Source organism: Pholcus phalangioides, unplaced genomic scaffold (assembly GCF_987345545.1).
Source record: "Pholcus phalangioides strain wild (caught in Gottingen) unplaced genomic scaffold, Ppha-v1.0 ptg000003l_1, whole genome shotgun sequence".
NCBI classification, from domain to species: Eukaryota; Metazoa; Arthropoda; class Arachnida; order Araneae; family Pholcidae; genus Pholcus; species Pholcus phalangioides.
The window spans coordinates 617,852-689,940 of NW_028301596.1; the positions used below are offsets into that span (position 1 = coordinate 617,852).

At 37.4% G+C, this 72,089-nt stretch overlaps 1 protein-coding gene across 2 annotated transcripts; it reads right to left on the bottom strand.

The window, feature by feature from the left end:
- Positions 1 to 559: 559 nt before the first annotated feature.
- LOC149087865 (uncharacterized) lies at positions 560 to 49,410 on the bottom strand. Of its 2 annotated transcripts, none has more exons than XM_089242148.1 (18): positions 48,944 to 49,410; positions 33,541 to 33,947; positions 32,070 to 32,157; positions 30,203 to 30,303; positions 29,998 to 30,082; positions 29,637 to 29,787; positions 27,371 to 28,794; positions 25,703 to 25,806; positions 24,930 to 25,042; positions 21,038 to 21,110; positions 20,171 to 20,401; positions 18,621 to 18,714; positions 15,137 to 15,286; positions 14,008 to 14,095; positions 13,762 to 13,873; positions 9,996 to 10,449; positions 8,177 to 8,649; positions 560 to 3,824 (listed from the first exon to the last, which is right to left on the bottom strand). In XM_089242148.1, the coding sequence occupies exons 1-18, from the start codon at positions 48,963 to 48,965 to the stop codon at positions 1,119 to 1,121; spliced, it is 6,876 nt and encodes a 2,291-aa protein (XP_089098274.1). In that variant the 5' UTR covers positions 48,966 to 49,410; the 3' UTR covers positions 560 to 1,118. The 2 variants fall into 2 exon arrangements, with proteins under 2 accessions (XP_089098274.1, XP_089098278.1); XM_089242152.1 differs by lacking the exon at positions 48,944 to 49,410 and adding an exon at positions 39,426 to 39,506.
- Positions 49,411 to 72,089: the final 22,679 nt, after the last annotated feature.

Genomic DNA, 72,089 nt, shown 5'->3' on the forward strand with positions numbered 1-72,089 from the left:
TCAAGACGAGCACCCACAGGTTCGAAGCACTTCCACTGCCAATGAAGCAGCAGCACCACCACAACAACAATAATTTCTCCTTTCTTCAAAAAAATTTTTTTTTTCACAGACCTTATACCCATCCTTATACTTTAACATGCTAGGTCATGACAATAAGATTACTCATTCCTGCTATCGGCACTTAACGTGTCAATTCTATGGGAGGGAAAAATAAACGATAATGACAGTTTCCTACACAGGTTAACAGACTATTGAATCGAGCGGATAGTTAATACAATATTCTACTTTCTTCTTTTTTTTTAAACCTGAACCCAAAATACTAATTTACAATTGTTAGTAATCGGAGAGAATAAACTGACATAAATTCTTATACGTAAAAAATTCTAAACTTGTCGTCGTCGCCGTCCATGCAAATAAAAACACAGCAAATCTAATAAGATAAAACTACAACATGTAAAACAGTATGATCAACCTGTTCCGTTTTTTGTTTTTTTTATTTTAACAATAGTTTTTTTTTAATCTCATTTTGCATAAGATTTTTCTTTCTTTTTTTCCGCTATAAACATACAATAATATACTCGGATTACTGAATAATGATCAACAATGTTTTACACTGTATTTACAAAATGGATTACAGCGACTTTTTTTTCTCGTTAAAAGGCTGCCAAATATAGAATCTACAATTTATATACAATGTCTGTAAGGTACCAAGTGGGAGCGAAAACCCTTACGGCGAGAAGTAGTAATGTACAATAGAATATATATTTATATTTTATCTTATTTATCAATATTTACATACACACATGCTCCGTTTAAAAGCAACAAATAAAATACCATGAAAGGTGATTCCGAAACGAAAAAGAACGATCTTTGAACAATATATATATATATATATATGTATATGTGTGTGTTTGTGTATATATATATGTAAGAGCCCTAAATATTTTTTTTCCTATGAAATCTGACAAACACAAGTAATAGGCGTTCATATTGTAACTAAATTATCACATTTGACTCTAAACCACGTTTTTCTTCAATTTTTACAAGGACTTTCCCCCTTCCCCCCTGCAAGAAATCACAGACAATATCAAAGCGTAGAAATCGTAGATAAATAGACGTTACCGCCGCATTATAGGATTTAAAGGCTGTGGTTGCAAGCCACCACTTATGTGGTAACTATATGTGGTGTACATGGCATTTTGCGGTCTTGTAGATTGAAGGGATTCCTGATACGGCGTCTGGCCGTGCATGTTGACGTTCACCATCCCCATAGGAACGGCCGCTGCGGGCGGTAACTGCGCCTGGTTGATGAAACTGGCATTGGTGATGTAGCCTGTGTTAAGCATGGCGGCGGCCGCGGGTGCCTGCTGTATCCTGTACCCAACGCCGTTCAGAGTCTGGTAACTCGCGACCAGGTTCGGACTTATTGCCATGTTGGGATTCCGCTGCATCTGCCGGTGGTGAAAATGGTATTTCCCATAACCGTGGGAGTTTGGCGCCATCGGGATTTGGGGCTGGAGGTTTGACATGGCGGGAGTGAGGGTGCGTTGCATTTGGGGCGGCGGGGTCATGTTCACATGGGGGGAAGGCGGGGTCATATTCGGGGGCGGAGTCATGGTGTTACAGGCCGGGTTCGGAACGATGTCCATGATTCCGTTGGTCAGCTGCTGCAGTTTAGCGAGACTGCAACTGGTGCCGATCTGGGATGGAGTGTTTGGCGTAGGAGTAGGGGTGGGCGTCGGAGTGTAGGTGTAACTCGGCGACTGAATATGAAAGCCCGAAGGAACAGACGAAACAGAGCAAGAGCTTTGAGCTGCAGGAGCTGGCGCAACACCAACATGAGTCAACCGCTGCATGGCACCATTTATAGTCGCTGTCGGATGATTCGCAACAGTGAAATGCTGCTGGGTAGGCTGCAAGGTGTGATGATTCTGCATAGTTACCGCAGCGAATGCCGCAGCAGACTGCGGCTGTATGACAGTAGCTACGGGTACGCCGACCATATAGGAGCCAGCTATTGGGGTAGCTGATGCACTAGCATTGCTGCATGGCACAGTCATGTTGACGGCATTCATGTACGAATTGTTAGCGTTTGGCGCAGGACCCACAAAGAGAGCATTCACAGCAGTGGCGTTAACGCTGACCATACTGGACTGTATGATGCTTGCTCCAGCAGCTGCAGTCGCTTGAGATCTATTAGTCCTCTGCGACGTCGTAGCGTGACTATGTGACTTTCTCGATGAAACAGCATTAGCACAACTATTTCCAGAAGATATATGATGAGCTTGCGCCTGAGCTTGTGCAACAGCTGCCTGAGCTGCTGCCGCTGCTGCCACCATTGCGTTTCTGGCAGAATTCTGACAATTTTCAGACACTGGTGTGTTCTGGCAATAGGATGCCATGTTACTATTGTTACTAGGTAACTGAGCACAATCTGGATAGGGCTGAGGTGTCGGAGCCGACTGAGGTGGTTCAACTGAGTTTTGTGCCATTTCACTGCTGCATACAGACGTTGGTGATTCAAGACCTAACTGACATACATCAATTTCTACAGAATTATAACCACTATTTGTTGACGAGTCTGGTGTGTAGACACCCATGCTGGACATGTCCTGAGATGTTGGAGTATGTTTGGACATCATCGTACCATTAGGAGATGGTGGACTGGAAATAATTGGTTGAGACATCTGAGAAACATCAACCAAATTTTCGGAGTGTTGCATTTGGTCCATCTCATCCGCGTAGTGATCACTCGTCATTTGCGCAACAGAACCAGGTTCATTCTGCATATTATCGTCGTAAGTCTCTTCCGACTGGTACCTACAGTCAGAGACATCACCAACCTCATTCACTGTCACACCATCGACATCGGGTAAGTCCATATTACTGGAACTTTCGGACATGGTCCCAGTGGTGCTGTTCAGACTATAGTTGCTATGATATGGACTGACATGGTGCAGACCCCTAGACTGATTAGAACCCGGAGTTTGAGGTGTGATGGGTGTTAAGGGCATGTCTATACTTGAAGGACGTTCCATCTGATCGTTGATGGCTTCAACTGCCTCGCGAACTTCATTTTCTTCCTCCATTTTGAGTTCATCTGTAAGAGGAATGTCTTGCACAGCAACAAGATCTGATTCGGTCACATCAAAAGAACTTTCCATGGAGGGGATTTCAGCAACCGATTCATCCATCCTCTGGGCCGAATATTCCTCTGGAATTTGATCACTTGTAGGAGTTTCTTCTTCTATGCAACAAGTTTGAATTGTTTGGAATTCATTTGTTTGCACATCATCAGGATCTTCACATTCTTCATTGATGCCCACAATATCTTGAATTTCATGAGATGAATCCGATGCGTGCATTTCACCAGGAATCAAAGGTTCTTCGACAGGGATTTGGGTGTCATTTTTCTGTTCTTCCATAAGTAAAATATCTGTCTTTTCACAAAGTGCTGTGTTTTCAATTGATGGAACAACAGGTTCAACCTGTAGAACGGTCAAATTTTCGAAGAACTTCTCTTCGACATGTGCTTCTTCAACCCCGTTTTCTTCTTCCTCCTGAACTACAACCACATCCGTTTGAACCAATTCAGCATTTTCGATGGGAACTTCACACAAGGCTTCTTCTGCTATAGCAACAACCACTTCAACTTCCTCAGAGCAAGTCTCGTTTACCACAATACTTTGCTCTTCCTGAGTTACTACATCTTCTTCAACTGTCTGTAATAACTCTTCTACTTCCACGATACATGGTGTCTCCTCTTCAATTGTTTCAATGATTTCTGTTACATTTTTACTGCTCTCAGATGGACTTTGCTGATACTGAAAATGCAAAAGAAACAATAAGTTGAATCAAAGAAAAAATAAAAATTATTCACGTAAAAACAAATAATTTTGTTAATGCAGGTTAGCACTCATTATAACGACCCTCCCCCTCTGTGCATGGGAAAATAGTTGTTATATTAAAGGTTTGAAAATAAAATTAGCTTCTTAAGAGAATCCCCTCCATGGGCGGAGATGCCCCCCAGCATCAAGGTGGAGTAGACTGATCTGATGTATATATGAATTGACATCATCATCGTGCCCCCCCCCCCAGACTTCCAAGTCTATCTCCGCCTATGATCCCATCATTAGAATTATTGAACAGAACAGACCATTATTGAACAGAATAAAAAATGATATTATTCATTTTGTTAAAATATAAGCAGTTGCAATAAAAATGGAAAAAAAGTCAGTAAATACAGTAAAACTCCTCTTAACGATCACCCCTCAGATGAAGTCACCCCATTTTACAACCAAATAAAAAAAATGTCCCAATGAAAAAGCCTATTTAAATAATGCATTTCACATCCCTGCTTAATGGCTACCCTCATACACGGTCATGGACACCATTTTCAACATTCGTTCCACTGGACTAAACCCCTGTATAGACACCAATAGTTGTGTGTGATTTTGGTTCAAATTATATTTACTAGATGGCAGCACAAGTTCTAACATTTGATGATTTGGCTACTTTTCTATGAAACTTTGGCTTGGAGTTTGTCAATGTTTCGCAACTCTAATATCAGTATTCTAGTAGTGCTCATATATTTTATACAATTTGAAAATGTTTAAAATGATCAGCTCCAGAGTAATCATCTCTCATTTTCACTTGGAGAGAAGAGATTAGGAAGAGAAAAAAATTGATGCCATCAAATACAGTGAAAAACGTAAAATACTCTTGCAAATGAATTTGATGTTGGAAGGGGGAGGTGCACACAGATATGTTCCATTTTGAAGCAAAAGGAACATTGGCAAGAAGAATGGCTGAAAAAAATAGAAATCAAGTTAAGCGAAATACATTTCGGAAAGAAAATAGATTGACTTGACATAGACACAATTGACTTGTGTACACCTGGTTTCAACAAAGATAGAAACTCGTTTTTGACCCAATTCTTCAATAGAAAGCTCAAGCTCAGAAGAAGTCTGACTCATCAACTGCAAAGTTTCAAATGGTTGGATGGATTGTTTTTATGTACGTCACAAAATCGTATGTAAGAAATTGAGCCTGACTCTGCTGATATCAATGATGAAGTGTATGAAGTGAAATAAAAAATTGCCAAAAATTACCAAGGGATATTCAGTCAATGATAGGCTAGCCAACAGCTGGCCCACATGCAGCCAATGTTGGAAGAAGTTGGAATACCCAGCAAAACCCCACGAAACATTAATTGGTCAGTTTTTCCAAAAGATATAAACTTTGTATAATATTTCTTTTGTAACTTTAATTGTGCATCTGTGCAATAATTTTGTACTTTTACAACTTTAAACGCATCTTATGTTGTCAAAATTTTGTTTATTTGCAAACAAAGAACCATTTCAATTATTGTTAATACAATATTTTATAGTTTAAAAAGGAACCCCCCAATGCAGTCACCCGTCTTTTAAGGCGATTTCTTTTGTTTCATGAGTGACAGCACAAGAGGGAGGGGTTTACTGTAATAATAAAATTTTAATAATTGCATGAATGCACTTATATGTGCGTAGTTATAGGTCCGAGGATAAAGAGGTAATGTTTAATTAAAAGTTATGTTACACTTATTTAAGGCAGCCATGCTGAATAAATGTGAACAAGAAAGTGTTGGTTTTCAGCATTAAAACATAAATCCGCTTTGTATATACAGTAAAACCTCGTTAAGTCGTCACCCTAATAAGTCGTCATTTTTCTTCAGGCCTTTTCACCTCTCATAGACAACAATGTTATTAAACCCTCGTTTACTCGTCGCTAATTTCGGTTAACTCGTCACTATGAAAAAGTTTGAGATAGTTGTACAGACTATTTTTATGGCTCCCATTAAAAAGACCTTGTTAACAGCATTGCCATATGCTTAAAAGTCACCATAAAATTCTATATACCCAAACGGAACAGTTTAAGTAACGAAAGTTACGCTGGGGAAGTTCATTTGCCGACTAAGGTTTTTGGAACGTTGAGGACAGTTCAAGCTAGATCTCATTTCTGCATGGGCTCCACTGGAGAAACTGGAGAAACCACGAGACATCCAGGCTCTGTCGCAAAAATCAACGTCAGCACTTCGGCCCCCCAGGGCATCTCCAGCAAACCAAAATTTATTGATACGTCAAATATATTACACATAGTGCAAGGAAATCAAAAATTATGTAAATTGAAGAATCAAATTAATCAAGTCAAAGTGCAACGGGCACGGATAATAAATAATAATAGAAAGCATGGGCTCTACTAATGTAGGACTTGAAATTTAAACAAAATATCTTTGTTGAAAAAAATTAGACATTCTTTCCTAAGTTGAGGTCTTCTGTTTACTTTTCCCTGCCCAGGGCCCCTCCACCAAGTCAAAAGTGTTCGAGATTACTTTGTAGTTGCATCATGAACTACTGATGACGAATTAAAATACTAAAATTAAATTTGATGTATATGAAAAATTAATGTGCACACAATAGAGAGTTCTGTTATGAAGATAAGCTACCTATTCTAACAGTTGTTCTGTTAGCATAGGTAGTCTTAATTGAAAATTACTAGTATATAAATCAAAGTGTACAGTACATTTTACCACAATAATTCAAGTAATAAGAGAAAAAAAAGATTAAAAAATTGCTATTATTTATTCTTTCACGATCTATAAATTTGATTAATATTGTTATTTTGATTCATACTTTAATAAATTTCATATTACTTTAAATTTATATAATTTTCACAACATTGCACATTGGAACTAACGGCACTCCGCTTAAGCCTGTTAATTTTTCAATAACTTGAGGTGACGACCTATCGAGGTTTTACTGTATTTTCTCTGCTTAATCTGAGGAAAATTGATTTATTATGAGTGCCAGTTGGACGACATGTCTTTATGACTCTTCTTTTCAGAACCTTTCTCTTCAACTCAGATTCCAAGAAACCCAGACCTAAAGAAATGGAGGGGTACAAGTCATGCAACGCATTGCTCAGGACTGGTCTACCACAGTGAAGGCTACTGTCATGTTTGAAGGTTCAATCCCAGGGAAGAACATGATATCTTTCCCTATTGGATCTGAGGAGACCAGAGATAGATGGTAACTCAACATGATCATGCCTAAAGTCCCCTCTGTCCTTCTCCTAACCAGTTCATGGCCCGCTGCTCCGTCTCAATGAAGAGATATAAGCAGGTGGTCAAAGAAGACCTGTGACATGCTGGAAGCTGTGCATGTATGTGTTGTGAACCTAACATGCCATTTGCTTCTGTGTAATATTTGTTATAGTGCTGCCATCTATATTTCAAACTATGAGTGAAGTGTAATCACTGAATATTTGAACTGTTGTAAACCTGTTGCTCTCTGTGATAAGACGAGTCCCCTCTGTAGGACAGAGGTGTAACATGACTTTCTCCAGAGGAAAAAGATTTCTGACCCACCTTGATTGGTAATAAATTGCTGTATGGCAATATGACTAGAGTTGGTGTGTCGTAAAGTAGTAGTCAAGCAACAATCATGCTGGGATATCAAATTGTCTCTCTCGCCATTACCAATAGATTATATTTGTTCTATATGAAAAATCACCCACACTCAAGGACACAAACACATTTCTCATTCATTTCTTTATAAACAAAACGGCAGAACAGAGCTGAAGCTTTATTTGATTAAATTATCTTTGTAAGTTGTTATACTAGATGTAAAATAACATGGGATGAATAGGAAAATGTTAGGGACATATTGTATCGGTCATTGTAAAGGAAAGGTTGTAATAACAAGAGTAGACATACTTTGATTTATTTTCCCTGAACTAACTTTTACATGTCATTCTGGTCTGACAGGAGTGAAAATCAGTTATGCAATTCCTAAATTTGGTTTGGTAGCATTATTGATTTCAGTGGGAAAAAGTATCAAAGGCAAGTTAACATACAAACAAACCTAACAAAAGTGTTCAAATCATGGACCACTCTCTCGACTACATAAGTTTTTACCATATGCACATTTAGTTTAGTTTTAATGCTTTTGTTTTCTTTACAACACAAAAATATCCTCCATATTAAACCATAAAAATTCAAAAAATAAATGCACAATGTTTATAACATCCTTCACTGAATCATAAACAGTGACACTTGCACTATTTCCAAGTTCCAACATAAAATTACATTAGAAAAAGTCTTCCTTAAATAAAATTGAGGGGGGGGGGGGAAATTTACCTTTTTCTTTTCATATTTTTGTACCTTTCCACCAAACTTCTTCACCGTTTTCTTTTTCTTGACTGCAGTAACAACTTCATTTCTAGCAATGCAAGTTTCCGTAACCAATGCCTGTAGGCGAGGTGGCGACTTCTCACACTCAGGTGAAGAAACTTCAACATCTATGGAATCGTCATCAGCGCTAACAGCAGGAAGTAATGGAGGAGGAGACACTGATTCTTTCTCTGAGAGGGAGGAATTCTTCGAATTCTTTTTCCCCCTCATTTTATGTTTTTTCTTTTCTTTGTTTTCTGCGATATTGTTTGTTCTACTTTTGACTTTTTTCTTTAACTTTTTCACTTTCTCCTTTTTGAGATGCTTGTGTTTCAATAACTTCTTTTGGCACTCGGTATCCAAACGACCTGATTTTTTGAGGAACTCATGCACTTTAACAAGTGCCTTGTTATCTCCCTGAGCAATATTTCGTGCCAAATCTAGAATGAAGGAAATATAGCAATAATTTGTGTCCATTTGAAATAAGCAATTGATATGCACATTTTAATGAAGTAACCCTTTTTATACTGCATAAGTTTAAAAAAAAAAACTCGTAAATGGGAGCTAAAAAAACCTATAAAACACTCTACTTTAACTAGGTTCTAACGGTGAATTTTTAAATGGAATCAGAAATGGCCGTTATATCAAGGTGTGATGTAATGAAAACTTACTGCATAATTAGTCTTTGAATAATTTTTTCATAGCTCATTATTACAGAATGCAAAAAAAACCCGTCTGAAAATATATAATTAAAAATAAGAAAAATCTGTGTATAGTGGTTGCTGCTTATTTGAATCGAAGATAATGTTACCATTCGGGTACAGTGATATCTCAACTTACATCAGTAATTTGTTCCAAGATTGAAAACCTAACTCGAAAAGACGAAAGTCGAGATAAACTATTCCAATGGCAATGCCCTACCTTCATTGGGAAGAAAAGGGAGGTAAATTTGCAGATTAACTTCATTCTTTCCTATCTATTTGTCTTTTTTTATGTGACTCTCTTGGGGAAACAAATGCTCCAAGGTGACATAAAAAGCCTTCAAGATTTGTTCAAAATGTGTCTATAATTGAGAAAATTCACACTTTTAGGACAAGGCGACAAAAAGCGGATGACACAAGTGAAAGTATTGCTGTATACTCGTCATTTCAAAAGTTCAAACCAGACCTACATCATAACATGGCAAAGACTTCACTTGTAACTATTAGAATTTTGGTTTATGTGATTTTTTTAAATGCATTCTGAAGCTAAGGTTGAATAAGAGATGTTTTTTTTGATAAATTATCATTACCAACCTGCAAAATTACATAGGAGGTCAGAAGTTAATCTCTTCCCCCCCTCCCCACAAAAATTACCTTACTCAACGTCCTAATTAAACATTATTTAAAACTGCTATTATCTGCTTTTGTGACTACATGATGCTGCTTTTGTGAAGTCCATTGCATACCCAAACATTGTAGTGTGCATCATGGGCACCAGGTTATCATGGCGACTAAAAAAAACGAAATTGCCACCTAAAATTTTTTATGTGCAATTAAATTGGAACTCGAAGGCCACACAAAACGTTCTGTGTCTACTATCAGCAAAAAAGTTCAAAGTCTTGAAAAGTTGGGCAGAAAAATTGAATTTCAGACGTTTTATTACTTGTATGAAAATGCTTGGCTCCTAAAAGATTAGAAATTTTTTTTATTTATCAAGTCCTGGAGATGTATTTTTATAAATTCTTAATGCCTTCTATTTACTTTTTAATTTGGATTGTATGTGGAACATGTTAGAATTAACTTGCCTTTTTTGAGTTTTAACGCCTTGTTCTTCTTGTGCTTCTTCAATTTATGCTTCTTCAAGAGTTTTTTGGTAAGGCTTTTGATTCTTGCACTAGTGAAACGTATGTAGTCTTCAGAATCGTCACTTGAATCAACAGATGAGCTGTGGAGCTTAGAAAATTTAATTTTCTTCTGCTTCGGTTCACTCAAACTATCATCAAGTTCGATCCTGTCGGATGCATCCAAAGATTTTTCTAGATGCTTGCGTTTATGTTTTCTTTTTAATAACTTCTTTTTTTCTCTCTCCCGAGACAGCAAACACGTCACACACTTGCTCTTTTCTTTGGAGTACCACATTCTGTTATACACTTTATCCAATCTGTTTTCTTTGAATTTCTCATTCAGCAACTGCTTTTTACGATCTTTGAACCTGGATGCTTCTTTCCTGCATTTCTTACAGCTCTCTGTTCTTGCATACTGAAATTAAATCATAAATTATATCAAAAAATTTATATGAAAACAAATGAGAAAACACATGCACCCAATAATACAGTGGTTCTTTTATCACTCGCAGCTTCCTTGCCTATTCATGGTTCATTTCCGACTCCCCATATTAGTTTAGTAGCTATTGTGCATTCAAGAAAGAACCACTTCAAAGCACAAATAGGTACATACACAATATTTTCAGTTGGTCATGACGCCCCCGACTAAGGTTGGCGATCCTCCTAGGAGCTGCCATAATATATATATATACACTGCTGGCCACCCAAATTGCAACACCAAGAAAGACAAGAGATATCGCAACAATATTTATTTTGTAGATAACATGTTGACCAAGCATCAAATGATTAAATTTATAGACTTCTGTGAAGTGTGGTTCCTGCCAAAATCAGTAGCCAGAGTAGGCGCCATTGTTGGAGATCACCGCTGCCACACGCCTCGGCATTGATTCAAAGAGACTTTGGATGTGTTCTTGGGGTACAGCAGACCAAGCTGCATCCACGCGTTGCCAAAGTTGATCTGGTGTGGCAGCTGGGGATGTAATCTGGGTCAATCGTTGAGCATCCATGGCCCACATGTTTTCTATCGGCGAAAGATCCGGAGAGCGAGCTGGCCAGGGAAGCAATTCAATCTGGCGATTGACGAAGAACCTTTGGACAATGCGTGCCACGTGTGGTCGCGCATTATCCTGTTGAAATATGGCTGTGGGCAAGCCCTGAAGGTAAGGAAGGACAACTGGCTCCAACACCTCGGAGATGTAGCGCTGGCTTTTTAAAGTACCGGCAATGCGTACTAGAGGAGTGCGCGAGTGATATCCAATACCGCCCCTACCATAATACCCGGTGCAGGACCAGTGTGGCGGTGCATAACGCAGCTGTTCAGCATCCTCTCTCCACGGTGTCTCCAGACTCGAATCCGACCATCGTGGTTTTGCAGACAGAAGCGTGACTCGTCAGTAAAGACAATTTCATTCCATTGTGCCGTCCACATCCTTCTTTCATCGCACCATTGGCGGCGGAGACGTCTGTGGTTCTCCGTCAAGGGTAGACGAAGCAATGGACGTCTTGCGGACAGACCACTCTGCTGTAAACGGCGTCGAATGGTACGCGCAGACACTGGATGATGCGGTACAGACTGAATGTGCTGTGCTATGGTTCGTGATGTGGCTGAGCGATCCGTCACTGCCATACGCACAATACGCCTGTCATCACGTGAAGTGGTGCACTGAGGTGGATGCGATCGAACACGTCGGTCCGTCGTACCCTCCTGCATCCAACGATTACATATCCGCATTACAGTTGTTTGGTTTCGTCCAACACGACTACCGATTTCCCTGAAAGATAATCCACAATCTCGGTAGGCCACTATCCTTCCTCTGCCGAACTCGGATACTTGATCAAAAGATTTTTCTACGAGGCATAATTGATCGTTTTTTTGAAAAAACCACAAGAAAAACACAATTGCCGTACTTCAAATCGTCGAAATCTCCAAGCCTTAAATAGCGCTTTGAAGTGGCGCCACAGGCGCGCGTGATGTGCGCCTGCGCTGAAATTCTAATCATTTGCATATCTCACCTCCGCTAATGCATGTTGTAAATTTCATATTATTTGCATGCTTCCTTCAGGGTGTTGCATTTACGGTGGCCAGCAGTGTATATATATAAAATTTTCATAATGTACATTTTTCTATATATATATATATATATATATATTATATAAATAAAGTACCTTGAATTGTGAGTTTGACTCATTCCATGTTAGCACAATACTATTATTGAAGTATGATAATCACAAGCAATAGGTATTTTGAGAATGAGAATAAAAAGACTAAAAATAAATTAGCAAAGGATAAAAACACTTTTGCTTACAAAACAAATATAGTTTAATTGGACGATCACTATCCGCTTTGAATAGTTCTAAGCATCTGAGTTTGATTGCAAAGAATGAGCTGTTTTTGCTATGCATTTCAAGCTTGTAAGTTGAATACTTGCTGATTGTGTGTGCTGATGGAAGAATTGAATTGAAAAAGCTTGTAACTTAGATTAATCTTAAGTCGAGACACTTGCTAGAAATATAATCACCCCTTAATGTTCTTTCTGAATTATAACTATGATGCATAGGTCACTCTTCATCACCTTGAACCAGTCACTTCTAGTTATCTGTGTGTATTTTTATATTCTCTCTCTCTTAGTAAACAGTCTTTTTCTGGTCCTTGACTCGCACACATATCTCTCAATATTGCTTTTATCTGAATACAGCCAACCTCCCTTAAAGCTAATATTTAAACAAACTGAAATAGAATCAAACCCTGGAAAACTAGTATACAACCAAGGTTCATAACATTTATTAACCTTCTAACAGCAATTATCTGGAATGAACTGGCTCTGTGCACACCTATTCTGATACAGTAGCTTTCAATCAACTGTGAATATGATTGCACAGATACCCATATGGAATTGGTTTGAAAGTTATTTGATTTGTACCATATTTCATGGCCTATCCACTGGCACCATTTACGTTTAAAAAACAAAGACTTACACTGATACTTTTTAAATTTTTGTTCAACCCTGAAACTGCACCTATCATCTATGTGATTAATGCAATATTGTGAGTCTTGGTAAAAATGAAATTTTCCCAAAAACAAATAATATGATGAAAAATTATGTAATAAATCTTGCCTCGAGATGATGATTCCGAAATAAATAGGTTTTATACTATTTTTCCCTCAGTCTATTCATAATTGGTTCTGAGCATTTAGCAAGAATTTTCTAATAAATTTTTGTAGAATGCAAGAAAACAGTAATAATATTGTACACCAGGGTACAAATTTGTTTTACTTTTGAAAGATGCTGCAGATACACTAATGTGGAGCAAAAAAATCCAGTAATAATGATATTTCTTTTGAATTAACCAATCGACACAGTTTAGGGTTATGTGTATTGTTTGCATAAATATCTATTAGACGCCAGCACTGTTTCTTTTAAATTGAATAATGATGGGCAGCACTATAAAAAAAAGATGCAAAAGTTTGGACACAAAACAAGTCATTATATTTTTCACATTCTCTTGTCTGTCATTTTGATGGAGTTATTGATTAGAATTTTTTTTTTCTCTCTCCTTGCCTTAAGCTTAAGCTATTATAGTTTGCCCAAACCTAAGCAATCTGGCGAGAACCAATTCTGACAGTTGAAGTTATTAACCACTTCTCCAGCACCAAAATAATAATAAATCAGGTGATGTGGTGGTACTTTTCTCTGTAATATTGGTGTAACACGCCTGCAGAACTCACCTTGGGTGTCCACTGAAGAAGTTCAGGATCTAAAACTATTCTCTTACAATTTCCAGCTTCAGTTTTGGCCAAATAATCATTGATGACTTGTTTGTTCATGATTATAGTGAGCCTATATAGAGAATGAATTAAATATCTTTAAGGCAATTCCAACAAAAACAGGAAGCTCACAAGATTTCAATTATAAAATCAGTGAATTTTCAAACTGCAAAGAGTTTTCTTCCATAAATATAGTAACATAGTTACCTTCCAGATTCATTTCGACACAGCATATTAAGAGAGTTTAAAGTTGAAACAATGTCAAATGAGCTTATTCCAGTCATTTTTGAAATACCTGGGAACACAACAGAGATAAAAACTGAAATTAACAAACATGATTCTGTATACCACCATCTCTTAAACATAATATCTCAATGACAAAAAACTTAAAGCCCAAAATCAATGAGAATAAATTTTTATACACATAGGTAGACTACTGTAAGAGACAAAAATAGGAATTTTGCTGCCCCCCCCCCCCAATTTAAAATTTGATAATTTTACACAATGGTGTTCTTTGTTTCTCCCAAAAAACTTTCTGCCTCCTAAATCTTTCCACCTGGGGCAATCCCTCTCTCAGCCCCGCCCCCCTCTTCTAGTTCCAGCCCCGAGTACATGTACTATTTACAATTAGAAAAGTATTGCACTGCATTCGATAATTTTTGTTCATCAAATTATTTTTCACATTATCTGTACATCTATGCGATACAAAAATAATAATGCTCTATCAAAAAATGCAACATGAACACAAATAATTTGTGCAATGGGCCTTATCAATATATTAACATCAAAGTTGGAAATCATTATTTAGGTCCAGCAGTTGCCATCGGCAATGGGTTTTTACAAATTGCAAAAATTCATACTCTTACTATTTAAAACATAGCTGATAGATGGCAGTATCAACATCCGGGGCGCCTTTTTTTTGTATGGCCAAAACTAGCATAATAACTTGTGTTAACTATCCCCTTTCTCCCTCCTCGCATGTTCCTCAGTAATAAGGGTGTCTCGTTTGGCCACACGACGGAAAGCGCCTAAAGAGGAAAGAAGAATATGTATCTTTCCATGGAAAGCTCTGCCGAACCTTAACCATATGACATACTTTACGGGACACTTTTTTTTAATCAGTGCCTTTCGAAAATATTTCTTTTCTAATTTAACAAATTAATTTTTAAAAAAAGGAATTAAATGGTATTAAGTTGGTAACAAATCCATTTGAATTATTAAATTAATGACTTGAAATTTTCAGAGGTGCCCCTCCCCCTGATGTTAACCTATAAAGATAATTTCTACACTTTACTGAAACTGAATGTATAAAACACAAACATTATCATATACTTACTTTTAATTGACAATCGCTTTTTAGTATTGTGCTTGCGAAGATGTTCTAATATCACAGTTTTCCAGTAAGAAGTGTAACTGATGAGTCCGAGCTCAGACAATGGTTTTTCTGGTGTACCATATCGACCTTCTTTCCTTGACAGCAAATAGCCTAACACAAATACAGTATAAGCTTAGGTCAATACAATAAAAAAAGCAATAAATTTACAATTAGAAATGTGTCAATGAATTTCAATTCAATGTATGAATCAATTTCAGCCACCAATATTATTACGAACTTTATTTCATAATTCTTAATTATGATTAGCAGGTATGTATTAGAGCACAGATATACACAGTGTTCCGTTAATGGACCAACAAACTCAAAGAGGTGTTAGTAGGCGTAAAGAGGAACAAAAATTGCAATGGAACATGGTGTTGCATACCACGTTGAGAGGGTGCACGTGAAAAAAACATGCTGCAAGCAATGTCATAAAACGCATGCACTGGGGTAGGATCACGTGCAATGGACGAAGTAAATTAGCGCTATTGCAGTAGTAAGTATGTGTAGCAGTTGGTTGTCTGTTTCAATGAGTATTGTGATGGCTGACTCCACAAACCTCTTGTCCAGATGGCTGACTACACGAACACATATTCCTGAAATTACTACTACTAAACCAGGAAGTACTCCCTGAATTACTGAAAGTGTGCTGGCTGCAGTACAGTGAGGCATGTGGTTCATGCATGATGGTGCCCCTGCAGGTTTTTCCCACCAGGTGCGTAATCACCTTGATGTTACATACCCAAGGAGGTGGATTGGAAGCATAAGACCCGTTGCTTGGCCCCCACATCTGCCAGATCTCAATCCATGTGACTTTTTCCTATGGGGTCACCTTAAATCACTCATTTATGCGACGCCTATGTACACACCAAAGAATCTCATAGCACGGATTGTCTTCACTGGGGCAGACATCAAAAGCACACCTGGTATCTTTGAGCGTGTCTAGGAATCATTTTTACATTGTTACAGACTGCACAATGACATCAGCGGCCACCACTTCCAACAACTCTCTTGTAATAATTAATCAAATAAATCTTTTTGTAGTTATTATTGTACTTTTTGTCATTCCAGCCTGACATCGAAAACTACATGTGTTTTTTGTGATTTTCACCCTTTCCTGGTTTGCAACAATATTTTCCATTGCAATTTTTATTCCTCTTGATGTCTACTAACAACCCTCTGAGTTTGTCGGTCCATTAACAGAACACCCAGAACAGCACAGTCCTACAATAATACAATTGTTTAATCATTACACTTCACTCATAGTTAGAAAATTTTATGGCAAATGGCAGCACTACACATAACAAGCATTACACAGAAACAAACTTCATGATAGGAGGATCGAAACAAACTTCATGATAGGAGGATCGAAACAAACTACATGTACATGCACATTCCAACATGTAGCAATTCGTTAGTTCTGCAGAGGTATATGAAAATGAGAGGTGCATGTGTGGTTTAGTAGTAGCAGGCATGCTTATTTGTGTGATTTGCTAAATAGGAAGGCATATTAAAAATATTGCTGCTCAAGAAAAGAAAAACATAAAACAATTGAAAGATCAGTTTCTGTGTGCAAATATTATTTATTCCAGACATCCATTACTTACATCTAGTAAGCCCATACTATGATTGAAACTAAAATTCCTCATTCAATAAATACAATCCACTGCGCTTAATGTGATAGCATCAGAACTCTGGGTTTTTGATAGCAATAACTATATGAAACTATATCCAAAAAAGTCCCATTTGCAAGTGCAGTGACCATACATCCCATCTGGCGGAACAGGACACGTGATAAACAGGTATTGGTGAAACAGCACAACTCTTGTTTTTCTCTCCCACATAATTGGTTGCAAAATGTTTAAAATTGTTTTTTTTTAATTATATTCTAAAACAGGACTTTCACTTTTCTTTTTGAGATAAAATCCTGCATTTTTGTTATTCAGCCATTGTGAGGCATTAGAATGGAACTGTCTAATGTATATTACAAATTACAATTTTTCTTTTCTTAATGCACAATATGTTTCACATATCTCTTGGGAAAAAACTTGAATCTGGTCAACTGGAGTAAACTGATCAAGAACTGAAAGAAGGGTTTTTTTTTGTCATAAATTTGCCTTCACTATAGGAAGGCCATTACAAATGCAGCTCCACATGTATGTGTGTGTGTATATATATATATGGATCACAGAGAATCTACGGACTGATTTACAACACTGAGTACAGATATGTTTGTCAACAAGGGGAGGGGGGCGGCACCTTCTAATTCCCCCACAGTCTTGCAGCCTGATAACAATAGCTTAGAAGGAAAAAATAAGTTTGGCTAAACATTAGCTGCAGAACGCGCAAAAAAAAATAAATAAATAAAAAAAAACCTTCAGCGGAAAAAAATACAACACTATCTGAATTCCCAATATATATATATATAAACCATATGTTAGGATATACGTCCATTCCATTCTTTGCAAAAGTCCTTCCAGAGAATATACTCCTTGTGATAACGTTATCCGTGAAGCTAATAAGCAGCGTCGACTATAGTTATAGAATTAAATTATCAAATACAGTCCCCCCCCCCTCATATTTTCAGGGGTTACATTCCGGGGATGACCATGAAGACAGGAAATCCATGAATAACCAAAACCAGAGGTATAAGGGGATGTTAAAGAGGGTGCAGCGATTGTTGACAATGTTTTCTGAAAGAATATTGTGATCTCTGTTTGTCATTTCTTCACATCATCAAGTATGTTGGAATATGATGACAAGGCTTCCTCTACCAATTTTTCTACATGTGAAGAGCGTATCATAGAGGAACCTATGTCATGAAAACAATCTTGCTGATTTGAATGTGCGAAGCACTTCCGCTATGTTACTTATGGTGAACTTGTCTTCTACTTTATCTTGATCTTCTTCATCTGGTACCGCTTCAGTTTCAGGAGCAATCAACTGCATTAGTTCTTACTCGGTCAATATCTCTGAATTGCTATTAATTAGCTGTCCGACTTCTATATTCCATATCATTGAAGTCTTCTCTACCCACCTGTTTCACTAACATGACAATGTCTTTTATAGTCTCTTCAGTTGGCTCTGTAAAAATGGTTGTGTCCTTTAGTGCACATTGTGGCCAAAAGTTATTTCAACCCGAGGTGACTGTTTCTCTCTTGGGAGCCGCCGCGGCTCTAGTGACGACAGTAATGTCATTAGTAAGCCATCCTAAACATACACAACTCAAATTTTGTAAACAAAACACATGAATGACGATTTCTGAGTGTTGCAAAAAAAAAATCCAAGAAAGGGGGAAAAACCGTGAATATGGAAACTGCAAATACGGGGGGACTGTAGTTTATTTCCTCTTTAGTACTCATGAAATTAATGCAACATATTTACAGAATGTAAATAAGTTTCATCAAATTCACTTGAATTCCTCATAAAACAAAATGCTACTCACTGAAGTCAATTAAAAATGTTCCATAACCTTGACGTTGATACTGCGGCAAAACCATTATACAAGAAAGGTTGTATCTTTGTTGACATTGTTTTTCCTGTTAACAAAAGAAAAAAGGGAAAAGACAAATACAACACAAATTTCTTTATACTACTTTGAGACATAAAATTCTCGAGAATAATCTTTAGGGAAATATTCTTATTATTCTCAATTAGAATATATTTTCCAGAAGGACTACAATTATAAATTACTTTGGAGAATATTCTTTATCAAAAATAATAATTACTCTGAAGTTATTTTATAATAGTCCTTACACAGAGAATATTATCAAGAATAGTTGTAACATATATTATAATAAATAATCTTTATACATAACTTGAGAATATTCCCATCAAGGCTAGAAGGACTATTATATAAATAACTTGATAATAATTATTACTACTTTCAATAAGAATATTCTCCAGTAATTTATAATAGTACTCCTTCCAGGAATTCTTAACAAATATATATTCTGTCCCTGTCTCCCTCCCCATCAAGAAGACAGGGAATATTGGAGTTTGTAGCCCACAATATTAAACTTTAAAAAACAAGAAAATGAGACTACTATGACTGAATTGCACAACTTGCAAAGAAATATCAGTGATACAAAATTTAAGTGGATGTGCTTTGAAGAAAATAACAATTCTGTATCTTCTTAGAATGAAGGTGATTATAAAAGAATCCTTTTATCAATCAACTTTGGTTTTACTCTTTGCTCTGAACTAATTTCTGGAAATTTACAAGACTGTATGTAATTTTAAAATAATTTTCAAAGGTTTTAATCTTAAGGTTTCTAAAGTCTTCTTCACAACCATACTTTCAAAACCTCTCATCATGACTAAAAGAATATTCTGAGAATACACTCGAATTAAAAGTATGAGGTGATTATGCCAAAAATGATTTTGTTTTAAATGTTTCAGGCAATGAAAACTGAATTATGTTTTAAATATAAATAAAATTAATATTTTTATTTTCCATTACTCAAAATAAAAATGAATATTCTTAATTATTCTTCTATTTTTATATCCAAGAGAATATTCTCGTTCTAGGAAAAACAGCTCTAATACTACTGTGACATACAGGTTTTATGTTTACCCATCTGATGAAGTACGTAATTATAATTTTCAATGCTTTACTATACACGGGGGGAGGGGGGGGGGGTCTTTTTATTATTATTGTTCACTATAAAGATTTTTCTTGGCATTCAATTTATATTTCAGAAAAATAAAACACCTTTCTTGATCACAGAAAGTAGTTATTCTCATCATTGCCGATAACTGAATTGTACATGAATGTATATCCCATGAGAAAAATGTAATATGATAGCATACCTAGTCACTTTCAAAGCAGTAGTTTAAATAGAATGAATTTTATAACTGAAAATTTAATTTATTTTAATTACAAATTGCAAAAAAAAGAGTAGATATTTCAGGGAAAGAGTAACACATTAGTGTGGCAATAAATTTTGTATGTAACAGATCCACTTTGCTCACAGAAAGAAAAATTAAGCTTACCTTTGAAAAATAACCGACTAAATGACATCCTTTAGCATCATTTTTAGTCAAGACGTAAAAAATGAAGGGCTCCACATCATGGTGAAGAGTTTTGTGATTTAAAAAGAACTTTGAAAGTAGGCATAAGTTCTGGCAAAATGTTTTGTTTGTTATTCCATCCACTTCAAACACACTGAGGTCACCACAGCGATAAATTTCAGTAGCAAGTGGATGTGTTACAGGACACTTGGTCTGTAAAAAAATATAAGAAAAACACTGTAACCAAATGATATACATAACCACTGAAAATTATATTATTTTCCAAATAAATTGTTTTCCCATCATAAGACACCTCAACATTTTCAAAATATATATGTGAAATTAAATTATTCTTTCTTGTTTTGGCACACGTGTGGTATATTTTAAGATATATTCAGTGTGAGAATATCTATGATGATCTGCCCCTGTTTTTCATAACACCAGAAAATACAATGAAATTTTGTAAATGAAATGCATCTGTCATTCAGATTGACAAAAGTGCTACTCTGATGGATTTTCAATCAAATTCAATTTAACGCTACCATTTATTTCGTATATTTTGTGGAATTCTGGCACTATTACAAGTTAGTCCTTGTATTGAACCAAAGTTAAACCTGTGTAACTCCTATATTGTTGGATGAGCAGATTTTTTTGCCACTAAGCAAGGTTAGCACAACATCGGGATGCTATAATGGAATTTGACTGTGTAATAGAAATCATTTATATACAAAAATATGAAATTACATTAGAAGTAAATGTATATATATGCACTGTAAAATTGTTTAAATCATAATTTATTGTATGTAAACAGCCACCAAAAATTAAATGTACAAAATTTATGTAGGTTACCATGTGCCTTTGAAGCATCTTTTTGCTCTTCATGTATTTCAGGCAAAATTCACATAAAAACAACTTTGGGAGCCTATGATAGAAAATAGAACAAAATTAAACATTATTTATGTAGGTTATTTGTTTTAGATATTTAGTATTATGGTGAGTCGAAGAAATGAAGAGAGTTAGAGTTATGTTATGTGCTGTCTGCAGCGGCCATGTGATTGCATCAGGCCACATTTGTTTCTTGTTGTCGTATGTGGTGAATGTATCTTTACGTCTCACATTTTTATATTTTACCTACAGTGAAACCTGTCCAAGGCAGACACTGTATGAGACAAAAATCTGTCTTGAATGGAACAGAAAAATAGTCTAGTAGTGGCAACTCAGTATCACACATATGCAGGTTTTTCAATTCACTCGATGTACAACCAAAGGGCCATTAAGCATCAACTAAATAAAAAACAGATTCTATTGACAAGATTGTTTCTTGAGAAATTGGTGAACGTGTTTCCAACTTGCATGATGTTGCTTAATAGTTTACACATTTTTAATCTTTAACACATTTAATGAGTTTAGGCAAAAAGAAGCAAGCGAACTTGAAATTTCAATACGAAAAGTCAAGTCGAAAGCCCAATGATATTTATGTTTTTAATCAGGGGAACCCTAGTACCACATTGTAATGCATTGAAAATACTTAGTATGGTTTAGCTAAGTGCTACTCCCTATATTTTCCTGCAATTTTTTCCAAGCACAAAATCTAGAAATAGAATAGCTTTCTTTCTGCACTCTATCTAGGGATTAACTACAAGTCTATATTTCTCCAAAGATCTTCTATACCTCTTTTAATCACCAACTTTACCACATATCAATAGCATGCATACCAGGTTACTTTTAATTCAATATCATTGAACTTATGTAAAGGAAAAACAAAATTCAAATTTTGTGATTTAAATCGCCATACCCTCAGGAAAATAGTAATTTTTCTCTCTCAAAAACATGATCAACAACTTCTATCTTTCAAATTTTACAATTGGTGAATTAAATTAACAAAAATAGGAATAAGGATTATATGCTGCGGCAAATTATATGATGTTATTTCCCCTCTAATATGTAGAAAATTCACATCTGCAGATTATACCCTACCACAGATTTATAGGCAAGAAATTATGGTAGCTAATGCTAGTGTATAACAATGCAGTCAACAACTTTGAAATTTTCACAACTGGTTATTGGTTTGGTTGAAAATCATCCCTAGATATCAACATATAAAAAACTAACTACAATTTTTATGCTTATAATGTACAGTCGGACCCACGTCTAATGAACTTGGGAAAAAACCGCAAAACTATTCGTTATACGTGAACTTCGATATATCCGTACAGGTTTCGAAAATGATGTGTTCAAGCGAAATGAAGCATGATTTACATACAAACACGATAAGAATTTTTCAATATTGTAAGCATTTTTTAAATAAAGATTAAACTAATATATTTAAAAAAATAGATTAAAATTTAATATACACCTCACGCAATTCAACAAAAATATTTGTCAATCTATTTTTATCATTTTTTTTCAATTGATATGATTGTGTAAGGTAAATGTTTTGTGCTAAAATAATGTTTGCCTAATAATTATGCAAAATTTAATATCTTTTAGTTTAACAAGGATGGGTCACTGTAGTACATTTTCGCCTGCTTTTTTTTTCGAACCAACCATTCAGAAAGCAGTGCTTCTACAAAAATATGAGCTCTTTTTTCTGAATCTTCTTGAACCAACCCAGAACGTTCTTTTCAATTCCTCTGTTACAAACCGAAGAAGAATTCAGTTCAAATTCTTTTTGATACATCACTTTTTTTCAATTTTTTGCTATCAACCAGCTATATAGCTTTGATTTCAGAATCAATAGCGTTTTAGTTAGTGAAACAATAGTGGTTAGTGTTTTGAACTCACACATACAAATACAACGCCACAACAGGCAAATTGCCCAACGAGGTGGCTGACTTAAGAACATCATGGATCCCCGAGCCATTTTTTTGAGGCCCTACCTACTACTGCTACACCACACATGCACCCCCCGCGGAACCCCCAACGAATCGGTACATGCGGGAATGTGCGTGTACATGTAGTGAAACCTGACGTGAAGTTTTTTTTTGTTTCTCTGTAATGCTTGTTATGTGTAGTGCTGCCATCTGCCACCAGTTTTTCTAACTATGAGTGAAGTGTTATGATTGAATGATTTATCGTTGTAGGACTGTTGCTCTCTGTGGCGAGACTTTTTAACGGGGAGATCGGCTCGCATTTGCGCTTTGAAGTTGGGAACCACAGAAAACCAACTTCAGCCGACCACCACTGGAACCCGGATCCTCGCATCGCGAGTCCATCACTATAAAAATTAACTCTTACACAATCACTTTACCACAACCCACATTCGAATCTATTCAAAGATGGGCAAATGTGCATAAAAGGTGTTTTGAAGGTTGGATTCTTGGGAGCAAATAGCTTCAATCTTTCCTTCCTAAAAGTTTTTCTGCAAGCAAAATAGGATTTAACGTTAGAGGAAGTATAGGAGGCTCTATACCTTCTCTAAGAATTCAACAGAAGAAAGTTTAAAAAAGTGAAGTGAAGAGAATTTTACCATTTCTACAATACTCAAACGGAAATAGATTTTCTTCCAAAGAAAGTTGAAATTGTGAAAGTTAAATTTACAGATAGCATGATTTAGATAATATAACAAAGAAATTCATGACAATTAGTATTTCCGAACCAGCTGAAAATTGATTATAAGAGTACTTTGCTGAAATTGGTGTTCGTAATAAGCAAACAAAATGGCATAGAGATGCAATATGAAATTCCCGGGATAAGGAAAAACTTTGTTATATATGAAAATTCATAATATTCGTGTTCGTTATAAGCAGGTCCAAAGGTATTAATTAAAAATTGCTGGAGATTTATTTGAACTGTTTTAAAAAAATCATGTGATTTAAATCATGATTTAAAATTATGTATCCTGTTCATAATTTAGCTATATCGTGTTTTAACATTTCATTCAGTGTAGAGATGGCGACCAGCTGCAAAAAACATATAAGTACTGAATTTAAACAAAAAAATGGAGGTCGTAGTGGCAAGAGAAAAGCAAAATTTGTGTTAGACATGTAGAATCTTTCTTTCAAAAATGTATTGGTTGTTTATTTCATTGTCAAAATTTTCAAAAAGGTATGCGATTTCTCATTTTTTTTTATTTTGAATATTGAACATCTTTCATTTTTGTCAATAGTAAGTGTTCATTCTATTGCTATTCAAGAGAATGTTTTATATTGAAGTTTAACTATTAGTGCATTAATATGAAATTTCAAATGTGTAGTAATTCAAAACAGCAAACATGAAAGAATTCAAAATAATAAATATGCATGTATCTGTTTAATACTTGTTGGTTTATAGTAGTTAGGGTGATATTCTCAAAATTTAAGTTTTGCAGAAAAAACAATAAATAAATCACTGCATATATTTTTGTGTGCATCTTTATAATACGGGCACCTGTCTGGTACGGGAAAATAATTTGCTTCTTGACATTTCATTTTATACAGGTTTTACAATAAATGTTTAGAAAACTGACATAGTGTCCTCTGCGAAGATTTCACATTTATATGAATTCATAAATAAATTGATCATTAATAAACTTATTATTTATTTATAAATTCCTATTATTTTTTAATCAGATTGCTATGATAAATCTACCATGTATACATGGGATCAAATCTCAAAAATTTCATTTATGAAAAACTTATGTTTATTCATAATAATAAATATATCCCTAAAGTATATGCATTAGCAGTCAACATAAAAGAAATATTTAGACCATTCCCCCCCCCCCCCCCCCCAAAGAACAGAACTTTTCAAAATAAGGTACCTTAAAAATTCCTGAGGATATGGTGAGGGATACCATGTTTTAATTTCATACTGGCCCAATTCTATAAGCATAGGCTTCTGGAAGGCTGTTTCAGTCTCATTCACACCAAGAACCTTGGGGGGAAAAATACATATATTATGCACATTTATGTCTGAAATCTGGACTAACACCACAGTTTAAAAAATAATTGAAAATACAGTAGAGTCTCTGTGTAAGGAGATTTTTACTAGAGTTTTTGATATTTTACTCTATACTGAAGATTAGATCTCATATACAGTATACAGTCAACATTCATTATAACGAAAGTCATTATATATCGAACATTTGAAAAAAATCAGCTCCTCAAGATTTTTCCATATATGGAAGGAATAAAAAATTATATATCATTCATTTTGTTAAAATTTAAGCAGTTGCAATGAAATTCAGTGTGTGTGCGTGTTTGTGCATCAAATACTCCTGCATTAAGGGTCAAACACAATTTTTGTAAAGTGGGGCAGAGCCGAATTTGGTCGTTATATTGGATTGAATGGTCTTTGTAGGTCGTTATACTGGATGAAAATGTGGGATTAATCAAAAAAGAGGGGATCTATCCTACAGGTTGTTATATTGATATATGGTCATTATATTTTTTAATATAACAAAGCAACTCATTAGATAAAAACTCAACTTATTCTAAAAAAATTACATGAATAGCTTAGAAAACCAAACAAGGTTTGTTTTAGACACATGAATTAAACTATTCAATTAAAAATATGAAGCGAATATTTATGCACCTGTGATGCCATTTCACGAGCCTTGTTGTACATTTCGACATCTTCATCTGTGACTGAAACTTGAGGGAAAGCTTTTGTATCTTCAGCTGCTCCAACTTCTGTTTCTAAGAATGAAGGAGCATAAAAAATGATAAAATAAGCAAAAATCACATCAAATGAGTACAGGAGGTACAGAACAGCAGATCTATCCATTACTTATTATCATTTTAGCATTTTCAGAGTTGCCAACTGCTACGGATTGTCCGTAGTTTCTATGGATGGCTGCAATAAATTATGAAGCTAAGGAAGACACTCTCAATACTATGAAAATTGATTTTTAAAAAAATTGGGTCTGAGTTTCTTGCAGTGTTTCACTCATTTCTATTATTATTTTTCAAAAATAGCATTGATCTTTACCATAAGAATGAATTCCTATACGCAAGTGAGAGAGCTTGAGAAAGGACAAACATGGAGCCGATCTGTTTTGTCTGTGTGCGGAAGGCAATCTATAAAGCTGCATCTAAACCCATCCCTCTACTCTATGTACAAACGTACAAAAACCTGTTTTCCATCAAAACCGCCCCCCCGCCCCAGCTGTGGGCTAAAAACAGGTTTTTTTTTGAGTGGTTCAAAGTGGTGGGGTGGACAGGTTTCTTGCGGCAGGTACAGACCCGGCTTCATTAGCATAGTGCATTGTCAAGCTCACAAAACTTGCGTCAAAAAGAATGTTTCATCGTAGGTGCCGTAGAAGCTCTGATATGAAGAAACCGGGGATGGGGAGGATGGTTTAGGGTAGCAAGCCATCCGTATGTATGTTCCACAGGGGTGTATGCAGGTTGGGGTTGAATATCCATGAATTATAAGGAACCTGGCAACCTCGAAAAGTTGCTTCGGGAGGTGGGGGGTCATGTGGCCTGAGCGTTCCAGTGCCAATGAGGTGCTGTATTTAATGAACTTTCAATTAAAATTTAAAAAAAATTAAATTTTTGAGTGTTTATTTTTTATTGCACTATGATTATGTTGTCCTAGAGGAGTAACCCCTTCCTCCCCATGGCAAGCTGAACATTCATCACTACTGACAAGCTTTAAGCCAATGTTTGGCTTATCCTCTTGGTGGAAAAAGCCACAGCTTAAGTACATCATCTGATTTTACGAATGAGTTTTTAACAGAATCAGTACTTTGAATGACTGGGGAATGGTCTTTATTACAACTACCAGCATCTGATGAGGTTGACAATCCCACCGCATGCACATTATCTTGTACATCCGCAGTACTTTCAGAACATTTAGTATTTTTGTTCAGTTTTTTTTCTTTTGAAAAAAAGTTCACCTTTTCGCTTTTTTTCTAAAGAAATTTTTTATCTAGTTTAAACCCCGCAAGTGAGTGGGTGAGTTACTGAGTGAATAATTCACTTAACTCACTCACTCAATAACTACCAGGCTCACTTGATCAAACACTCACTTTCTCATTCACTATGTCGATGAAATTTCCCCAGCAGTGAATTGCATAGTGGTAAATTTTTCTTTTGGCAAATTTCATGACAGTGAATTGTTAGCGATGAACTTTCCACACAGGATTCAATTCTTTTTTACATAAGTAATTTTTTTGTTTCTACCATTTTGAACATATCTTAATTTTATTATTTGAACACAGGAAATAACACGTGATTGGGAAAAAAATTAACTTACTGTCTTCACTTCCAGCAACTTTCGATCCTGCATTTGAATTTCTATTGCAAAATAGTTCCTCATGCACACTTTTCTCAGAGGACACTGATAGATCATCATCGCTGCTACTGCTGCTATCATTATCAGCATCTTCATCTGATTTTACGAATGAGTTTTTAACAGAATCAGTACTTTGAATGACTAGGGAATGGTCTTTATTACAACTACTACTGCAACTACCAGCATCTGATGAGGATGACAATCCCACCTCATGCACATTATCTTGTACATCCGCAGTACTTTCAGAACATTTAGTATTTTTGTTCAGTTTTTTCTTAATAGGTTCAGATTTGAGTTCTCTGGTAGCAACAGCATCACTGGAGTTTTCTGAAGAAAGACCAGTACTAAAATTTATCACCGGCTGAGATGTAGCTGAAACTGCACTAGCAGAAGCTGTTGTTGAGGATGCAGATGTTGTGACACTGCTAACTGTAGTACCTGATCGAGCCTTCTTAGAAGGCAAAGAATTTGGCGAATTGCCTCTATTATTCCTTTTACGAGATTCTGAATTTGTGGTGAAAAGGTGAGACAAACCGTCAGATAGGTTTTTCAGTTTTGTAGAAGCAGCACCCTTGGATAATCCAGACACTTCTGACAAAGTGGCGGTGGGACTTGATGCAGAGGCAACTGATGATGGCGAGGACAATGACTGAAAACTAGATGATGATATTGTGAGGTATGGGATTTGGTTATTTTTCAGCTGCTGGTTGAACTTGGTGGTCTGGTTCGATGCACCTCGTGATCTACTTTCTTGTGATGGAGCAGCATGTTTTTCAGTGTTTTGTGTTCTTTCTTCAAGACTCAGAGGAATCTTATTCATGTTTTTTGATCCACGCTTCTCTTCACAAAATGTCAATCTTTTTTCAGTACTTTTTGAACTAGTCTGAGGTACCAAAGTTTTTTCTTGTTTTCTCACCGCACTTTCCTGGTTTTCCATGCAAGAGCTCAAAGTTTGATCACAGGTTTGTTTTTTCCGAGATGATGGAGGGCTTTTGATGACAGGTTCCACGGTAGAAGTTAATTCAGACATGGTCAAGGTATTACCTAAAGATGATATGGCAACACGGGATTTCCTCTTGTTGGTAGGTGTGAAGAATTTGGAGAGCCCGTCAATGAGACCTTTTGGTTTTGCAACCAAAGGTTTGACTATATCCAAGCCAGTGGAACCTATGGCATCTTCGGGTGAACCCTCCTCACCAGAGGGTGGTACTTTTTCAGCTTTTGGACATGACTGTGACGACACAGTATCATCATCCTTTGCAGATTTCACAGCATCAGACAATGATGGAGTAGAATGTTCACTTAACGAAGTCTCAGAATGGCCAAGTGAAAAAGCATGCCGCCTATACAGCTGCTTCTTTAGAGGGATCTGTATGGGTGGTTTCCTATTGAAACAAGTTTGGAATGTCATTAATAAACTGCCATATTAATCAGATTTCACAATATAGTAATCAATCAAGTTTCAACTTCAATATTTAACACGAATAAAGAATTTGATAAAGTTTTCATGGCCATTGTTGGAATGAGTTCATTTCATTCAACTCTTCCCCAACACTAGCAGTTGGTATCATCTATTGTTGTAACCTGATACTAAATTTGAACTTTTTTTATTTGGATTCCCAGCTAAAAAACAAATATTCGAATTTAGTATTAAGTTACGACACATCCTGATGATGCCACTACAGCTGGTGTTGGGGAAACGCTAATTAAAATGAACTCACACTGATGACGGTACCAAGAGCTTCTTTTCCAACAAATAAAGATAACTAAGAAACTACAAATTATGTGTGTGAAAAGCAAATACTTTCTTTCCAATTTTTTTTTCTTTCTGATGAATTTTATGTTTTGGACATATGCACACATAAATTACTAAGAAAAGATTTACAGCCACTCCCTAACATAGGATCAGTCAAGTTGCAGTTTTCTTGAATCACAAACTGAAATATTTTATACTTTCAGTGAATCCTAGATTGACCATGGTGGTATTGAACAAGTATTTCAACTAGTCACCTGCTTTTCGTTGCATATTTTCAGTTGCCGTAGGGAATGAAATATCTAATCTTGTGAGGGAAGCTGTTAATTAATTTCAAGTAGTGAAAATTGAAGCACAAAAAAAAATTATGTATATACACATATAGTATTTTTTTCCAATTTTTAAAGCTATGTTAAATTTAAAACATCATGAAATTTTTTTGACTGAAAAGAAATGAAGAAAACATTAAATTACATGTTGACTTCTTTAAATCCAGTTAAAACCTTTGGACTGCACAGATTCTGCATAGGTGAAGGTAGACTTGATGTAAGAATGCCAGCTGTCGAAACCCTATCCTTGTGCTGCATGTCAGTTCTGTCCAAGCATGCGCAGCAGCACCAGTGCTCTAAAACAAAGAAAGTTCACCAATAACATCAAAGTAAAATCTAATAAATATGGAGAATCAATAAAAAATAAAAGATCATGAATACATTTTTCTTTGCGCAATTAATTTATGTTCTTATGATTTGATTTTTACATTTATTATATTTGTTATTTATATTATATTAATTTGGTTTTATAACATAACAATACAACAAGAGGAAGAAGAAAATACCTTTTCCTTGAGATGTAGTAACAGGAGGGCATAAACATCCCATGTGAACGACAAAGCTACAATATTTGCAAACCAAAAGTTCTTCCTACAAAGAAGAATTAAAAAGTGTAATTTTTATGAAGTTCAAAGAATGAAAATTACAAAAACAGAACAAAACGTATGACAATGTTTTTTCTCCAAATTAATGAAAATGTTATGTGCTCACCGGTTTATTTCTGCCTCCACAGCGAAAACATATCTTACAATCTATGCATAGTTTATTTGAAAGACTTGAACTTGCTTGGTTATGTTGGTCTAACAACCCATCTAGAAAATTGAAAAATACTTTTTTATCAATAGAAAACTTTTTGTATGAAAATTTCTGCATAATGAGTTTATTTTTTATGTTATGCATAATATAAATCTTTACTCTAAATGGAAGAGCATCCAAGTTTTGGATGCTTTTCAATGGCGCAAAAAAAAAATGGCTCATTGAAAATTAATTTAAAAAACTAAAGTTTAAATTGAATAAACAATTTTGATTTGATTGAGGGAATAATCAAAAATGTGAGTCACACTTCGCATTATTTGGTAACATATTACAGTAATACTTTTTTCATGGATGTATAAAAATCTATAAAATTTGCCTAAATGCTAAAGACCAATGAAAAGACAAATACACAAAAAAAAAAAATTCCCTAATGCATTTCAACACACTATGGGTGTCCTCTTCAGAGGATAAATATAATAATTACTATCATGCTGACTTTATTTCTTTCAAACGAAGCACAACTCAAGTCTATCACCATCTATGGGCGATTTACTGCCTAGTGAGTTGTGGCGGAAGTGTAAATGTGTGTGTGTATACCTAACAGTCTGAGTGCGTATGTAATATTGTGTTTGATTTTTTTAGTGCTGCCAACTATATTTCAGAAGTGAAGTGAGTGATGAGTTACGATTGAATTACATTTGTACTGCTTGTAGGTCTGTTGCTCTCTGTGGCGAGACTTTTTAAAGGGGAGATAGGCTCACATTTGCACCATGAAGTTGGGCTATTATGCTGACTGGGGATCCCACTTGGATTAGATATCAAATCTTGACTCCCAGTTGCTCAGTGGAAAAATATATGTCCATATAAGTTAAACGCCATGGTGAGTTCAGACCATCCATAGTGCGTTGAAATCCATTAGGTAATTTCAATTTTTTTTTTCATTGGTCTTCTTTTGTAATCATATCAAGCAAAGGATTATTTACTGTTCCAAAAAATTTGTCCAGTTTCTTCACATGTGTTTGCTAGGTGCAAACTAAGGCAAATTAAATTAATAACTAAGTGCATTTACTAGAGGCAAACTAAGAAGTCCTGGATTTTATTTGAAATTAGAAGTTTGAAGAACCATCAGATGTCTGCGCGCTAAATAAATTCTCAAAATTGTACCAATATTCATAGTGAAATCTGAACTATCTATGGCCAAGCTGTCATAAATTGGCATCTTGCTAGGCACATCACCGAAATTACCAGCCTACCAGAAACTATATGGAAGTGTAAGCTCTGCTAAATTAAGGGAATTATACACTTCTACTCTATGATTAAGCACAAATTAAGGATGCACAAAATATGGGATCATTTTGTTGCATGATAACCCCACATCTTGGGAGACAAAAGGCTAATAAGAAAAGTTGGAATGAGTGATGCATAGCCAGATATGCTTTAATTTCATCCCTGAATAACTACTTTGATTTATACCCATGTGATTTTCACTTTTTTCGTAAAATGAAACATGATCTTGGAGAGCAATGATTTCGAAACAATGACAGTGAAAACAAGTTTTTTCCTCCATAGGTATAGAAAAGATAATCATGTGTTGTGATGAATGATTAAATTTCCTAAGTGATTATGAGGAAAAATGAGAGCAGGTTATGTTTTTTTAATAAATATGCATAATTGTGATGTTTTATTTTAAATATTTGCTCTTAAATATAATTTGCCATTTGATTGACTGATTAAAAATATATTTGTCTATTATGAATGTTTTTTGTCCCCATGGCCCCAAACCACAGCAAATGTTTTAATAGAAATAAAACTTATACTCAACCTATTCTATTGCATTTGATGCATGTGTGAGCTTGATCATTTTCTGCTATGTCCACAGGCTTCAACCACGAGTTATGCAAGAGACTCTCCTACAATAATCAAACACAACTTATGATTAGAAAGGTAGTTTTCTTTTCAATTTTCAAAACATCAAGCACCAAAAAATGTATATTGCTTATATATCAATAGCTATTATAACTTATGCATACTATAGTGGGAAGGAAAATAAAAAAATAATTCTGCAGATAAATAATAAACAATAATTTTGAAGAGTTGCACTCATCTAAACTTCTTTATATATGTTACTGCCAAAGCCTGAAGTTAGCCAGCCCAGTTGACCTGGCCAATGTCTGAAATTCAGGCATTCACCGGCACCTATATGTAGATCCTTATGCATTCTTATATATGTAACATTAAGATATAGATATTCAGATGCCTTTGATCATTAGGGTTGCAATAGCTAACCATAATAATTATGGTTAGCCATGGCTAATTATAAATGGCCATAATTATAAAAAAAAATGAGCCAACATGACGATGACCGTGAATCATAGGGATCTATATATAGGAACCAGGAAAAGGTCAAATTTCGGATACAAGCAACTGCCAATTTCGGCCAAATATATATCAACTTCAGGCTTTGGCAGTAACACACATATCAAAGCTTTATTGAATATAACCAATCATATTATTAAACCAGTCTTCCAAACTTGTCTCTCACAGCTTCCCCCCTCGGAATTTTTTTTTTTACATGGCCAATTTTGCAAGCACATTTGGAAAAAAAGCCCAAATTGTACTGGTAGATGCATTTGGTCATTTCTGTTCTACCATTGTCATTTCCTCCAAGACTATTTGACTAAAACCTACAGTTTATTACCGGATCCGAGAATGGCAGCATTCAACATTATTTTTCTGTATTTCTCACCAAGGGATTAGTGCACCAACCCCTTGGTGGGGTACTTCCTATGGTACAAATGCATTGTGTGTTCATTGTTGTTACCACCATTTCTGTTATACTTCCCATCAGAAAAGACTCGGACAAGAACAAACTGGGTACACAGTTCGCATCACCCCTGAATATCCTTTGGTACAATATGTGAGTATATTATCAACACTGGTAAATGGAAGAAAAAATATAGTTGAACCATATGTTACAATTTTTTTAAATCTGTGCAGATTGACTGAAAACGTATGCATGTTCATCTTCATCTTAAACATGATTTAACGATTTTCCTCAATTTAGTGCATAAAAATGTTAGTCCGCCTGATTCGACCATATGTCATAGGCAGGGACCAATACAAAAAGCAATACGATCCACAACACATATGAAATCGATACAGATTGGTTAAAAACATGAAACCAGTGTTGCTTTCATGTTTCTTATCAATTGCTGTCGATTTTGTTACACATTGTGGTTGCATTGGTCCAGTGTGCACCATACCGTACATTAAGCAAAGACTGAGATATTTACCTTGCTCTGCAAAAAGTAGTTCTCTTGTACACGAGCCGGCTTTACACTCTCAATCTCTTCCTTTTCCGAGCTCTCTTTCTTATCATTTTCACCGGCTCCGCTGAATGTCACTTTCTTCGGCTTGTATAGAGAGCCATCTTTTGTGAGTTTCCCACTGACGACTGCTTTCTTCAATGCTATCTCAAGCTGCTGCTTGAAGTTGGTTGTTGTCACCACATCACTACTGCAATTATCCTGTACAAACTGTTCCAAGAAGGTTAAGCTTGCACCTTCACAGTTATTGGATTCCTTGACAGCTTTCACAACCAGACTTATCAGTTCAGTTTCTCTTGTTATCCTTCTTATCCGAGTTCTTAACTGGGACATTCGTGCTGGGTCTCGATGCAAGCACGCTTCTCTGCTTTGGTCTGAATAAAAAAAGTTTTGTATTAATGGCAACTTGGATATCAAAGAAACAATTAAATATTTTTAATATAGGTTTTAATAATATACATTCAAGTGTAGAAATAGAATAATTTGTCCATTGTTTAAAATACAGCTGATCCTACTCAGGATGCTGTCATCGAGGGAGAGTCTCCATACAATTCTCCAGATTTCAGTATAGGCTTACTCGCTTTGATTACTACTAAACCACACGTCACATGCACCTCGTCCATATTCCCCTACGTAGTAGGTCGTAATAAGTCTTTTGTTCTCAGTGGTGAGATACTCGTTTTGACTTCTGACTTCTGATTTTATTTTGCATGAAACTCACTGTGCTTTTCTTCTTTTCTTTGTTTCTCCCCCCCCCCCCCGCACAGCCGGTTCCTGTTGGAATATCATTATTCCCCACTACTGTGTGTATTAATGTTTTTCCTTAATATGCAATCTGTCCTTTTATATGCAACTTTTCTCCCATTTTGAGAACTTTTTTTCCCTTCAAATTGACCACTGCTGTATGATCGTCTTTTCTCTTGCTTGTATTAAATGTTGTTCCTCAGACTAGAAGTGTGTTTCATTTCTCCCCCCCCCCCCATCATCATCTCTTTCCCTTCCACATTGTGCCCGCCAACAGGTTATGGGCCAAGAGATGTATCTTTTGAGACAGTCGTGTTTCTACATGTTTTGTCTTTCGCTGAGATGGCAGTAGTGGTATCGCATTAGAAGTCTTATTACTTTTCTTTTTTATCGTGTGCATCAGGAATCTTCACTATGATAATGCCCACCATCAGGGACAGTATAGTCTAGCTGAATAATCAGAACTATACCAACTGAAAATATAAAGTGAAACTTCTACTAATAAAAGAGAAACTTTTCAAGAAAGCCATCGAGAATGTAGGCCAGATCCAGGTGAGGGGAATCAAAGGGCCCTCGATCTATGGGATGAAGCCAACTCCCAAAGCAGAATGTTTAGTACTGTTCTGCGACGAGCCCTCGGCTGACTGGAAATGTTCTGCGGTAAAAATCCCCATACATGTAATAGTGTTTTTTGCACTTTTTCTTAAAATTCTTCCAAATTTTTCTGCGACATACATCGCAGATTTCGGCACATTCTGCTTTGGGGAAGCTAACAACCAAGCATAAGCATATATCGGACTAACTGTTGAAGATTATCAGCTAATCCACATCCACGACAGAAACAAGGACATGTGGATCATGCTGAAGGACTATCACAAGAAGAGCACCTTCACCAACAAGGTTCACCTGATGAGGACAATCTGTTCCTTGAAGCTAGAAGACGGTGGAAATGTTCCCGAACACGTCGTCTGCATGCAAGAACTTTTTCTTAAGCTGAGGGACCTCGGCGAGGAATCCTTATTGGATAACTGGAGCACTGCCATGATACTCAGCAGCCTGCCAAGAAGCTTCGACCTGATGACCACCGCATTGGAAACGAGCGCAGATACCGAGTTGACGTTCACTGTTGTCCAGCGAAAGGTCATCGCCGAATACAAAAGAAAGCAGCAACACACTAATACAGGCAATATCCTCACCGAAATAATGATGAAACTCAAACCAAAGCCACGTCAAGAAGAAAACTCCATAAAGTGGTATTTTTGCAAGAAGACCGGCCATGTCAAGGGCAGATGCAGAAAATACATAGAGGGGAAAAGGAATCATCAAAGAAAAATATCCAGGAGCTCAAGTGAAAATAAAGTGAGCGCCGTTCAGAAAACTGAATTGTGGATTCTGGTGCTAATATAAAGATAATATTGAAGTCGCAAACAGTGAAACTATTCATGAGCTAGGCACAGGTTCCAGGAATATGAAAAATTTAGGTCAGTTATCTGATATCCATTCGTCAGCTAACTTTTCATGATGCTTTTGTGAATTTTCATGGCAACTATTGTGAAATTCATAAAGATAAAAAGCAGATTGGTATCGCTAACTGTTGAAATATGTATAGATTACGGCATACAGATATAGAAACCATCAAGAAGATGCATACTGAAGGACTCATTCATGATTTGAAACTCGTTAACTGTGGTATCAACATGTCTTGCGATACACGCTTTGGGGCCGTTCAAGTATTTTTAATAATAATAATAACCAATTTTTTTCCCATTTTTGACCCCCCCCCCCCCGTCAGCAAATGTCAGCAAATCAAAACCCCTCCCCCCATCGATGATGACGTAGTACTTGAATGGCCCCTTTCGAGACTTTCACGTTTTACAGATATCAACTAAAGGCATCCCACCCAAGAGACTCAAAGTGATGAGAGCAAGTTGCGACCCTCACAGGAATAATTTCCCTGAGAAGTCAAGGGGTCACTCATAACTCAGCTCATCTTCCAAAAATACAGATGAGAGTTGGTTGGCTACATGACTCCTACTAGACTGGAGAAAAAGATGGCAGGAAATTGATTATACAGGCTATGTCTTCTGCAATGCCGCCAGATTTTGAAGAAATAGCAAACAGGCGTTCTTTCCTCATCAAAAGCAGAGTTCATGTTAAGAAGCTCAACCGCTCAAGAACTTCTTTGGTTACAGAAAATCGAGAATGAATTGCAAGGCTGTGTCTCTGTACTGTGACAGATCAAGTGCTATATCACTCACCAGCAATCGTGTGAAACACATCGATATATTTTATTCATGAGAAAATCAATATGAAGGTTTACCGGACATTCAGTATATTGACTCTAAAGTTATCGGTCCGAAGTATATTCACGAAAGCACTTAATGTTGTAAAATTAAGAAATGTTATGTTTATAATACAGGGTCAAATGAAGTCAGGGTGTTGGAATAATATCATTCCCCCCCCCCCTATGTATTCATGTTCTTTCCCCATATACGCAACTTTTCCCTCTTTTGAGGACTTTCTTCTTTTCCTCAAATTGACAGCTGCTGTATGAGTTTTTCTCTTGCTTGTATTAAATGTTGTTTCTCAGACTAGACACGTGTTTTGTTTCTCTCCTTATGGTCTCTTTCCCTTCCACAATCTGCCCGCTTACAGTTCCAACTACAGCCCTGGCTAACAAAATCAGAGACACAGTACAGGCTCTTTTAATGAATCCCTCATTGGTGGGTTCTTCCAAGCTGCCGTTCGCCTGGTGCAGGGCTTCACAAATCCTAGGGGGCCGGTCACTATGATGACTAAAAAATTGATAATGTCATGTATTTTTTTAAATTTATGATAACTAAATTGAAAACTGCAGACAGCACAAAATTATCGGAAATTATGCCAGCTTGTATCTGCTAGCATGAGAAAGAGTCTGTAAGTCCCGGACAAGTCAAAGAATACACTATTTTGAACTGATTTCGTCGAGGAATAGATACTTGGTGGATATGAAATTTTTTCTAGCGCCTGAACTTTTTCAGATTTGTCAAGCCCTGGTCTAGTGCATGCTGCTTGGCCCACAACAAAATATTTTGTGACAGATGTACACATGCTTGGGGAATCCCAACATACCACTCAAGAAAAATACATTGCCATCGCATGTAAGAGGGTTTTGTCAAATATCAAGTTTTGCAAAATACAGTGAAACTCATATATAGCAATGGTCTCGAGCAGTATAAGGAACTCAAGGGATGGGAGAAATATATCATTATAGGGAATATATTGATATAGATCAGCAGGCAGATTTGACAATTCAAGTCTAACTAAATGAAAAATTATTCCATCATAATTTATATTAATAATATCCATACGGGTTCAAATCCATATCTTGAAGTTGCAGCCATTTTTGAAAACGAAGCAGAATTTTCTGCAATATGGTGTGGTCACAAGGGATTCCAGCTTTTAAATCCCTCTCAAAAATGCATGGTGGTCTATAAAATAACTTCGCTGATATTTAAGACCCCAGTAACCTTAAAAATTAACTAATAATAATGAAATTCGAGATAGATCTATAGGTGTTTCAGAGTATGATGCTCCCAGGGCCAGATCTTGAATCTTGTGAACTACATGGTCACAGAAGGTGACAATTGAAGGGGGGAAATTTTTTAGGGTGCCAATTGAAGGGAAAAGGGTGATTTTTTTATCAACGAAATACCATTTGCTTGCACTGGTAAAAAATGTCCAGAACCGGCTTTAGACACTCCAGAATGAGATGAGAAACAAAAATCCCTCACTCACAGTTACAGGAACAAAATTTCTAAAAATTAAAATGGCAACACCCATTTTTATGCATAACGAAATGATCAGTGCAGTAAAAAAAAATATGAATGATGTTGAATGTTGAAACGGTACCCCCCCCCCCAAAGCAGATTATACTGAAAACTGTCATGAATGTCGCAGAACAATTTGGAAGAATTTTAAGAGAAGTGTAGAAAGAATTATTATTGGGAACTTTCACTACAAAACATTTCCAGTCAGTTGAGGGCCTCCTTGCAAAACAAAGCAAAATATTCTGCTTTGGGGATGGTCCCCTTGAAGCATAAATGCTGGTGCAGGAAGCAGACTGAGAAAGAAGATCTCGGGGGGGGGGGGTCATGTGCTAATTGCCCAGTCAGGCATTTAGGTCAGATTTATACAAATACAAAAACAATGCCACAACAGGCAAAATGCCCAACGAGGTGGCTGAGAAAAAGGTGCCCACAACAAATATGGATGTCATACACTTCAAAAACACAGCAACCCAATTAGCAGGAAGTCCCTGACAGAGCGGTTAATGCACCAACCCCTTGGTTAGATCTTTCTTAGTCTGTGTCCTGCCCTGGCGTTTATGGTGCTACAATTACCATTTCAACAATATTCATGATTTCTTTTATTGCCCCGATTATTTTGAAATGCCTAAAAATGAGTTTTGTCATTTGAATTTTTCAAAGTTTTGTTTCTGTAGCCATAACTGAGAGCGATAGGGTTTTGTTTTTCATCTCTGGTGCACCATACTTTGGAACATCTTTTAACCTATCACACTTTCATTAGAATTAGTGGATTTTTGCAGCCACTGGGAACTTGTATTCAGTGAAGTTATTTTATGACCACCCTGTACTTCACAAAATGCCTCACCATGTTATAATTTTCTAAGCAAGAGATTTATTTTTCTCTTTGCTGATTCAAAACAAAAGTCAGGTTCCTTTCTAGTTTTTGCATATCACTGAAACCAAATTGCACAGAAGCTGTTTATATGAACCTATTAGGGCCTGATGCATTAAGCGGCATTCCCTCATAGAGCTAGATCAACCGATCTAATATTTTCACATTATCTTTTGAAATCAAATGCAATTTATCATCAATACAAGAAGAGGGGGAAAAACATAGGAAAAACCACTAAAACCAAGGAACAGAAAAAAATCCCCCTTTCTCTTTGCTAATAATAGATACCTTGGTGAGAAAAAAAATGAGTCTAGGGTGAAGCTAAATGAGGGAAGGAAAAAAAATTGGCGAAGAAAAGACGATAAAAAAAAAATTATTAATCAGCAGAAAAACTGTAGCACCAACAAAAGAGAAAAAAAAATACATACATATTTTCATCTTTTGGAAATACAGTAATATCTTCCACCACCAACTGAAGTAACTCTAATTAGACAGGTACCAGAAACAAACAGCGTCTTTGCTTTCTTTTCGTGAAAAAAAAATTGATTTTTTTTTTCCACAGTGAACAGGTAAAGAGCTTAAAGACACTAAGAGTCAACGGGGAAAAAAATACTGCAACAGAGACATAAGCATTCCCTTGCGTTTCTTGCTCTTGCGAGAGAGGAAAAAAAAAGTCCCAAAACGGTTTTTTTTCTAACCGCAGCGATTATTTACGGACTGTTGCTCCTTGTACTTGTCTGCAGCGTCCTTAGCACAACAGAGACCTATGAAAAATCCTCTGGTGATGGAATCCTGCCAATGATCTTGATGATGCTGTTCATGACTCGAGTCCGACTACAGCGACAAAACCTTATGTGGCAACTTAGGACGTGCCCTGGCTCAACCGAAATGTTTCAGTTGCGGTGTTGTGCCAGGAATTATCCTTCCATAAATAAATTAGCATAATGCCCAGCAGCGGAGAACCTCGGCTGTATTTGGCTGCGTAGTTAGGAACGGTTTATAAAAATAGCATTTGCAAAGTAAGACAATAGGAAAGAAAGCATCATGTAGATGAAGGGAACGCTCATTGGATGGATTTGAATATTTGGCAGAAATAAAAAAAGCCATATAACACAGAATCAATATCTTCTAGAAGTTTCATCTAATTGATATGCTGAGAAATCAACACAACTTTATAACATCATTATAACTATCATTGGCCCACAACTATATAGCATCCAATAATATTTACCTCTGTGTGTATGCGGCTAAATCAATTTATGAACAATTAAATTTATGCCAAAATTTTTTTTCAGCAAGAAAAATAGCACATCTAATAGTAGTAAGATTCACTATCGTTTTTATAAAATTTTTGAAGTTTCAAAATGGTGAATATTTAGTTCTAAGACAAGAATAAAAGTCGACACTGGGAGGTAAAAACCGTCAAAATATGTTCTAGTTTAAAAAAACTTGGAACGAGACCCAAAAAAGCAAAAAATTTGTTTTCTCCCCTTCCTTTTCATGTTTTGAAGAAATCAGCACTTTGAACCCGCCAGGATTTTTTTCTTTATCAAAAGAAAGAAAAGTTTAAAACATCAAGAAATAAAAGAGACGACAGGGATGTTACCACTTACTGGAAAGTTGAACCCTGTTATAGAACCCTCCAATGTCGCATCAACCCTACTTATTGGCAAAATATTTTCAGTGAACAAATCTTTCATTTCTAGAGATTACTTATGTTAAACCCGGATTCAATATAGCGTCAAACTTGTGATAGCATCAAAATTCTCCAATTAAATAAATACTGACATTAAATCGGGGTTTCACTGTACTTGTTTAGGCCTATAAGCCAAATATCTCTTCTAGAAAGCACGTTATTCACCTCACAGGAATGAAGAGAATTTATTTTTATTTTTATAATATAAATACAAAAACAACGCCACAACAGGCAAAATGCCCAATGAGGTGGTTGATAATACCTAGCAGTGTATTTTTTGGTGGTCACACCATCTATTGGCGATACTTGTAATTTTTTTTGTCAAAAAAATTAGCTTTGCTGAAAAGCTAATTTTAAGGTGAATGCACCTTGCAAGCATTCCTCTCGGAATTTCTATGGAAAATTGTTTGATTCATTCCAACTTCTACCAAAAATTTTAAGATAAGTTTTTCAAAACACCAAGGGATGGTATAAAAACAACTACAAAAACTGACTGAAGGCTAAAATGAATAGCTTCAAAATTTTATAAATGAGAATATACAGGAAAAGATAAGAGATGCTGATCTTTTTATTTTCCAGCATGTAACACAACCAACACCAGCTTTAGTCTACTAAAGCTCATGTTGACACAACCCAATCAAGTTCGTAAGTGTCCCCATCTATTTGTGATTTGGTCAGCTCATTGAGTTGGGGGCAACGAGAGAGAAAATTATTTGAAGAAGAGGGCGATGAAACAAAGTTTAGGAAACTATACAATACATTAAGAAAATATGTGTGTTGTTTATCAATCTTTTAATGGCCAATGTTCCCAACTGGAAATATCGGTTTTATTAATAAAAAAAAAAAAAATTCTTATGAAAGTTCACTTATTTGTGAAGAACAGTAAAATTTAATTTTTTTGTTTTTAATTTTAATGTTGTTTCTGTTGACATGGGCAAGTCCGAAAAACATACAAGAACCTTTTCTTTACATAGATTTTCTGATTGATATGTCTAAACTGAAGGATCAGAAGGATAACTACAAAAGAAAAAAAAATGATAAAAATCAATCTAAATCTGAATTCAGTCTGAAAACAGCTGATTCCAAAGGTTAAAAAAAAAATAGTTTAAAATATATATTTTGCCTTTGTGAAATAAGTTAAGATTCTCAGAACTTGCTTCAATGAAAGTAAATGTTCTAATTTTTATTTTTTTTAATTTTTACCACTGGCAAAAATATAGCAAAAACTATTTTTGCCTTGGCAGTTTTTTCCACTATGGCAAAAATTTACTAATCAGGGTCATCAGCTATTCCCAAGTATCTTTCCAATCTGCCCAGGGAATTTGTCAGGGCTAGCAGACATTCATACTCGAACCGCAATTCAAACCCAGGCCTGCACAGGCTAGCTCTCTACCCCAAAACAGAATATGCCGAAATTTGCAACGTACGTTGCAGAACAATCCGGAAGAATCTTAAGAAAACACTATTATGTAAAAAACACTATTATGGGAACTTTTACTACAGAACATTTCCAGTCAGCCGAGGGCTCGTTGCAGAACAATCCAAAACATTCTGCTTTGTAGGCTCCCTAACCACTCGACTGCCAGACAGCTTGGATTTAATGAATAAAATAACAGTCTACGTCGAGGTCTTGCCTAAAAACTGTTCAGGTATTTTGTGCCAATCCACAAAGCATTTTCTGCTTTTCATGTATTTTTTGCCCGTCCATAAATTACTCTCTCCTATTTATTAATAAATTGTTGGTCCTCAAGTTATTTCTCCCATGTATGTATTCTTGGCTGATCTGCAATGATTTCTCCTATTTGTGTATTTTTTGTCACTCCACAAATTATTCCACTTATTTATATACTTTTGCCAATCCACAGGGCCGTATTAACCACTAAACAAAATAACCATGCACTTGGGCATCAAGAGAAAAGGGGAACCACAAAAAGTTGCCGAAACGTTTTTTTGTTATGTAAATTTTTTTCCAGCATTATGTATCTGGCAGAAAATCCTAAAATTTTCGATTGATTGTATAGGTGAAAACATTCATCAAAAATCAAAAGGATGGCACAAATACAGAAAAACTGATTATATAACAAACTATAGATCACGTTAATGCTGAGTTTTTGGAATGAGATTTCACACAATTTCTATATATAAAGTTAGCTTAGCTATTTTAACAGCATCATGCGGGACCCTTTGACAAACTGATTTTTCTGAGGGAGCCTTCTCTACCAGATAAAATTTCCTGCCTACAAATTTGCATACTAACTCTTGCAAATTGTAAACAGATCTACTTCTCACGAGGTCCTCTGGTTTGTCCAGGTGAGACTCACGCATTAGTAAAGCAAATCATTTATTATTCCAAACCAATAAGATAAATACTCAATCAATACAAAAATGACAAATTTAAGAGTAAGCAAAGTTCTACAGAATAAGGACATGAGCTTAAAAATACTCAAATCTCTAAGCGTATCAACTGAATGGTTTTTTAGGGGTTTCATCTTAAAGTTGATTATTATTATTACCCGTGCGAGACAGTTTCTGTGCCTCTCTGGCAAATAAGTTGCACCAGTAAAATAACCCAGAAAACCTGCTGCTGTGTTCAAAGACAGATGAATGTGTGTCAAAAATTGTCCAGAGGTTAGGGACCTAGCCGCTGATTCTGCACAAGTCTGGGTGCTAACCCTGGTTCTTCAATGTCTACTAACACTAACAAATTTCCTGGACAGATCTTACAGAACTCTTAGGAGTGCGTGAGGGTCATGTTTAAAAAAAAATCACAGGTTTCTCTGTGAATCATTCAGTCCAGTACGCTCATGGTTTGAAATTTTGCATAAAAACTTTTTTTTGCATCCGCATAGGCTACACAGCCTAGTCAAGCCACCCTCTAGAACTCCTAGAATATAGGTACGAAGACCAGGGCTGTAACTAGGCTGGGGCAACCAAAGCACTGCCCCGGGAAGGTACTGCCTTGAGAAGGTACGCTACGGCCCTGATGAAGATGCTTTAGTCTATCTACCATAAAAGTAAAAGCAATGCTAACAGATTGCAACTAAAAAATGCATCTGAAAGAACAGGTACTCAATGATTATGGTTCACCAAAAAAAAATGTAATATCGGCCATGCCAAGATTCAGTGGTTGTGTTTGAAGCCACTTTGTGAAATTGGAAAAAATATCTTTAAATATTTTGATCAAAAAAGTCTAAAAATCTAAGGTCTGTCTTTTCGGAAAATGTGAAAGAAAAATTCCAAAAACTTTCAAAGATGTTGCAATAATAAGCAAAAATGATCCAAGAGATATTAGCAATGATTTGCAAGTAGAAAAAAAAGGAAGAAAGACTTTAAATGTCCATGTTTAAAAATAATCATATCATAATTCTGTCCTAAATTATGTTACTTCTGAAATATAAAATTTAACTTAATACTGTTTTTCCCCTCTTCATAGATTAGATATCGAGAAATATATACTTTTAGATATGGGGCAAGGGTACCAAAACCATTCAAGTGTTTAGGGCCTCCAAATGTTTTAATCCGCCCCTGCCAATCTACAAACTATTTCACTCCTGCTGGTCCCTGAAAATTTTCAAATATTTTCACCGGTCCACGGTTGTTCAAAGGTTGAAGAACACTGATGAATATTACCAATGTTTTAAGTATAACCAGCAACAACTGCAGAAAAAATTACCTGTGCAGGACCTATTTTGACACACCTCCCCGACCACAATTTTTCTGGTTCACGAAGTCTTCTCCTGCTTTTCAACTTAGCTGCAGAGTACACCCACACAGCCCAACAGCTGCCCTTGCGCGTATATAACTGCAGATAATCTTCATAATTTAGTTTGTCATAAATGTTCAGCAAAGGAGTTTCCCCGATTGGCAGAAATAGCAGTAGTGACGAATGAGCCAGCTGCAAATTCTGAAGAGCTACTGAACCAAAAAATTATGAAAACTCATGTGATGTCAGTAACCTTTTTTCTTTCCATAGTTGTGTCATCTAGAATCACATTGGCAGGCCAGTGAAGTAGGTTTTGTAATTTTGAGGAGCGAATGCAAATAATTTTCCCATTTAAAAAAAAAATTCAGTGCAGAAAGCAATCAGGCTAAAAATATCCATGCATAAATATGTAAAGCCCAAATTGTTGCTTCCAGATTTATATGGCAGATGGCAGCACATCTCATACTACTATTTCCCCTAAAACCACCATCTTTAAGATACAACCCTTTACTTGCCTCATTCACCTGCATATCTCCCTTTAACCCTGAATGTACAGGATGCCTAGCAACCCTAGGCACCTCTCAATACCCCCTTTTTGTCTGCACCTGTACTGGGATTCATAATCAAAAGTTAGATCGCCAGCTAAGGCTCCACAATTATGAGTTTTGAGATCTGAAACATTGATAACTGATCTAGAAGATATCCTTTCAATTACATTAATCAAAGTTTTTATAGGCTATTAATATTGACAAAGGTTAACTGCTATATAATACAGTGGAACCTCCACAATGGACACTCCCATTAGCAGAAACCTTCAGTTAACGTACACTTTCGAAGACTGTGGAACAGGGTCTCAAATTATTTCACTACGTATTAACAGACTTTATATCAGCAAACAATAATTTTGGTCCAATGGTCTCCATTATAGAGCAGTTCCATTGTACTAGTTGCAGTAAAGTTACATCACAGTCAAGTCATAGACGCATAAAATCAACAACTATTAAGATCTATTTATACACAACAATCACGACTCTTCTCCATTCCCAAGAGACATCTGTCTGGTCTTTCCAAAATATATTGAGATCAGATTCTGAAATATGCTTGATCATTGTGAATAGATAGGCTAGGGAGGAAAGAAGAATATTTTGTGAACTGAGATGAGACAAATCTCCCGGAATGTAGACAGGCTGTGACTGATATTGTGTGAAGAGAACTTTGTAGAGAATTTTGGTACTGTGAAATGAACTTGCTTGATTTATACAGATATATGTTTTCTGAATCAAGAGAGACTTATAAAGGTGCATCTACATGCGCAAGCTATGCATATTGTCCTTGAGTGGTTTGCTGGGATTTATTATCCATGTGTACAGCTGTCATAAAATATTTTGTGAGCCAAGCAGTATGTGCACTAGTCGAACATTGAACTTAGGAGAACCCGCCAACGATGGATTCATCATTAATCGAAGGAGCTCCTGTTGCGTCTTTTTGATTTTGTATAGCAAAAAAGTGCAGTCCGAAATGAGATGTGCATGGAGAAAAGAAAAAAGAGGGAGAGCAAGAGAAATTTACAAAGCAAAACCACAGCGAATAAGTCTATGTAGGTACAAGCATCTTTATAAAACAGCTGATAAACACACCAATCAATAACTGATCACAGCCTCTACATAAAAAAAAACAATCAGCGACTGATCACAGCTTCGGCATAAACAAACCGACATGTTTTGACTATGGGTGGGGATACAGGATGATCATAGAGGAACAATGCCTTCCCCTCACAGCATAAAGAGTGACTGATTCAATACTTATGTTTGATATAATCATCATCCTGCTCATCCCCCACCTCCCAGCATTGAAAATTCTACCTTCGAGTGATGTTTTGACTCTTAATGTGCATTTATATCATATAGATAAAATTTATACTCATTTTAAGAGCATAATATTGCTATTTTTTCCATGAATCAAGACCATAAAGATTTCCAAAAAATTCAATTTATTTCACTACGTATTAAGGGGCACCCTATCAGCTGACAAAAATTTCAGTCCCATGATGCCTGTTATCGAGAGATTCCACTGTATTAGTTACAGTAAAGTTGCATCACAATCAAGTCACAAGGATGCACAACATCAACAGCTATTAAGATCTATTTACAGACAACAGTAACTGCCGTCCTCCATTCCAAGATAGCTGTCTCGTCTTTCTGAAATATACTATGATCCGATTCGAAACTACACCTGACCAGTATGATAGGCCACAGCAGGACTTCATAAATCCCAGGTGGTCATGGTGACTAAAAAATTGTTATTGGGGCTTAAGGTTTTCTGTGTATGCGTTTACTAGCTCAGGCCAAAGAAATACGCTTGGCTCCTGAAATATTTAATTGGCACCTAGACTTTTCTCACGATTTGTCACACCCTGGGCTAGAAAAGGGAAGAATATTTTGTAAACTGAGACAGGTTGCGACAGATGATGTGTGTATGAAGATGTTTGTTGAGAATTTCAGGTCCGTGAAATGGATTTTCTCTATTCATATACAGATTTAAATCCTAAATCAAGATAGACTTGTAAAAATATAGCTCATAAACAAACGAACCAATGGCCGATCACAGCCCCATTATAAACAAACCAATAGCCACTGTTTGACTATACGCAGAGGTACAAGGGGACATTCTACTACTAACTTAACCAAACATTCACCTTGTACACATTCCTCTGTGTACGAGGAGCTAATTTCTAATGAAGCGGTACATATCAGAATGTGTGGCCCTGTCATATTCATGTTGCTAGAGTTGTGCTTGTTTTGTGGTCTTGCCGGTGTTGCCATCTGCCTCTCTCCTGCAGAGAGACTTTTTTCAAATGAGAGACCGACGTGCTACCTACTGCGCTACTGAGGCACTCAAATGAGAGACCGGCTCACATTCATGCCTCGAAATTTGAAAACCGCAGAAAACCAACTAAAAAGGAGGGGTCATGGGGGGTATAGTAAATAATGCTTCCCCCCCTCCCACAGCATCAAAAGGAATGACTGATACAATACTTATGTATTGACATACTCATCCTTCTTCCACCCCTGGTGCAAAAGTCTATCATAGCTAATATTTTGATTTCTAATGAGTATTCAGATGGAATTTAAACTCGTTTCAAGAGCCTAATATTGTCATTATTTCACAAGTAATGTTAATAAAAAAAATTCATAACTTATGGCGTATCCATACACATTCATAAAGCATGGCAAATTTGCGAAGAAAAACCACAACGAACTAAGATTCAGGGCGAGTGAGACACATACGCCACCATTATAAAACAGCAGATAAGATTGATCACAGCCTTGACATAAGTCTCATAGTGACGGACTCGCATCGAGATGACCCAGGTTCAAACCCCACTTGCGGCGCAGTGGCGGTCGGCTGAACTTGGTTTTCTACGGTTCCCAACTTTAAGGTGCAAATGCGAGCAGATCTCCCCTTTAAAAAGCCTCGCCGCCGAGAGCAACAGCCCTACAACGGTACAATCATTCATTCATTACCCTTCGCACACTACAAGTTGAGAAAAAACTCATTGCAGATGGCAGCACTACACATAACAAGCATTACAAAGAAACAAACTTCACGGAAGGTTCACTATACACATTCCAACATGTACTGATTTGTTAGAAGTTCCACAGAGGAATATGAACGAGGTGCATGCCTGGTTTAGTAGTAGCCTTGGCATAAACAAACCATTAACCACTGTTTCGAGACCATGTGCAGAGATACAGGATGGTCATGGGGGGATATACCTTCCCCCCCCCCCACAGCATCACAAAGGATTAACTGATCCAATACTTATATATCCACATAATCATCCTTCTCTCCACCCTCAGCACTTTCGCTTATCTTTTGACTCCTAATGTACATTGTTATTGTTTGGATAAGATTTATACTCGTTTTAAGATCATTATATTCCACAAATGATATTCATAAAAAATATTAATAACTTTTAACACATCCATAGATATTTATAAAATTTAGTAAAATTATATTTTTCATAATAAACAACTATCCAAAGCCCCAATTTTTTTTTCTTCTAATTTCACCGGTTAAGATTATCCCCATTAATCACAAGTAAAATATTTTAAAAACAAATCAAATTTTTTCATTATAATAAATCCATTTGTTTTGAGAAAAAAAAATTCCACCAAACAGTCATCCTACCCTCAATTTCTCAAATATAATAGCGCTTGCTCAGGTAAGCGGACGCATCATCCTTCTCTTGAAAATAAAATATAAAAAAAAACCCTCAAATTGCCCGGATCAATATTGACAAAAAAAAAATCATCCATATCCAATAATGTCAAAAAGCGATCCCTATAATACTTAAGAAAAACTTAAATAATTGCCCGTAAGCCTAAAATTGCAAAAATATGACATCTCTTCCGCCAATTTCGCGACCCGTCGTGTCAATACCAACAGTAACAACGTACAACAAGAATGGGGGGAAAAAAAAAAACAAACGTTCTTCAAATATAAATTTCCAAACAATCAAAATAAAAACGTATACAAAAACTTACTATTGTGTGATTTATACGTCATCCAAAACAAAAATAGACATTTCCGCCGCTATAATGTTTAGAAGAAAATAACGTATTAATTCGCGCTGTAATCGCAACAATAAAAAAAAAAAAAAACAACAAAGTTATCGTATATCTTGGGATCCGTAACACAGATTCTCACGTTACGATGTGAAAAATACGAAGGGGGAAGAAGAAGAAGAAAAAAAAAAACAACAATGTATTTAACACGGATCGTCAACACACACACAAGCTCCTCACGGATCTCTTAAAACGGACAAATCTGACATAATTACGGCTGTATAAAAACGATCCGGGCAGACGATAAAATCCCATGAAATCCATAAGTCCGAGGCTTGGGTCGATTAATTCCAACAATCGACTAGATTTCGGTTGGACGATGATCATTGACTTGAATAATGAACTAACATGTAAATATGGCCGAACAACAGTGAATTGCTACGCGTAAAAAAATAGAGTGAGGGGTGCGAGGGATGGGGGGGAGGGCGATGATGTCGGTAGCTTTCCCTCTGTTGTTATAGGAGACGAAGGCCGAAAATTATCGTATCTAAATACGTTTATTATCGTAAATCTACTAAACGGTTGCAGAAATAATGAAATGTCTACCGTTGAAGCGTGAATTAAACGATTTTTTAACAGGTTTTTTTTTTTTTTTTGTCTTTTTTTTTTAACAGGTTAGATTTATTGGAATTTAAGAATAAAAAGTAATGATTTCATATTTCTTTTAAACATTTGCATTTTTTAATAAGACTTTGGATGATGTGTTGTTAAATTTCAGAAATTTGTATCTTTCGCTATGACCATATAATCTTTTATTTACGGGTCATCGTGAAATTGAGCTGTCTGACCATATTTCGTTTAGGAAAAATACGGAAATGAAAATCGTATCATGTGTTCTCGCCAACAAAGTTGCCTAACGTGGGAAAAGTTGCCAGACATGGTTGATATTACTGGGAAATAGAGGCTACTGGTAATTGCAGTGAACTGAAATGTATTTTACGGAAAAGAAGTTGAAGAGTGAAGAAATGTGTGTGAGAAGTTTTTTCATTTGTCTCATAGTTTTTAATTGCAATTGTCACAATGCGATTTATAACTTTTGAAAATTTTCTTCATCCAAGATTTCAGTCAAGAGAACAAATCCAAGTAAAACTTTTAACTTGCGGGAAAAACGGGACAAAAAAGCACATTTTAAAAAGTAGAAATGAAAAATTATGGTAGAAATTACATTTAAGAAAAAAAAACTCCCGTCTTAAAAAAGAAACTTCTTTTGTGTGAAGATATTTCGCCATGGAGAAAATGGGAAATCGATATAATTAAAGGTTGTCATACTACTAGTTCTTTTCCACACATGCGCCTCGAGAAAACAGGGTAGGCGAGATGTCCCGGACACATTTCAAAAATTAATATAATTAATGAAAAATGTCATGCACATCAATTATGAACTGTTTGATTTACATTTTATCTGTTACGAAATTTTTCCGTTTTACAGCTCCACCTGTATGTGAAATTATTTTTAAATTTATGAAAAAAAACAAAAACTCTAGGCCATGCAAAAACTGCTCTAGTGCATTTTAGCACTTGTCGGGCATTCCACGCCCGACCGGGATTAATTTCGGTTTCTTTTTTGTCTCTTAATACTATACCCCACTAGAGTGGAGAAGGGGTTCATGGAAAAATCCTGCTCTGGGGCCCACCCAAAGTTTCGATGTAAGAAACTTAAATTCATTATCTCAGCAGATATCGTTGATACAGATGATTTTTATGATTGTAAATATATATTTTAAAATTTTTGTATCATGAAATACTGTGAATTATACCTCACTCTGGTAAGCCTGAGTTTAAAGAGTAAGCTAGAGTTTAGCCAGGATCACCAGAAGCCCAAAAGAGCAAAGGCGGGGAGCAAAATTTATAAAAAGGACGTGGTGGGGTAGAAATTAAGAAAATATAGGACAGAAATTGTAAAAATGGCGGAAAAAGGCGCAAAAATTCCGAAAAAAGCCGGGGAGCAGAAATTCGGAAAAGAGCAGTGGGTAAGAGAAATTTTTAAAAAGGACGGGTGGCTATACGATGTCTAAAAAAATTGAAGGGGGGGGGGGAATTAAAGGTAAAGATATAAGTGCCCTTTAACTCGAGAACTTTGCACTATAAATTTCATAAACTAGCGGATGTTTAAAATTTTTTATTCAACGACAACCAAATTAAACGTCCACTAGTTATAATTATTCTAATATATTACAATTTAATAATTTACTGACAAATTAATCAATAACTACAAATAATTCGTTAATTTACTCCGAACATTAAAGGCCTGTTTTTAATGATCAATTAACCATCATGAGATTATTAGTTCTTGACACTTATTAATTAATAATCATTATTCACAACTAATCGTATATTATCACTTTTAATATCGATTCTTTTGTGTTGATCTTTAAGGCGTGTCCTTTCGAGAGGAAGGTGGTCGGAAGGATTTTAGAGGGTCACTGCTCCCCACCTCCAACCACAAACGTAACAAGATGGGAGTATCATACTCCCGGAGGGTCGCTCCCGATGGGAACGGCCATAGCTCTCACTATAGTGATTATTTTTATATTGATTCCAACAAGAGCCCACCGCTCCTGCAAGACAGTGCGAAACATGAGCGGGGGGAGGGGCCCGTGGGGGGGGCATCCGTCCCCTCCCCCTAGCGTCAAAGGTGGAGTCGATTGATCAAATGTACATATATATATATATGTATGTATATATATATATATATACATCATCATCGTGCCTCCCCCCAGACTTCCAAATCTATCTCCGCCTACGGTGTGAACAGTGAGCCGTTATAACAAAACAAAAGCGAAATCATTAATTTGATACATTAATTAATTAACAATTTTTTATGATTTTCCTCTTATTATGTCGTAATTAATTAACTATGACTAATAACGATAATTACTCGTTTCAAAACTCCGTTGGATTTAGCATAAAAATTAATTAATCGACAATTAGTTAACGATTTCCCGTTTGTTGTGTCATAATTAATTAACAATTAGTAATAACGGTAATTGATCATTGCAAAAAACTCCGTTGGACTTAGTGGAATCGTTAATTAATTGGCAATTAATTAACGATTCTCCATTCTTCGTTGAATTTAAGGTTTCACTATGAAACGGATACTGTACTTATAGTGGAATGAGATCAGACGGGGAATTAGAAGGAAAAAATGATAAAAATCAATCAAAATCTCAATTCGAACGCTAAAGGGTACGGAAGAACAATCATGTTGGAAATCAGTTTATGAGTTGGGAATGTGACCATACGTCCAGTTTTCTTTTGATTTATGTGCTTGTAGAGAAATCTCAATTTTTATATAAAATCTCCTTTTTATTTTTCTCCTTTGTTTTTTACTCAATTCAGAATACTGCACCATGTTTCTTTGTCGTATTCGCTGATAAATATAAATATAAATAATTTTGCAATCAGAAATGAGAGGCCACCCAAGATAGTTTCGTTTTTACAAGTTCCAGTTAAAACACAGTTTCACTTTTTCTTTGGTGCTAGTTGACGATTATTGCGCCCGAGTGGCACAGTGGCAAGATGCTCGTCTTCCACTGTGAAGGTTCCCGTAAAGGTCCACGGGTTCCAATCCGGGACAAAAACATCCGGAACATGTTTTTACTTACCAACCCTGGGGTGACCACCGATAGATGGCGCTTTAATTTCCCACCTAACTCCACTGGTTGGAAATTGGCGATACATCACTGAAGTTGGCGTGCGGTCAAGCAGTTGACGATTATTGTCCGATAGTTGTCTCGATGAAATGAGCAGTCGGGTGTAAATCGAAACTTATCCGTGCTAGCAAATCTCCGATCGACCTTGGTAAGATCCAACAAAAATGTTCCAACCACGCTCTCCCCGTCTTCCAGAATTATATGTGCTATATAAACTGTATATAATTTAGTTATGGACCATAAATACAGTCGAATTCCGTTTTAACGAATACCGCTATAGCGAAATTCTCGTTTTAACGAACACTTTTCTAATCCTCGGATAAGTTTACATAGGGAAATTTTGAAATAAACTGAAATTCCTTTATAACGAAATTTCGTTATAACGAAGTGATTTCTATGGTCTCTTGGAGTTCGTTATAACGGGATTCGACTGTATTACTTTTTCTAAACCTGCGGACGTATAACACCCCTTAAGGCCTTGAGACATTAAAAGGGGGGGATTAGGGGCGAAAACCTAGGTGAGAAAAGAATGGCACGGCAAAAAATTCATTTCATTAGTAAAATGGGCTCGCTTTGGGATGTGTGGGATCAGAGAAATGAAACAGAGAAAAAATAGAAGAAATAGAAAATAAAGAATAGAAAGGGTCCACGGGGACAACACCAGTTACAGCAAAGTGTGCTCTGCTCTAGCCGGTGTTGCCATGGATAGGTTGATTGGGCCTTTCCTGAAGAAGGGATTTTGTTTGCGCATGCTAGAACGACCCTCTGGCCCCTCTGGCAGGCCTCCAATGCATTAAAAGTATTTGAATGAGAATACTCAAAAAATCAGTAAAATTTTCTTTTCTTTCCATATTTTTATATGCCTTGCATAAGATGCAAGTAAACACCATCTATAACAGAAAGCCTTCGCGCGAAGCTCGTGATGTGACTGAATAAGTCCATTTCACCTATAGTCATTGGATATACTGCAATAAAAGGTAAAGCTATCGCGCATGCTTCAGCTTGCTATATTCAATTTCTACAGATGAAATGGACTTCTTCATTGACGTCAAAGCTTCGCGCGGAGGCCTTCTGCTAAAGATGGAGTTGGGCAAGCACGTATATTTACGCCTCGAAGCAGGCCCGTCATTTAAGGGGGTCGTTGCCCCCCCCCCCCTGGCTCTTGAAAATACACTACAAATGGTATATATATATATATATGCTTACATTTGTTCATACATGTTTGTGCATTTTATACGCGTACATGTTCTTTGCCCCCCCCCCCTCCGGAAAAAGTTTAAATGACGGCCCTGCGTCGAAGTAATGTAGAAGAAACCGTTAAAGGGGGAATTCCGTGCCCCCCCTCCCTCTCCTCTAGTGCCCGGCACCAGACACCCTCCCCCCCAACTTCAGTTACGGCCCTACATGCAACGGTATAAATATTCAAAAATTACACTTCACTTATAGTTTGAAAAATAGACTATAAAAAATTAAGCATATAACATACGCACATAACATAGGCATACACATACGCACATAACGTATGTATATGCAAGGTGCACATGCGGACTTCCGTCACCACTACTCCGTTAGTTAACTACCCCCATGGCGGTAGACCGGAGTTGTTTTTGGTTTTGAAGAAAAAGAAGTTGCATCTATATATAAAGATTAGCATAATGCTGATTTGTGTTCAAACATGCTCCCGAGTTTCTCCCTAGATGCGCATAGACGGACTTGAAAAAATTCTTGAGTCCTGAGCAAAAGCTTCCTGGAGCAATGACTGATATAGTGCAGTGTAGCTCTCCGTAGGAGTACCCAGGATTTTCTCGAGCAAAGATCATAGTGTACCAGTTTATATTATTGCGTACCATTGGCGTCGGAGCCGGGGGTGCTGTGGGTGCTCGAGCACCCACGGAAGTTTGTAGAAGGGCTCCGAGCACCCACAGAATTGATTCAAAAATCGAAATTTCCTACATGAATCTCAAGACGGGCTCCCACAGGTTCGAAACACTTCCGACGCCCCTGTTGCGTACGCCAGTTGTGACGTAAGATAACTCTCGCATGTTGGTGTCATTCACGGTTTCGCAAAGGACTGTTGCCACCAACTCAATGTGTTCTTCAATTTAAGCAGCAAACATCAGCGGACAGTATAAGTGAGGCACCCCCATTGCTTTGCAAGGTGCCCGGAGGCTTTCTTGGCCAGTACACGATGCTCAGAACTCTCTTCAATCAAGAATCCGTGACACAATTGGAAGGCGAATTGATGTTCTCTCATGTCCACAGAATGGGAATTGGAAAGACTGTGGAATCTCGTTAATGTCATACACAGATTATCCCACTTAACATTTCCCAATAAGAACGTTTTTCTGCCGAGTACGACTAATTTTCGTGATCCCAACTCTAACTAAATCTCTTTAATATTTCCCGTTTAAAGCGTTTTCCTGCTTACAACGTTTTTTTTCTTGGTAGTTTTTTTTATCGAAAAACGTTTACATGCAAGATTCATTGTAATCAGCAGAAACCCAACATCGCATTGGAATGCTCAATGAGAGTGCGGGTCACTTCACTAGTTTGAAAACATGTCGTGAGCCACTTGAGTGATGTAGAACTCAAGTGGCTTAAGTGCTCTGGAACTGTGCCGCGGGTCACCGAAGTGATCTGTAAATATCCCGTGGAGTCACTTAAGTGATTTATAAATGTGCCGCGGGTCGCTTCAGTGATCTGTAACTGTGTCGCTGGTTGCTGAAGTGATCTGCAAAATGCCGCGGGTCACTTAAGTGATCTCGAACTGCACCGAGGGCAGCTGAGTGCTCCGGAACTGTGCCGCAGGTCACTCAGGTGATCTATAAATATCCCGCGGATGACTTAAGTGATTTTTAAAACTGCCGCGGGCCGCTTAAGTGATCTGGAACTGAGTAAGTCCGACGGGCTACTCATGTGATCTGGAAATGTGCCGCTGAGCTAATTTTTAAAAATTGAATTTGAAGTCACAGGTCACATCAGATTACTCAAAGGGCAACATTTAGTCCGCGGGTCATGAATTGAGCATATAGGGTAGTTTAAACATGTAGTCTATGCGCACGAGCAGAGAAAGAGCATGCACGGTAACTTTGACAATTTTCCACTGCTGATCTTTGAATTCAATTTGAATCGGGATGTTTTTGATCGAGGTATAAGCGCCGTCTTGACGCATGAACCTATCTGGGCATGATCCGGGGACCTCAAGTGCAGATAGGGCCTCATGACAGTGAGATCTGGATGACCAGGTCTCACTGGATGACCTCATCATCCAGTGAGTATGAACATTGGTTAGCAGGTATTTCTAGCCTGGTGAAGGACCCTAAAAGAATCACGTTGTCCGGGGGGGGGGGGGGGGGGGCTATGACCCTGTTAATACGGCCCTGGGTATCAATCAATACATCGCAAGTGAATAAATCCTTCAAAAGCATTGACAAACTTTTGTTCTTCCGTGGAGTACCTCACCACTAGTTTCAGGTTGAAGATGATTGAGGTAGATATCATTTCTTTCTGTTGATTAAAACCCACTAAAAGGGTGCGTCAATTGAGGTCATTACAATAAAAAAATAAAAAAAAACACTTCAGCAAACTATAAACTATATATAATTTCCATCATATTATGAAACGCAACCGTAATTATGTGTGAGAAGTTTTGCGCGGTATTTACACGACCCAGCTTTTCTTACATATTTAAGCAACGTCTGCTTAGAGGTTAATTACAGCTGAAGAAAGATAACCCCGATCACATTCGCAATTTATTTCATTTCTTCATAACGAGAAATGGAGTGAGAGCGAAAAGAAAACCGTTCTTTCAAAAAAAGCAGTCTTTATTATTATTATGACTCTTGTTTCTTTCATTTATTTTTCCACAGACTCAAAAGAGAAAGAAGATCTCTCGAAAACAAATTACGTCAAATATGGCTAACAAGTTTTGACGTCGTAGACGATGCGCAAAAAACTTTAAGAGGAAGTTATCATTACTAAAGAAAAAAAGGAAGAATAAATGAATAGCAAGAAAATAAAATAGAAGGGTTGGGATGCCAAAATTCAAATTAATATCAAACAAACAAAAAAAAAAGAAACACAAAAACCACACACGCACTCACATACATAATCAAAAAGAAACAATAAATCTTTATTCTAAAGCGATGTCGATTGTCGTTTACTGATTGGTTGGCATTTCTCTCTCTCTATTTCTTCTTTGATGTTGCCACCAACAAAAATACTAATAATAATGAAGAAAAAAAAATCTCGATCGCTTGAGTGTTTTTCTGAAAAACGGCCATTCTGACATGTGCGTTTGAATTAGGACATCCAATCACGAAACGATGACCTGGTTTTTCCTGTCTTCCTCTTATTTATTTTATTTATTGTTTCTTTCTTTTTTCACTTGCCCTGAGAAGTCGACATGTGCCCACCAACCAAGTCGACTGTCATGGCTGTTCCAATGAGGACCTTAAAAATAAGAGTGGGAAGTATCAAGTAGATGAGAGAAATATATATATATATATATAATTTTTTTTATTTGTTATTATTAAAAGGAAAAAGAAAGCATTTTTTTTTTGCTGGTGAGGGAAATCCAGAATTCCGCCATTCCTCCCTCATACCAACGCCCTGTTTCTTTTCAGCCATTTTTATTAATAGATGGAACTGAGTTTTCTGGCTTTTTTTTTTATATATGTATATATATTAAAGTATCAAGATCTTCTAGGTGTGTAGTAACTCAAGACTCGTGTGACTTTTTCCCCCTCCTCTCTTTATTTTATTTTGTTTTTCTTTTTTTTTAGGAATGTTGCCATGTGAGATAAAAACGGTCTGAGAAAAGAAAAAAAAATGTGACTATAAAATCTTTGACAGTTTTTGGGTTGGTGAAAAAGAAAAGCCAGGGAAATTAATTGGCTTGTGAATGGAATTGAAAATGAGATGGATCCTCCGCGTTTTAACTTGAACTTGCGGGTTGTTTTATTTGACGCGCGTTTTAAGCTCATGATACATGTACCTTCTCTGGGCATGCCCTTGACACTTTCTTATGATCAAGGCTTTGTTGGTTGGTTTCGACTTGTATACATACCTTGTCGGACGTGATGAATTTGTAACGGACAGTGTTTTTATCTGTTTATTTTTGTGAAGAGTTTTATTGGTTTAGCAATTGAAAGGATGGCATACAATTTAAAAAGAATTTTATTGGTTTTACGATTGGAGGGAAATGACCTTAACTAGATACTTCGTCAACCGGGGCAAGTCAGAATTTTGGTGTCCCTTGCATGTGAAAGAAGCAGTTGAAAGGTGAATTCGGCTCCCCTTCTGGTTCAGCAACCGGGGCACCAGACCCACCTGCTCCACCCTAGTTGCGTCTCCCCCCCCCCTCCCATGCTTATTTAAAAATAGTGTTCAGAATCACTATGCGCACGGAAAATTTCGTGCGCAAATTCCTCTTGACTTTTTTTTATTTGAAAAGACCTCTTATTTTCAACGGAGCACATTTTAATTCATAACCTTACTAGAATCGGGGATGAAAATAGTTTGTGCATATTTCATAATAGCCACAATACCCGGCAATGCCCGGGTTTTCTTACATTCGCTGGGAGGATTGAAAAAGTGACAAAACCATTATAAAGGAATGAACTATAATACTGGCGGCATCAAAGAAGTGGCAAACCATTGTAAAGGCATATGCATGTCTGAAACGCATTGTTATGGAACCACGGTAACCGAAGTAAACATTCCGAAAGTTATTGTTGGGGCCCAGGAACCGTTGTTGCCCGACGGTTTTTCGCCGATTTCGGGAATTTGTCCTGCTCTGATGGACTTTTAAATTAGCCTACGGTTCAATCAAGGTCCTGTTTGGTATATATGCAAAATTTTGCGACGATCGGTCTAAAATTGTGGATTTGTATAAAGAACAAACATTTCATACCACCGGAGGCCTCAAGTACAGAAAAGACCTCATGAAAATGAGATCTAGTCAAATTTTCGACAGTGAGTATGTAAATAGGGTAGCAGGTCTGAAAGGTAGGGGAGTCTCCAAAAAAAATATTATTTAACCCGGGGTGGCCTGTGATTCTGTTAAGACGGTCCTTGTCATGTTCACCCCCCCCCTCCCCCCGTGAAATAATTTTAAATCATTACAGACTACTTTGCTGTGGCCCTGCATTTCTCGCTAAAGACTGATTGGTGGTTTGGCCGAAAATTTGTAACATTTTTCATCGAGGATTGGTGATGCCTCGTATTTATGATCTCGATTTTCAGTATTTTTCTTGATCAAATATTGCCATCCTAATTATAATAAAACAACTTCATATTATTTGTATTTGATTGCATCTGTGTGACTAAATTTTTTCACACTCAGAAGATTTTCACTCTCAACCTTGGTTGTAATGATACCTCGGTTATAACGACAAAATTCCGCGGAATATTTGATGTCGTTATGACGAGTTTGACTGTATTTAGTGATGACTTCAAACTGCAAAATTATCTTATTCGGGATAGCTTTAATGCATATAAAAATAAAAGAGGCTTTATCCGAAGCATTAATTCCCATAACTTTTAAGTTAGCAGCATGATAAATACGGTATCTAATGGCACCCTAAATTTCTTCTCTGCAAAAAGTCTTTCCAAGAACTAACGTAATCCCCCCCCCCCCCTCCACGAAATCCGTGATATCAGTCACATTCTCCATGCCATAAAGTTTGATAAGAAGTGTTTTAAGTATTATCTTCCACAATTATATCGGATAGTTGATTGCACTGGTTTCTTTAAACCACGTGGTCTCATCGTTCGAGGATGATAAGGTTAGAGCGAACAAACGAGCCGATTATTTATTTTATTTCTGTGTCGGATTTGTTGATTGCTAATGGTTTCGTGAGTGGTTCTTCACTTTATATTTTCCCCTTATTACAGTCATCATCCCTCAATTAGATTTGTCCGTCCTGACTATTTTCATAAAACATATTCCGTTTTCTTCACGAAGTTAACTCAAGTTCGTAATTTAAAAAAAATAATAAAATCAGAGATGAAAATAACAGAGGTGTTTAACGGGGGAGGGGAGGAGGTGGCTTAGCGGGCTATAACCCAATGAGGGAAGTTCAGAGGAGTGGCAAATTCGAAAAATGCGTGGTCAAGCAAAATTAGTGAAACGGAAGAAAATGAGCGAAATTTGTACAGCCCGCAGACGGTAGAGCCATAGATCGTCTTTCACCAGAAAGCGAGGGATTAGGTCAATGAGTGACCAAACGAGTGACCTAGAGAGTTTGTAAGCATGTGAGTGACCAAAATAGTGACTTAGGGGTTAGGGCCAGGGCCGTCTTAAGAGCATCAAGGGCCCCCGGACCAATTGGTTTTTCTGAGGCCCTACTTGGAAAATTCTCGAAAAATTCAATTAGTTCTTATTATTTTTGTGAGGCCCCCGAGCCGTGCCCGGGTGGGAACATGCGTTAAGACGGCACTGCTTAGGGCGTGTGAGCATGGGAATGACCATGTAAGGAAGCACGTAGGGTTGGCATCGTCGACCCGTTGCTCGCGAGCGTCACGGTTCTCCCTGAAGTACCCAGAGTGTTCGATGCTTGTGACCGATTTCGTGCTCGCGAGCACTCTTTATCAACGTTCCAATTAAAAACACCTTGTAAAAATTGCATTAAAGGATTGAAATTATCCTGATTTTATGCATTCATATGTAAACTTGCCGTAAGGATGATCTTCTTTTGATAACGGGTGCAGCCAGTGCTCGCGACTGGAAAAAGGTTGAAGACCTCTTTCGTAGGGGTACTGGAAATTCACGAAAATGATGGGGCGTTCAATGGCGAACTTCTATTGGAGAAACCATAAACACTTGAACGCGGTGAATCAATGTCACCCCATAATCAAGCTAGCCAGCCGATATAGCTTCGGGAATGATGAAATTCCCCTATTTGCCTGTGCGCCTAGAATGAGTTAAAACACCTGGGTGCCCGAACATTGGCTGACTTGAACCAGTACTCCATGTGATTTGTGAGCCCCATGGCCCGTTCTGGGGGGGGGGGGCTGCGGGTTGCTCCGGACCACGGAGGCTTGTTTTTTGTGCCTTGTGGCCCGGGCAATCGGTTCTTCCCAGCATGGCCCAACCTCTCGGGGTAACTGGCTTATATCCCCTAAGGGACAGAGCCTGGGTCATGTGTGGTCTTAAAGTACTTCATGTGACGCAAACATAACATCGATTCTCTTTGTACGGCCCATGACTACAACTTGTGACATCCAATGCACGCGGACGGACCGATTTGACCACCACCAATTTAGACTTCGACGCAGTGAATAAGTCATTCACGGGCCAATTTGACTGATGTCTGGGCCTGGCGGTTGAGAAACACTGCTAGAGTGTGTGAACATGGGAGGGACTCAAGTCAATTAGCAACCAAAGGAGTAGCTCCAGTAGCATAACGATATCGTTAATATATCGTCCCGATACCGGTCCGACGTCGGAACGTCGAATGTCAGAAAGAAGTCGGAAATTTTTACGCGTCCGATATCGAACGATATAGTAGAAATGTATTCACTCAATAAACGCCAAAATATCTTCTTTTTTTTTTCTCTAAAATAGTTTTACTCTCATTTTTAAAGAAGAGAATATCTTGTATGATAATTAGTATCTTTTGAAACAATCCAAATTTCTCTTTGTCGAACTACGTCAACAAATGCATGCCATTTCTACGTCGAACGGTATCGAAATCTCTACGTCGTTCTATATCAGTGTGCTGCTGCTGGGGTAACCATGTGCAAGTACATGAGGAACAAAATTAGTGACTTGTACACAGGCGTATTTACAAGGGGTTGGGCTGTGGCGATTTAAGAACGAGAGATGGGAGAGAATGCGGGAGAAAAGAACTTGTATCGCCCGTTAGGGTGAAAAGGGAGTTCGCGCGTTGTTGAGTAGTTGTCGTTTTGTGGTATACGCACGTGGTTGCGTTCGTCTGTGAATTTATTCGCGTGAATGTCGTGTCTCTTTTAATGTTGTGTTTCTGTTGTTAAATGTGATAGTAGGCCTACAATGTTGCAATTATTAATTCATAGCTAGAAAAATTGATGTCAGACCGCAGAACTACACATAACAAGCATTGCACAAAAACAAACTTCACTTTAGGTTCACTACACGTACACGCGCATTCCAACATATATCAAATCGTCAGAAGTTCCACAGAGGGATATGGACGAGGCGCATGTGTGGTTTACTAGTGAATAAGCATTGATTAGGGGAAGAGGAGCCGCGGGGGGGGGGGGGGGGGGGGAGTTTGAGAACCCCTGGTATAAAGTGATGCCTCATCATTCGTGTAACTCTGCAGGCCTGAGCAGGCTATAGCCGAAGGGAGCAAAATTTGAGGAATGAGTAGCCGAGAAAATTAGACTAGAATGGGAGAAGGGCGTAAAAGTTTGCTTAGTCCATAGGTGGTAAAACCATAAATCCGCCTCTTGAAGATAATTTGCTCAGCTTTAATTATACAAAAACCCCGCCACAACAGACAAGATGCCCAGCGAGGTGGCTGAAAAAAAAGCTGCCCATACAAATATGAATGTCATGTATTTCTAAAATACAGGAACTCAATTAAAAATTTAACTACATGATAAAATATTATACAATGCCCATAAAATGTATTTATGGTTGTCTTATTCTAAGTATGGATACCTTCTCGATTTACCCCAACATGTTTATCGTATTTCTTTTTAAACGTGCGAATGGTGTTAAAATTTACAACCCCCGGGGGTAAGCTATTCCATTTATTAACAACCCCCATTAGAGAAATGGAACACCGAAATTATATTCATCGCAGATCTGCACCTTTATATTTAAGCAATTTCCAGCATCATCCGCCATCCATTGGCGATTTTTCCGACGTTTGGCGATGTCCCATGTGTTTGCAATCTAAATTGGCCGTATTTTACTCGATGAAATTTAGTCACTCGGAGCTCGAGGCTACGTATGTAACTGCGTAATAAATTCAGACTAGATTCTGTGGAGGTGTATTTACTTAAAGGAGAAGGCGTTTGTTTGATCTATGTAATCTGACTTTAAATCCTTTCTCTCTCTCTTTATTTATTCCAAGTTTTTCATTGGATTTTCTTTTCCGTGTGTGTATATACATATATTATAATCACGGAAACGCCTTTTTTCGAGCAGCCATTTTTTTCACCTTTACTTAATCCTTCTATTCACCTTTTTTACTGTTCTATTGTTCTTTTTAGGAGTTATAAAAAACCTAATCAGAGAGTACTAATAACCGGTTTAATGAATAAGATTTGACATTTCTGTGGTGTTTTGAGTTTAGACAAGTAGGTATCACGAAAATGATACAGAGTATAATCTTTACAGTGGGTCTTTCAATCAATACCACCTTATGTGAGTACAGGCAGTGCCGTCTCAACGCATGGGCTTATCCGGACAAGGCCCGGGGCCTCAAGAGAAGAGAGGGACTCACAAAAATAAGATCTGGTCGAAATTTTCGAGAATTTGCCAGGTAAGGGCCTCAGAAAAATCACTTCGCCCGGGGCCCGCGATGCTCTTGAGACGGCCCTGAGTACAGGCAGGGTCAATTAGACTCGAACCAACAACTACCAATCTTATACAATCAAACTCGGTTGTAACGCCACCCTCAGCTACAACGTCAACATTCGGCTGACTCGGCTGATTTCTATGGAGAATAATGAATAACGTGCCATGGACGCAAAAAATGTTTGGGAAAATCCTGCACTAGAAAAAGCAAATGTTGGAAACGGCCATCACCAACATTTCGTGTTTCCAGTAGCAAAGCGCTCGTCGCCACAGTGGTGGTCGGCTGAAGTTGGTTTGCTGTAGTTCCCAACATCGAGGAGCAAATGGGGTTACCGTTACCGTGGACTGTGGTACGAAGCACCGGCTTTCGCCGCATCTTCTCCATCTTTGGAACTCAATGAGTTTTTAGAGTAATCAACATGGCTGTATACCCATTGTTAGCAAATGTGGTCCGCTCTCTCTCTCAGTTAAATAGTCTCGCCACAGAGAGAGAGAGAGAAACAGGCCTATAAACGGTACAAATATTCAGTCATTACACTTCACTTCTGAAATATAGATGGCAGCAATAAAAATCCGACACAACACTAGATACGCATTCAGACTGTTGAGTACACACACACTTACACTTCCGGCACAACTCACTAGGTAGTAAATTGCCCAGGGCGATAGACCTGAGTTGTGCCGGTTTGAAAGAAAGAAGGTAAGGATTGGACAGTTCTGTGCTGGATTGTGAAAGTGTTCATATTTCTCCATCCAGTCTTGATGACTCGCCACAGAGAGCAACAGACCTACAAGCTTACAATGATTCAATCATTACACTTCACTCATAGTTTAAAAAAAAAACTGACGGCAGGTGACAAACTACACATAACAAACATTACACAGAAACAGCCGGTTCACATCAGGTTCACTACACGTACACGCACATTCCAACATGTGGCAATTCGTTAGAAGTTCCGCAGAGGAATGTGGACGAGGTACATAAGTGGTTTAGTAGTAGCAAAGCGCCAGTCAGCCTATACGTTTTTCCACCCACAGCAGTACCGTCTTGATGTATCGGCCCACCCGGCTGCGACCGATGGCCTGCGTTACATAGCCGCCCCTCCCCCGATGAGATCAAGTATCTGACGGCCACGCCATGTTCCCACCAAGTCGAGCAAAACAAGCACTGCTGCAACATCCTTTTCTGGAAGCAACTCGGGGTACTTTTGAGACTCCCATATCTCCGTACTGAAGTTCTTCAGGTATCTGAAACTTGACATGTAATTTACAGCTTTCTACAAACTTAGTTAAATGTCTGAAAATTTCGCATTTCTATCATTTGTAGTTCATGAGGACTTTGAACTCAAAGTTTCGTTATTTTGATACAGTTATAGACGGACATTCACTCATTCAATGATCATCAAAAATCCCAGGCACTTCTAGCATCATTAGAAACATGAAATTCGATATGAAGGTAGTGTTTGGGATACAAAGTAAGGAAAAAGTAGAGAAAAATCCGGAAAATTCCTCTCATGATTCCTCTAATGCCAAATGATTGTGAAATTGCCAATTATTGTTGAAATTTCCCAAAAGCGGCCGAGGATGGGAAATAAAAGGTTTTTATACTGTGTACATATATACGCGACAGTGGTGTTGGTTTAGTGCTTTGTCAGTCTCCACATTTGCTGTTGTTAAAGCTCTAGATATAATTGGGGTTCATCAATATCATCAAGAAAATATATGACCAAACTGCAACGATTCGTTTGGATAAAGGAAAAACAAAGATTAAACTCGGAAAAGGAATTAGACAGGGTGATACTATCTCACCAAAACTCTACCGCTGTTTTAGAAGTATTCAGAAAACTGGATTGGGATGAGAAAGAAATTAAAATAAATGGAGAATTTTTCTCAACCATATGCGTTTTGCAGACGACATTGTTGTTATCAGCAGTAATCCAAGAAGAAATGATACAAGAACTGGCGAAGGCAAGTATTGAGGTGGGCTTGAAAATGAATCTGCAAAAGACTAAAGTTATGTTCAACCCCTCTGCGTTGAAGAGGACAATCTTGCTCAACAACACAGAGATAGAAGAAGTAGAAAGCTATGTATACCTGGGACAAGAAATTACCATGGACAACGGAATCATTAAGGAAATTAACAGAAGGATCAGGATTGGAGATGGAGCACTTTTTGCAAAAACTAATTCTAAAGAGTCACATGCCATTATGCCTGAAAAGCAAAGTGTTTAACCAGTGTGTGGTGGTTAACACTGAGTTGACACCAGCACTGACTTATGGAGCTGAAACATGAACACTCACAAGCAAGACGATAATCAAAGGTTACAGACAACACAAAGGAGCATGGAAAGATGTATGTTAGGCATCACAAGGAGAGATAAAAAACGAATCACTTAGATAAGAAATCACACAAAGGTGTATGATATCATGGAAAAGAAAGAACGATTAAAATGGGAATGGGCTGGACGTATTGCAAGAAGGCAGGACCACAAGTATTCTAGATCGGTACCCTCGTGGTGTTAAACGTCAGAGAAGGCGTCCCCTCGCAAGATGGATTGACGAGATCAGGAAAGTGGCCGGAGTCAACTGGATGGCTAAAGCATCAGACAGAGCAAAATGGAAAAATTTAGAGGAGATCTTCATCCAGCAGTGGATTGAAAATGGTTGTTGATGATAAGAGTCTGGAAGTTCACACGTCACCAGGGCCGTAACTGATCGGGGGGGGGGGGGGGAACAGGCGAGTCTGGTGCCCTAGGGACCGGAGAGGAGGTCATAGTGTGGAAAAACAAAAGTAACCCCAATTAAAAATGGTTAAACCTCTTTAAAAATGATTAAACAAAGTGGAGAAGATTTTACTATTACCGATTAGGCGTGATGCCATTCAATTAATATAAATGAAATAAAGGGCTATACATATAAGATATCATCACTTAGCGGAGAAAAACATAGTTACATGCCGAGTCACACTTCTTTGAAAGGGTGGAGAGAAATAACAAGAAAACTGAGCAGTTAGTGCCGGTGCCATTAACAACATGGCCACACAAAATAATAACAGTAATACTTCAAGAAAAAAATACAGGTGGTTTTTCTCCAATGGTTATTATTTTCAGAGGAAAAAATAAAAGGTTGGTTGAGAAATCATTGTTATCATTCGCCTCGACACCACTGGTTAGATCAGGGGTTGTACAATCTCTTCCGTTCACTGGCCAGATATGCGGTATTTGTGCCGCTTCCGTACCAGAAATTTGTATACAAAGAGTAAGCATATGACCCGCATTTTATGGGGTATTCCGTCATTTGGTCTTCCCAACTTTTTCATGAAAAATGTCCCGTTTTTTTACAACTATTTTCAACAAGGTTTTGTTGAATTTTTTGAAATCAATAACTAAGGTTATTTTCATGACTTATAAATTACAGTACGATAATTATGACTATCATAATTAATTATAGCTAAATAAATGTATTTATCTCACGTATTTGTCAAACATATACTTTTTTATTATATATTTTGACTTGCAGTATCCGTCTTTTTTCCCCGATTGACAATTTTTCAGCAATTTTAGCGACAGTGTGCGGCTTTACTTGCCTTTGCCATTTTTTTTTTGGCTGTAAATGAAAATTTTACTTGCCCTTGACAATTTTTTTGGCTGTAAATTGAAACTTTACTTGCATCTGACAATTTGTTTGGCAGTAAAAAAGCAACTTTACTTGCTTTTGACAACATTTTCGGCTGTAAAAAGCAACTTTACTTGCCTTGACAAGTTTGTTAAGTGGTATCGCGTATTTTAATCTAAGAAGTATGGTCAACTTAGGTATTAGTCGTGTTGTGTAGATAAATTATTTTAATAATGTGTATACTCTTATTATGTGTAATAATTATTTTTATATTGTTATTTATCGGGCTGTTTGTTTTCTACTGGAACAATTTTTGTGGGCCAAATGGAACCTATGGTGGCCGGATTTCGCCCGCGACAGGGTTTACCCCATGCATCAAGACGGCACTGACTATATCGAGAAAAGTACCAGTAATGCTCGCTTCCATCTCTCTCTCAGCACCCAACAATTAATTTTTCCGAAACGTTATAGTCTGGATTAGAGAAGTCTATTCCTTGCTGCCTGGACTTGACTCATTTTCGCTCTGTTCCATTTTATTTTTCATTTCGATTTTCCAAAAATAATAAACCGGAACAAGGTCTTATCAGGCTGAATATAAACAGAGAAGGGGGAGAAAAAAAGTAAACAACCTCAACTAAAAATGTTTAAAAAAAAGATCAAACAGAGATGAGAAAAACTTTTACCATTATCGATTAGGCGTGAAGTCAATAAATAAACATCAGGAAAATAAAGAGCTTTATAAGATATCATCACTTTGCGGTAAATAAGCGGGGCCAAAAACAAAACAAAAAAAACACATAGTTATATACCAAGTCACACTTCTTTGAAAGGGTGGGAAAAGAGAAAAAAAAAAAACAAGGAAAAATTGAGCAGTTTAGTGCCGGCGCCATTAACAAAATACTACCTTATACATTAGCCGCACACAAAATAATAACAGCAATAATACAAGAAAAAAAGTACAGAGGTGGGTCTCCTTCAATGGTTATCATTTCCACTGGGAAAGAAGAAAAAGGTTGGTTGAAATCATTTAGCAATCGCCTCGACACTGCTGGTTATCCCCTTCAGATTGCAGATTTATAAAAGAAAAAGTACATATTGCAGAGTGTGGAAGCCCAGACCTTGTTTGGAAGGGGGTTTGTTGGGATAGGCCCTTCTTTTTTTCCACTTTTCCATGAAGTTTCACACACACACACACACACACACACAAGGGACATAACTCTTGTCTTTTGTTTGATTGGATGATGAAAGAAGCAAGAGAAGAAAAAACGACTTTCTTTTCTAACCAAATAACCTTGAATCGCGGAGGTGTTGCGTAATAATAATACAGTAATAATAACCAGAGAAGACAGCAGCAGAGAGTCTCTGGTTTAAGGCCCTGTCACGGTTCGTAGCCATTTGAATGTCTTTAAATGGAGGAAAAGGGAACTCTCTTTTATATTTTATTTCTTATACATTCGGTAGTGACACTGTGTCTGCGTGATTCCGCCCATTTAAGAGGGCTCATATTTAAGAAAGATATACGTATATCCAGTCCCCTACCACCACCACCACCAGAAGCTAAATGAATGCATTAAAGAGAGGAGAAAGAAAACAGATCCCAACCCTTAATCTTAAGAAAATTGTTTTAGATGGAATTGTGGTGGAGAAAAGATTTTATCAATCCTTGAAGGAGGGAGCCACAGTAGTTTTGTCCTTTTTTCTTAGTAGCCATTCAAGGTCTCCTTATTTTATATATAAGTAATTAGAAATGAATTACTTCTGTTTACTTTGGAGGGGAGGGGAAAAGAAAATATCTTGCGGTTTTTTTTTATGTTTTATTTCTAATTGTGATTAAGAATGGATTATATATATGTATTGTTAAGTGGGTTATATTGCGATAACTATGGGCGAGTCATTGGAAAAATATTGACCTACCCCCGATATGAGGTTTCTTTTTATTATTTTTTTTCTAACTTTGGTACTGATTTATCGATCGTGATCAATGAGGTTGCTTTTATAAGAAACGAAAAATGGTTTGATTGATGTTGGGATGTGAATCGATCAACATACGCGTGTTGTTTGTTCTTGTTTTCAGAATTTTGAAACAATCTCCGTCGAGCCGTTCAAGTATTACGTAAGCAAATATTTAGCCATTTTTGACCCCCCCCCCTCCCCTTGTCAGCAAAATTTCGTCATCAGCTCTGCCCCTCTGAATCCTAACTCATTTTTTCATAAGGGGTGGTTGATGACGTGAGCATTATCCAAACCCCCCCCCCTCCCTCCTTGTCATCAAAAGTCAGCAAATCGGAAACCCCCTCTCTCCCCCCATCGATGATGACGTAATACTTGAACGGCCCCTTGATTTTTTTTCCTTCCAATGGAGTTCCACGAAGACCTTAGTAGGGGTCTTTCTTTCCTTAAAACTGAGCACCACTCAGGTCTATCACCATCTATGGATGATTACTACCTAGTGAGTTGTGCCGGAAGTGCAACTGTGTGTGTACCTAACAGTCCGAGTGCGTATGTAGTGCTGTGTTTGATTTTTCCAGTGCCGCCATCTATATTTCAGGAGTGAAGGGAATGATGTGTTATGATTGAATTACATAGTTTTAGTGTTTGTAGGTCTGTTGCTCTCTGTGGCGAGACTTTTTAAAGGGGAGATCGGCTCGCATTTGCGTCTCGAAGGTGGGAACCACAGAAAACCAACTGCAGCCGACCACCACTGTGGCGACGGTGGGGTTCGAATCAGGGACCTCGCGACGTGAGTCCGTCACTATGACTACTCGACCACCACAGCGGCGACTTGGGGGTCTGGTCCCCTCCCCCCGAACGAAAGTTTTGGCTACAGGCCTGAGTTCGCCACTAAATACAGTAGGGTCTCGATATTTCAAGTCTGAGATTCAAAATCCCTTCTTAAAGTGCTTGACGTATTTCTTTTGTTTGATTCTTCTAACGAATTCGAGTGATTTCAGTTTTAGGGGGGGGGGGGCTTGATCCCCCAGGCTGGGGTCTTCGGTGAACCCCCGGTGACAGACAGAATTTTCCACAGGTCCTTCTATACTAAATTTAGAGGGCAAAACAAATAAATAAATAGCAATAATCATATTGGGTCTCAGGGATATGAGAGACCTGTCTGCCTTCTTTAGAAAGAGGTCATCGGTCTCGGCAGATATAATCTTAATGAACTAAGCCAGAGGTTCTCAAAGTGTGCGTCGTGACTCCTAGAGGCGTCGTGAGGGATTGGTGTAGTGCTAGGGTCTTCAACCACGGGCCATATTTGACGTTTTAGCCAGGCTCACGGGTCACTAATAAGCTATACTACACACGTTATCAAAGAGCTCGGCGGGTCACATGCATCCCGCTGGCTATGCGTTGAGGACTCCTGATGTAGCGATGCCTGCCTGTTCACTGCTTTGAAGTGATTTTTTTCTAGGCTATCCCGGGGAGCGACGGATAAACGATGATAAGGCCAAGGGAGCCACGGGTAGAAAAAGTTTAAGAACCACTAAACTAAGCCATTGAATTAAGAAACAATATAGGTGAGAGTAAAGAGTAAGTACGAATCGTAAGTCTAACCCACCCCCCTCCCGCCACTGAAAGCTGATTTTGTTTGGATAATCTGAGTTTTTAGTAATCCGAGTCGGTCTCGATCCCGTTCACTTCGGATTATCGAGACTCTAATGTACTGTACTACAAAAATTTAACGGAATGTGTGCAGTGTTGAGCGAACACCTAGGAGATTAGGCATCCTGGAGCTTACATGTCTTGGGTCGCGAAAGATTGCCCTGGAGTTGACAGTCGAGTCTCATCAATTTGGCCGCCAGCTGATATCCAATAAAATACTTTTGTACAGTTCCGGCCGCTGGAAGATTGCATGGAAGTGACATTACAAGATGCTGAAAAGTTGTTACATTAGTCTAGATTCATCCAGACTACTTCTACTATTTAACCGTACATGCACCTCGTACACATTCCTCTACGGGATTTCTAACGAGCTGGTACATGCTGGAATGTGCGTGCAGGTTTTGTGAACCTAACGTAAAGTTTGTTGACTTGTTATGTGTAGTGCTGTCATCTGGCCTCACATCTGCCATTTCTAGCTATCAGTGAAGTGTAATGATTGAATGTCGTACGTTGTAGGCCTGTTGCTCTCTGTGGTGAGTCATCCAGACTGCAGTCCTCCATTCAATAGCTGCTGGCTGGATAGTACGCGGACGAAGTTCTATTAAGAAAACGATGATTGGCAGAATTGGATCAAGATGTGCTCGACACTCTCTCTATGGTTCAAGTCCTGTGAGATGGTAGACCAGAGAAGTGCTTGGAGTACTTGGTAATACTCTTTCTGCAGTTTTCAGACATTTCAGGAGTCATCATGGTGACCCATTACTTTTCTGGAAGATCCCATACGCTCCAGGAACGACAACAAATATTCACTGATATCCATTATCTGCAAGGTTGAATTCATAACCATAACGGTTGAGAGTGGTTTCCGGAGAAATGCCAGTGGCACAATAACATTTCTCAGACAATAACAGCAGCCTTTACTTTACCAGCAAAGGTTGCTGAGCCGTGTTCTCGGAGAGTTACTGGATCTTGCCCCCCTTCCCCCACCCCCCACAACGATGGAGGGTCACAAGCGCTGACAGCGCTCCTGCCACGGGACAGTTATTAATTTCTTTTTGTTCTTCTATACACTATAAATTCACTATACAGAGGCCCTTGAAAATTCTCACTTGGGGTCCGACAAAAATCCCAGCCTAGGAGCCCTGCTGCAGTATGTGGGGCATTGCTCCGGATACAACAGCTACTCATTTCGATCAACATATAATGTGATTCATCCAAGAAAGTAAACCTTTGCCAATCAGAAAAAGTCCGATTTCGACACCCGTCACACCGCCTTGATAATTGAAGTTGTTTGCACCGAAGCAAATTCGTTATGATTGGTGCAGTGACTATTCATCTACTTTTGAGCGCCCTACACAGCAGGGTTCTATACGCCAACATTCTAGACCTAAGTCTCGTAGATCTCTCTGGTTCATTTGGATACTCATATATATATATATAGAGCGTCGGTCGGCCTTCTCACACTTGCTCAGTCGACATTCAAGACCAAAGCTGCATTAATGCATTAAGAGTTCAAGCGGCTTTGTTCAAGACTGTCTTTACTTTAGTTAATTGTGGTGGTGCTATTTGTCTAGTGAAAGCATACACATAAACGACACCTGGTGTCAAAAAAAGGATTTGGTCAGAACAATGTGACTCAACTGTTTGTAAAGTAATGCGCATATACTACTGATCAAGAACA

What these genes read in the sequence shown, in the direction of transcription:
- LOC149087865 (XM_089242148.1), bottom strand. Translation starts at nt 48,965, where the DNA reads ATGACGTATAAATCACACAATA. An exon ending in AGATGCTTCAAAGGCACATG is followed by an intron (nt 20,402 to 21,037) that starts GTAACCTACATA and finishes ATTTTTTTACAG; the next exon opens with ACCAAGTGTCCTGTAACACA. An exon ending in GGCGTTAAAACTCAAAAAAG is followed by an intron (nt 8,650 to 9,995) that starts GCAAGTTAATTC and finishes CCTTCATTCTAG; the next exon opens with ATTTGGCACGAAATATTGCT.